The following is a 71844-nucleotide window of genomic DNA, read 5'->3' as shown; positions in this document are numbered from 1 at the left end:
GTGTATGGACAAAAAGACTGAAGATGCTCCCTAGCAGCAACAATTAATATTCAATTCAGGAAATGCAAGATTACCTACCCAGACCACAGTCTATCCCACTGATCCCTTTGGGTGTTCTTTTTTGAGAAGTTACTATGTGAAATATTTCTTTAGATTGCAGAAAAACAGGCATCATCACTGGGCTATATAGTTGGGTTAAGAAAAGGCAGAGTTCACTGTTCTATATTTTAGATCAATGTGGGCATTTCAGTAGGATTTTGCTGCTCAGTAAGAAAGGACAAAGGAACAAGCAGACAATTTTCTTCCAAATAGCTTTTCTGTTCTTTGTGGAGCAGGCAGCACAGCAATTGTCTCAGTCAAATGAAGGAGGAACAAGGAATATTAAATCTTAAATTTACTGGAAAGGGGTTATAATCAAAAGTCTCCTTTAGCCAAATATAAAAAAGGGAAAAGGAGGGAAAAATACTATTGGTGCTCACTGCTTTCTCCGAAATGATCACTTTCTAGGAATATGCTAAAAAGTGACAAATACTAGTCACGTGAGCTCTTTAATTTCTCTTCCTTTTCTTGCCAGCACAACTGTGTAGGGATTATGTAATTTATTACCTGTTGTGTCATTTTTATATAACCTAGCAAGAATACAATATAGGCCAAATACATTGTTCTTGGAAACAAGGTTTAAATTCATGCTCGGACCCTAAAGAAACATAGCCCATCATCCTGGGTTGTCTCTCAGTATATTCTTTCTTAAAAGCAGAGACATAAGTATCCCTGTCACAGCAGATCCACAATGTCAGCAATGGATCTGCTCTCAAGGACTTTGACAGGCAAAATGAGTATAAGCATTAACCAATGTTCCAGTACAGCAGTAGCAATAAACCAGTTTTACAAACCAAATTTGAAAAGACAGCCTCTAAACATACCTATGGTGTTTCATTCCTGCCACTGTACTTCAAAGAGATTGAAGTGAAATCACTTACACTGGAAAAAGAAAGAATGGGCTAAAATCCTATCAGTTGTCTCAGACAAAGCAGCATTAGAGAGCTTTCTAGCTCCTTCTCCCTACCATGAAAAAAGTAATGGTAGGAGGAACAATGGGAAAACACTGTTTTTCAAGCAGAAGAAATACATTACTTGCTTAAACTGTACAGCTCAGTATCTACAATGTGAAAAGAGTCCCTCTTGCTTCTCTTGCTTTTGATACATGTGGAACAGGGGAAGTCATGCAAGAAAGCACATTTGTAAAGATACCTTAAAATTTCAACCAGCAAGAAGCAAACAGAAAGAGAAAACAAGAAAGTGAGGCACAGTCTTTCACAGCATCTTCTATGTCCTCTGATGAGAGCCTAGAGAATGGGACTTCACAATGACAGCCCTGAAAGGGTACTTGACTTTTATGCCTTCACTCCCCAGCCTAGGCAGGAAAATACTTACCCACCCTTAGAAAGTGCTTTGCAATCTATGAGTAACAGGTGACTTTGAAGTGTTGTTACTCAAGAATTGTCTTAATAGGTATAATAACTACAGAATTACTGAAACATGTTGTTTTCTCTCACTTGATCAACATCTATTTTTCCCTGTTTTCTCTCTATGTGATAGTGACCAAAAAACATTTCACACTGTTTTGTCTGTGTGTCTTATTTTCTGTTAGTTAGCAAGAAGAAAGCCTTGTTCTCCTGGCTCTTACTTCTGGTCCCTTCCATAGTGATATGCAGAGTTCAGTGCCTACCTGCTTCAGAGGACACTCAGCAGCATGAAGTCTAAAACAGAAACTTCTCCAAGCCTGAAGAGACTCAGAAAGCACAGTCTATGATGTAAACTTCACTTCAGCAGGTGATAACTGATGCTAATAAAGGCACTTCCAAAACACCAATCACATTAACAGTTTTACTGCTAAGCAAAATAGTCAGGTCAGCTTGAAAACAATCTAGGGTATGGAAAATGAGTTAATTTTTATTTTAGCCACAGGAACCTCTTGGTTCATATATGTTGACTGACTAAATGTTATGTTGCTAGCCAGTATGAGAAACTGAGGAAAGCCTGAAGCATATTTAGCATAGTCTAAAACTAAAAACATGCATAGAGACACTGGATATTTGCTTATCCTTCCCTACAACAGATTCATTTCTGCATCTGTCTGAAGCACTTTTGGAGGGTGAAAAAAAAGAGAAGTGTTTGGACAAGTTAGAAAGACATTCCTACACTCCAGAAAGCATTCAGCTCTGTGAAGGAGAGAAGAGGAGCCAGGAGAAACTAAAGACGGATAGCCTTTAGAAAGATACAGTGGAGCTGGAAGGGATATGATTAGTTCCATTTCTTGAAGAAAGGATTCAGCTTTCTAACATATGGGGAAAAGTGGCTTATGTGGGGGGGAGGGAATGGAGTAAAAAAAAAAAAATCAGAGCTTTTCTCAGTCAATAGGGTGTTTCTTGCTCTAAGGCTACCTTTTATATGCATATTCTGTGGTAATCACCTAAAACTTTAATGTAACATAGACTTTACAAACCTAAAATGTAATTTATGTTTTTTATCTAGGATGATCCATAGGAATAAAATTGATGGCTAACACCATTATTTTTGATACCCATGAAATACTTCAACTGAAAGTACTGAAAAGGGAGATTTTGTACCCACTAATCTGATGGAGCTTTCACTGAGAAATGTGAAATTATGCAAATGTAGACTTTAAGAGCAACAGAGGAACTTTCTTCTATTATGCACACACAAGTAGGAACAAAAGGTCACACAGTGGTTAGCTAAGCTTCACAGCAAACACAGCCTATTTAGGAAACACACAATGGTATATAAAGACTTGACATAAGTTATCAACAGCTACAGCAGTGATGCAAATTTGTGACATCTGGAATGACTGTTAATTCTTAGCTGATTTAAGCAGGAATAAGCTGCTGTTCTTCCTGGACTCAGATGAGGTAGGAAATACCAGCACACCTTGGGCAAATACTATTCACTCTAAAAAGAGGACTATTTGTTTCTCAGGTCAAAGCAAGCATAAACATGGCACACTTTAATTAAGGTATCTTTCTCCATATTTAGTCAGTTATACCCATAGTTTTTAAGAAATTAGTTTCTACATTTATATTTTTTAATCATATGTCTTTCTGATGAGCAACACATGCAGCTTTAGGCCCATGAATATTGAAATATTTTTTGTTAACTGTTTGCTCACAAGATGAGTTAGAGGACAGTGAAGCTCCACTGATTCTAGTTACAGAATCTGAGAAATCAGAACAAGCAAAAAGAAGAAAAAAACTCCAGTTTATATCACTCCAAGATCAGGACCAGTAGTTCAAAGCTCATGAAAGACAGGATTGACATTCTTCTTGTACTTCTAGATTTCTGAAGCATAGCTTTGTATTTTTATTAATAAGATAAGCCACCAAATGGTTCTCTGCTGATGTCAATCATAAAGCAGTTAAAAAAATCTATCAGTAGGTATTAATTTCCAGGGGAATTCCCCACTAGATTTAAATATGCCAATTTCACATCTACCCTATATGCGTTTGAGTTCACTGAGGCTAGTTCCCATTTTGCAATAAAACTTCTTTCACATTGCATTATACCACACTCTTGGTTCAGACTCTTTACTCCAGTCAGGGTAGATGTCTAGAATCACCACATTCATTATTCTTTTTTTTTTAAAAAGGATTCACAGAACTTTATATTCTTATGACTGTGGATTTCGTGTGTATCTAACAATGCAAACAAACATAGTATCTCATTAAGTGTTCTGAGATCACTGGTTCTCATTGCTTTCAAACACAGTCTAATGCTGGTAGCATATCGACCTTTACAGGTGCCTTGAAATCACAGAGTTTCACTGTATTTAACTTACTACTAAGATGCATTTCATTTGTAAGAAATCCCAGACTTCATGCTGAAGAGCAAAAATAACATGATCTCTAATAGAGAGCGCCTGCCCTTAAAACTGCACTATACTTCACATACTGGAGCATATTGTGGGATTTATTCATCCAAGTGATCAAGCATGAGTCTGAACGTTTGAGCCAAATGCACAGAATATAAAAAGCTGATCAAGTCCAATGATTAGATTTTTCAAAAGCTCCAAGCTTTAGATCCATTAGAAAAAGTTAAAGCCGTCTCTGCTAAAAAGACAAGTCTGGTAACCCACATGAAGACAGAAAGAAGTTGCTTCTTACGTTCTCATTTTAACCAATATATTTTATCCTTTATTTGTTTACCGAAACACATATTTTAACTTTTCTGAATCACATGATACAGTGACTTTCTACACTTTCACAAAGTACACTTTTTCCCCCCCACAAAGTCATGATCTTTCTCTTCTTTTTGCCACAGCAATAACAACCAACCATACAGTATTAGCACATGAGGGAGGATGGTAGGACAGAGGGAAAAGTTCATTTGCACCACTGCTCATGATGGCATACATGTCAGTTTTCAACAGAACATGCATACTAGTAGCATTTTTACCCAATGATAGCTAAATCTGATTGAGCTTTGAGAGAATTTAATTTATGCCCTAGTTCACAAAGGGGATTAAGTATTTGAGGTACCTTACATTATCTTTCATTAAAATATACAACACACTATATTATAATAAAATAAATTGGCCAGAGTATTTCTCAGCCCTGAAACTCCTCTCATTTGGCTAATTCCATTGCCAGTCACAAACATTTCCAAAAAGCTTCCCAGCTAGACCAAGTTTAAGCACTAGAATAACAGATTTATTGCTGTTATAAAAGCACCAGCAGGTAGACAGGATGCAGAAATAGGAATTAGATCAGAAGTCTTTAAGCCTTATAGCTACCGTTGTAGCCTGTCAGTGAGTACAGTGGCTTTCTTGCTTGCTTTCCTCTGAATAGTCTCCTGTCTTTTACCAGCATTTTGCAACATCACACATGTCCTATAGGCTTTGCTCACTAACCTAAAGTAATCTGTGGTTAGCTGATAGATTGCATTCCTGCCACTGACTGGATTTTATTAAAATTGTACCTTCTAATAAAAGGTAAAATTTTTCAAGCTAGTTTCCCACTAGGCAGTACATTATCTATAAACATAGAAAGTGACTTAGCACAGTCAATACTAACATGCAGAGGCAGCTCCCCCACACTATCCACAGGCACAACTGTCAGCTTACTGCTGAAATGACACTTCGGTGCATTGAACTGGTTACATTTGTTTTGATTTTGCCCAACTGCAATTACATCTCCTGTCTTCAATTCAGTGAAACTTTATCCACTGTATCCAAATCTGGATTTCCATTGTGATTACACCAACACCTAAGCTTTAATGAAAGCTTTTACTAAACCTAATTTTCATGTTGGCCAATGCACTCAAAAGTTACAAAACCAAATCCTTGTAAATCCACCCTAGCAGCCTGTCTTTTATTCCAGTGGCTGAAGAACTGACTCTTCGGTGATCATACACAGATGGGACTCTGGAAAAGGTTACAAAATTGGTGTCCTTGGCACCTGTATACCAATACCTACATTCCAGCTACATTTTTAGTGTTACGCATATAAAATGTTTTATCACAGAGAATGGATCACAGCTTTTAAATAGTGTCATAAGGGACAGCAAAAGGTCAGCTTCTGTACCTCACTCCCAGCATGGTACCAGCTATGTTTTGATCATTCTTGACAGGTACTTACCTAACTTCTTCTCAGTGTTCTCCAAGAACAGACAATACAGTCTTCCAACAGGAAATTTGTTTCATCTCTTTTAAACAGAATAAGTCACCAAAACTCTACTTCTAATCCGTCTTCCTGCAGTTCAAGTCCATTACTACTTGTTTTACCACAGAGGTAAGACTTTGGCTTTTACAGCAGGCTTGCAGGCTATTGTGTCACCCACTCTGGTACTCCCTCATCAGGTTGAAGAACCCAGTCCATTCAGGCTGTCTTCATCTTCCTAACATTTAACAATTCACAGTGCTTTCCTTTTGTCTCTCTGCAACCAGTCCAAATCTTTCTTGAAACGTAATGCTCAAAACTGAATACATCTTTCCAGCTGAAGTCTTACAGTGACAAGAGGGGAGAAAAAGAGTGGTGTCCTTCCTGTTATAGTCTTGTTCAAATCTTTAGCAACAGAGAAACACAGCTAAATCACATTTCTCTTGTGACTTACTCAGCACTGGATCTTCTTCTGCAGAACCTCTGCTTACCCCATTGCTTCTCATCCATAATTAGGCAGGCAGTTACTATCACCAAATAATCCCTCAACCCCACTGAATTTCATCCTCTACTTTTCAGATACTTCACTTCTAATTTACAAAAGTATTTTGAATTCTAATCCCACTCTCAAACATGACTACAGCTCACCCCATCTTTGGTTCATTACAGCCTTTAATAAAATAGCCTAGTTACCAATGAAATCTTCAAACAGAATCAGGCTCCAAACAGACCCCAGAGAAAGTCTGTTTGGTAGAGCCTTTAATTTTGGCCACAAATCACTGGTAACTTTTTTATGGTACAATTGCCCAACTGATTTTTAGCCTACCTTACAATAGTTTCACCTACCTCACATATCTTGAATTCATTACAAAAGTGTTGTGTAAGACTGTTTTAAAAGCTTTTCTGAAGCCAGGATATAGAGGGATTTATTGCTTTGCCTCTATCCACAGATATGTTGCCCTGCCATAGAAGGGGGTTACATTAGTTAAACATGATTTGTTCTTGAGATATTTTTGGCTGCTCTTCATCTTCTATTTCCTAGATATTTCCAAACTGTACATTAATTTGTTCCAGAATTTTGCCAAAGATTAAAATCAGTCTGACTAGTCTAGAAGGTCTGCTGCTCCTTTCCTTTCACCAACCTCTCTCTATTTTAAAAGATAAGCAAGCGTTATCCTTTTTCTTGTACATCATCCACCCTCCACAAATTTTAAAGAAATGCTTATTAAACAATCAGATAAATCACTATGATCAAGGACAGGTCCAGATGACATGAAAAATCCAAGGCTTACTTTCCTATCCATGTAGAAACATCTCCCCTTTTTCAGGGGTATTAACTGCACTGTCCAGCAGCGTGCAATTGCCCCATTCAGTGACAATGAATACAAAACAGTTAAAAACTTCAGGCTTCTCAACATCCGTCCTCAGAAGCACAGACCAACTTTGTGTATTACATCCCAGAATGTTACTGTCCCGAATCAGAGGCAGAACAGTTCCTCTCCAGCAAGATGGAGGAAGAAATCCTTCAAGTTTTCAGACCAGATTGATCACTCAAGAGACACAACTAACTTGGATAAGTGTCCAAACTCAAGGTTGCTTTCTGAATTGATGCTCTTGAGGTTTGCTCATACCAATCATTAGTCACTACCATTTATTAGCTTGCAGATAAACTGAAATAGATCCTGGGAAAGAGAGAAAAACATTCTCCCAGGACCTTGGTTATTAATTTTATTTATTAACCAAACTTAAGCAAAGGCAAAATTAATAACTTTCTATGTGTGTAGCAGAAACTTGGAGGAGAGAGGGAAGCTTTATAACACTGCATGAAAACAGGCCTCTCCCATTTGTATACCTCTGAAGAGGTCAGCTTCTATCATAGACCTCACAAATTCAGGACCATAAAGATCAGTGAGCATTAAACACCAGGAGACAGGGGCAAAGCACGTACCAGGTTATTTGGGAGGCATACCAAAGGACTCCACCAGCACAGCCCTCAGAAATGACCCCTGCCACATTGATTCTCAGACCCTAAACAAACAGGCATGCACAAAAAGACATTGAATTTCTCATGTCTGACAGATGGAAAATTTGGCGCTGACTAAACACATGCCCAACCCTATATTCTTAGCCCAGATAGCACTTTATTGACCCCTGGCTGATGGAAATGCCAGAAGAGTATCATCTGAATGTGACCCCTTAATGTAGTCCATGTGTGAAAACCTTAAGAAACAGTTCTCTTTCCAGTGGAGGCCAGGAAATGAATGAAAAACGTCCGCTGAAGTCAAGGGATTTACATTGGCATAAATCTGACACACAGAAAAATTAGGGATCCAAACTCTGTCCTCTGAATTGAGGCCAGTTCAGGATCCCAGGCAAAGATCTTCCACAGCAGTTTCCATATCCATAGCCACAGCATTCTGTTCAACAACATAGAATAGCCAATGCCATATAAAACTCTAATGAATACAGAATATGGTCCCGAAATAAGAGATTCATTTGAAGAACTTTTCTTTTAATGTAGGCCTAAAGGCCTTTCCAACTTAATTAAGTTTTCCAAAAGAGCCTAGGGGCATAAGGTACTGAAATTGTATTGAAATTCAATAGGAGACTGGCCACTAAATCTTATTTCAAAAATCCTAGTGTAAACTAATTATTTGTAAAGAGTGGATCTTCAGAAACATTTACTTCACTAAATAGATATTCCCAATATGTATGATCTTTGCCAAAACAAATTTGTATTTGCTTCAGTGCAAACACATCTATACACCAGTATTTATAGATTACACCACCAATTCATTATCAAATAAAGTCCATTTTATGTGCACCCAGTTGAGTTAAAGAATATTAAAATGAATTCTAACTTCCTTGTTGGTTATGGAAGGGCATCCTTTTATTGATGTCTTTATTTAGCAAAGATGCTTTGAGAGATGTATTTGGCAAATAATATGTTTCTGAAACAGCGAGATCTGTAAGAGCAATGACTTCTCTGATGAAACACTAGATCTTGTAACAGAAATATCTTTAAATCTTTTAGATAGCCAGTCCACAGGGAAAGGTTTAAGAAAGGATCAAAGCTTGTCCTTTCAGCTTGAATTATTCCATTACAGCTGAATGTGACATAATTACAAAAGATGTTGGATGTGGAATCTCATCAGGATTATCTGACACTCATCTTTGTTGAAAAAGTCTCCCCAGCTGTTGCTCTGATAGCACAAATGTGACAGGAGTGCAGAGCACAAAAGTAGTTGCAAGTGACCGCTGCTTTGGGGCTGGTTTAGGTTCCCTGTGGCACATTGTGACTTTTCAGCCACCACAAATATTGAGGCTGTTTAGGACTGACTTGCAGGTGAGAGGGAATACCAAGTATGCTATTGAATTTCTGAATAAGAAATTAGTTTAAAACAGTCCATAAACCAATACCTATGTTACTTAGCTGATGCACATAAACAATTAATTTTCTTTCTTATGCAAGGTCAACGTCATTCAGTGAGTATCTTGTTGGGTTGATGTGTTTTTGTTTTGGGTTTGGTTTTTTTTAAAAAAAAAGCCTGCTATATTGTCTTGAATTTGTTTTCATTGAGATAAGAACACAGAGCTACTTACAACATCTAAGATAAAGCACATTCTCTTTACAATCTACATTTCTCTTGGCACTTGATGCATTCTAAACCAGTACATGCAACCTCAAACAAGAAGGAGCACATTTCTTATAGTGCCACTATATTTTGGGGGGTGTATATATGTATATTTCTTTTTTTTTATTCTGTAAAAGGAGCTCAATTGTAAACTATAACATCAAACATGAAATCTTGAATAATTACCCATTCCAGAGGATTTGGTAGCTGTAAAAATACTTTTCTTTCCTTCCTTGTCATGGATTACATTTCCTTCATACATTATTAATGAAGTTAAACTACTAGTAACATGCCAAATGTGCTGCATAGGAGATTTGTGCCTAATCCAGCACAAAACAGGCCCAGTCACATAATGATAGAAAAAAAGAACAAATGTCAACAGTTTCACACTGGGACTAGATTAAGCAGACCATACTTACTGATTCCTTACACAGGGATTATCTCACTTTTAGTGCTATGAGAAGACAAGCCACACTTCTCCTGTGTTATTAACACAGAACTGCACCTCAAAATAAGACACCAGAGCCCCTGAATCTGCTTGCAGAAAGACACAAACAGAAAGACTGCTGTTTAACAAACATCACAAACTCTCCTTTAGCTGACATCTAAATACTAATAGTAATATATATCAATAATTACTTATAATAAGTAATATATATAAAAAATGCCCTCTTACTGCTTTAGATCTCAATCCAACTTTCAGTGGAATTTGTGAATAGTGCTTAAGAAAATATTACTTACAATTAGACTCCAACTGAATCCCAATTAAATTAAAATCACTGGTGTCTATGGGGTTTACCTTCCTACCGTGGAAAACTTTCTTTGGCTTAGGACCCAAATCATGCCAACAGCTAACAAGTGTGAGCCTGATAACTAAAGTGCTCACTGAAGCCAACAAAACCATACTCAGTCTTAAGCATTTACAGGACCAGGCATTTGGCACAAAACTGCCTGTCCACTAAGGGGTAACAACATCCACACAGACTAGGAATTACATTTTTTTTTTTAGTCTCCTATCTTCAGACTATATTCACTAAACCCCCTATGGCACAGGCAGATATTTACTGAGATAGCATAGGTATGGTTTTATGAGATGAAGAATATTGCTTTAAGATGCTTACTGCTGCATCAGGAATACTGAAGCCATGACATAGACTGCAGAGAGACACGGAAAACTTGCTTTGTCATTTCAGATTTGTCAAAAGTATTCAAGGAGTAGCTGTCCCAGCAGACTAGGCAAGATCAGGTGTCATCTGTCTACACCACTCTTAACTTTATGCTGGATCAGGTATCATCTCTGCTACCGCAGCTGGCATTGGGCTGGTAGCAACAGCACAGCATGTGCTGCGCCTGGCTCAACACGGCACAACTGAGTGCACACGCTGATCCAGACCTAATTAGTATTAGCAGAGATCTGGCAGGAAGGATTGTTGAATCACAGACTAAATCTGCAGCTCCAAGTTGCTCTTTTACAGGTAAAGGGGCTTTAAGGAGTTCTCTCTTTCAATTTTAGCCCTGTCCAGTCAGAGCTACCTGGTCTCTGGAAGTTACCATCCCCCTCGTGTCAATTCACCTGGCTTGTGAGGCTGGACTCCAAATCAGACCTTTGAAGGGACCTTGGTTTTAAAAGTCAAAACACTATATGCATACTGTGTACGTGTTTTACAACCTTAGTCACTTCAGAAATCTAGACAGGAACCTACAAATGGCTGAGAGCACAAGGGCAAGTCATTCCCAATAAAGGCATGCCTTAAGCGAGTTTTGATGACACTTACAGATAGACATCCCATAAGCGACCTGCCATCTACCCAGAGGAAAGTCCAGTCTGTTAGGTGTCCCACAACATGCATTAGAATATATAGAGCAAAGAATTAAATCAAATGAAAACTTATTCAGTACACTGTACATTCATTCTGAACACTCTTTTCCACAAGGAGGGGGAAAAGAAGGGAGCAAGAAAAAACTAGAAGGTTATCTTGTACAAGCTCTAAAGCATTAGTAAATCCAAATAATTACATAGTCAGTAGCACATAAAAATTAATTTGCTTACTAAGAGCCTGGGCTTATACTCGCTTGCTGAGAGCATGAATCATTGCAGTCACGAGAACCCATGCCTTTTAGTTTTAGGGCCTTCCACTAAAAGCCATGAAGAAAACAGTACATTGTGTCCACCAGACAACTTTCCTGCATTTCTTCCACACACACACACCCCATGGCAGGAATTGAATGGGGAATGCTGAAGGCAGAAGAAAATAACCTAAATATATACTCAGGAGAGATGACTGGGAGGCATCAATCTCTCTGTAAAGAAATAATTCACAGATTGCTAGAAGGTACAGCAGACACCATCTCTATGGAGCCTCTCCACTCCATACCAGGCTTAACATTTGCTGCTCTCATAGCACACTCCAGACCGTGTAACTCTGTGGAGCTGCTCTGCTGGAGCTTTCTGCAAATACCCCGTGAAATGGAGTTTCTCACTGCAGAAGGGGGCCCATAAGGAAAATGCTAGTCAGCATCAAATTCTTTCCACAGCCTATGGACATTTATTAATCCAGCCCTTTTCCTCCCTAGTCTGGGGCCTCAGATTTCCCTAAACTCCATTTGGACCCCACAGGCAGCAAGAAATGGTGTTTCTGAAGAGGCTGAATATGAAGGTTAGGGAACATCCTAGCATAAAGGTTTCCTGCTTCGCAAATCTCATTGAGCTACACGACTCCATAGCATTGTCTAAAGAGGACATTGAAAAATAAATTTCAAGTTCAAGTTCATGTGACTTTTCTGGCACACTTGCAGTTACTTCAATATTGATTTTTTGATCCCATTAAGTGTGTTAAGTATGAAATGTCTGGCTTCAAAGTAATATAACACCATGAACTGCATGCTCAGCTTCAGTAAATTGTAATTCATAATTGCAGCCTATGTTTCACTCAGTTTCAAAGTAGTTACCAAGTCAGAAAACAGTCATTACATTTCATTCAGTAAAAAGAGCACATCCCAAATGAGGTGTCTTTAAAGAAAAGAAACAGGACAACTTGCACTGACAACATTTATCCTTTGTACTATGCAAAGCTCTCCTGATTCATCACCTATTCATCTGCTGCAGCCACATCACTGGCCAACATCTGTTTGCATCTTAAATCATAGCCTTACTCTGAACTCTCTCCAGTTATGTTCCCCTAGGAAAGCACAAGTCCCATTACAACACAGTCTACTGGGAGAACACCTAGGAACTACTGGGGGATTACAGTATAAAAATTCCACAATTTTTTTTTCCATCTTAATTGCTATTTTGCTAATTATAGTATTTATTTTAATCTGTTAAATTTAATTATTTTGTTGGTTTAGGCACTTCAGGTCAGAAAGGTCCAAGACCAGTACTTTGTTTTAATGCAAGGAAAGACAGTTTCTGGTATTACTCCATTCTGGAAGGAATCAACTGAAGTTCAGGACACTGGCCTTACTCATTATTTTTTTTTTTTACACCCCAGTATACCTAGGGCTGTGCCAGGCATCAGGCAAAAATTTTGTAAGCAAACACCTGTCAGTCATCAGGAGCATGTCAATCACTAGCTGTAGCAAAGGTAGAAAATTATGAGTAAAACAAGTTTTATCTGCCAATATGGAAAACAAAATAGATGGTTAGTTACTGGAAAATATGGGCCAAGGGAGCTAATAGATAACAATATCTTCTAAGCTTTGTACGGTTGTAGAATTTCACCACCATTTAGGATTTGAGCCTTTAATCAGTAATTTTGGTATGTACACATGATGTTTTTGACAACTCACACACTATATATATATGTGTGTGTGTGTCTCTGCGTGTACTTAGTGATGTGCAAAGGTTTCCCCGAGAACAATGTTCCCACACACGCTCCTGAACCAGAGTACTTATCAGCCCATATGGGGTTTCTGAAGATACAGTTTGGACATGTATGTCCCAGAGCTACGATGCCTTGACCCAAAAGAGTTTTCCTGAGGAAATCTCTCACTGTGCCATGTATTTGCACCATTCTCTGCTTAACTCATTCCAGGAGAAAGAGAAAGAACTGCCTTATTTTTTCTGGTTCACTCCTTAGTCCCTAAGACACAAACAGAGACAATCTCCACACTTTCCCCAAATGCAGCAAGCAAGACCATACGTGCTTATTTCTAGACAGACCCTAACAAGGAAAAAGCTCTTTCCTTGAAGGAATGTTAATACAGTTACATGATGGGCAGGAGGAGCCCCATGAGTCTTGCAGGAGAATAGGTTTTATTTCTGCTTCAGGTAGCTTTTCCATATTGAAAAAGCCAGCAGGTTTGCAACATTGGAGGCCTGCAACAAAAGGCCATCTATTTGTTGAGCTCTGGTTTATGTTATACACAGTATAATAAATTAAGCCAATGAATGTTTTACAAGTGTGATGTTAGTATTCTGTAAGGGATATTTCTCCATTAGAAAATCCTGATACTTAAAATGGATTCAGAGGGACTAATAAATTGGTCCAGTAGGTGTTAATCAATAATATAAATGAATAACCAATGAAAAACTGTCACTAGTATGCCAAAGGGGAAATCATCCAAGAATGAAATCAGTGCAATAATACAAGTGTATTTGTTGAAGGATACAATGCATGTAAAGCATACTGGATAGAGACCAATTCCCAATACAAAACCATGTGCTCCTTTAGACTGCCTCAAAATACCTAATTTTATAAGGGATTTTTTAAGGGATAGATTTTTTTTCTAGTTGTAAGCACTGATAAGTAGAATTCAAAAATGCACATATGCTGTGCTTGTGCACTGGATATTTTGTTTAAGTTTTGTAGGGTTTTTTTTTTTCCTTTTTAATTATTCCTGCAGACAGCTTTTTGCCAGAGCTCTGAACCCTAGAGGAAAATCCCTAGAGATTTACATGAAAAAAGCTGGCGTTCCCTCTTATTTGCCTATTGAACACACGTACAGTGACAGATTGTCAGGATGGGCAAAGCCTATCCTGTTTTAACATCTGAAACATCTGTCCAAGATCCTCAGACAGTCTGGATGCATTTACAAAGCTCTGACTTTAGTCAGGTTAATAATGCTCATTTTAGCCCTCCGCAGCTTACAGTGCTGCCCATAGCTTCTGCAAGAATTGAGCTTGATGATTTCTGCCACTCAAAATTCCCTCTCAGGTATAAACTACTGGTCTCCCGAGTTCATTTGGCCATCTGCTTTAGGACTTCTGGTAAAAACCTCACAAAACGCACCTGGCATAAGTTTTTGTTACCTTTGAAATTAAACCAGGCCTCAAATCTATATATGAAATGCTTGAAGTTATTGGAATTACTTCCTCTGATAACAGGGGGAAGCTGGACTCCATCCTTCATTTTAACAAATGAACTGACACCTTCTAGGATTATTTTTGTCCTTTTTATTAATCCTTTCCCCTCCCCCTATCACCAAAAAAACATGGGCTTATTTGACCAACCACATCTCCACATTCTCCCGTCCAACAGTGCTGAAGGAGTGGCTGCTACAAAGTTGGCATGGGGAATTTTGCCTCAAGACTGGCAATACTGATGCTGAATATTTGGATTATCCTCAAAAGACAAGTCAAAAGTGCTTAAGATGTCCAGAAAAATTTTACATCTTGCAGCTCCCATCCCTTCCAAGACATGAAAGTTATCCTCCATGAAACTTCAATGGCTACTTTTTGCCAACACTTGGGCAATAAAATCCACATTCAGTAAACTTGATCTTTTAAAGCTTCACACAGCAGTGTTATAGCCACAGTTGTCAAAACCCACACTTGTCTTGAGAAGCCCTGAGAAGCACCTTGTCAGAAAGGGGACAGCTAGTATACAAAGCACCAAAGGCAACCTCATGTCTAAAGCTGCTAACCTTGTGAAGGACAGATACTCTTCAGGGCAGCAGAGTAGTTTTACAGGTACTGATATACATTGCTAATCTCAGCACCATGAAACCATATTACCATTCAAGTCAGTGAAAGTTCAAATCTCAGATGATGTTTCCAGAGAAGTTGTGCCTGTACTGTTCTTTGTTCAGCAGCTAGTGTTGTATCTCTGCACTGGGGAATCTGATGTCTTCTCTGCCCTATACCAACACATTTCTTTTTAAAGCTTATATTACTTTGGATCACATAGGTGTGATTACTATCCACAATCAGCAAAGAATAAACTACAAAACAGAAAGCAACCAATACCCTATGTGTCTGAATTCAGTATACAAGGTAGTTGATGTAAATGCCCCCCACCTTACCCTGTCACTCTGTTTTATGTTATGCCCACTCATCCCCACCACATCAAGTTATGTGGCAAGATCTCTGCTGTAGACAGCTTGGCCCTAAGTCTAAGCTGCATTTTTATTGTGCCTCCTCACAGGAGAAAGATTGTAGCAGCAGGAGTTTTATATTGTATTCACATTTGCTCGCCTTTATCCCAGGGCTGCTCCCAGGCACAATAGTTCACACCTAGCTTCATATGGACTCAGAGCGCTGTTCTGGCAGCCAGGAGTTCCTAGCTCGTTGAAATGTTACAGCCTACTCACTTTTACTCAGGAAAGGGTGCTTACACTGAACAGGAAAGCAGAAGCCTTTTCAGGCAGTAGAAGTGCCATCCCGGTGACCTTCTGTCAACAGAGGAGTCTTCCAGTCATGGGTTAAGCCAACATTACAGCTACTTCATACTAGCAGGCAGCTAAGCTGGAGACCTGTCTGCTCATCTTTTCTGCAGTCTTGCAAAACGCTCCATCTAGGAAAAAAAAAAAATAAATAGGCAGCCTTTGACAGGCAGCACAAACAGAGTATGTTTTGTCAGTAACGCCATGTAAATCTAGCAAGAGATATGATATGTTGACACAGATATAATAATGTGCAGCAGGAACACAAGTGTGCCTAGCCCTCCCACAGGTATCCAGCGAGCTTTTCATACTCAGATCTGCAGCAACTGGACACATATGGCAGGTGCAGGAGGTTTTAAGATTGCTCCTGCATCCCTGCTGCTGCACAGAGATTTGCTGGCTTTATTTCAGGCATTTACCAGACTCTGCAAGCCCTTCTAGGCTTGGAATTGATAGCTGCTAGGTTGTACACAAGAAGGTGCTCATTAGAGTTGATGTTAAGGGAACTATCGGCGCTCCATGTTTTTAAAATTCTGTTCTTTCCTATCTCTGGCTTAAAGAATAAAATTTAAGGCATGTATTTTTGCAAACATTGGTTATTATGTCTTCAAAACAAAACATACTATGGCAATAACCACACACTCACAGGACACTTGAAATGGTGGATAAAATTCTTCAAACCAATAAGAAACATTCAAATATTACGCAGGCTGGAAAGGTGTTATATTTAATATTCCCCTCCAATGCAACTCAATTTGTAGGGTTTTTTTTATTAGCACTCTACAGAGAGCTGCCCCCAGTCCCAAAGGTGATTGTGAGTCAAAATTGTAATTAAAATAGCTGTTGATATAGGAACTATAACAAACTATACTGATAACCAATGAGACTTAGTGCATTAAAGAAAAAAAAGAGCTAGAATATCTTTACGTTTCCACCAAACTAATACCTATCAATCTGTTACTAAACTGGCAAATATTATCCACATATGCACCCTGTCTTGACTGCAGCTTTGTTAGTTTTTTTAAAAATTCCTCTACATTCAGTAAATTGAAAATATAAATTTCCACCTATTCTTAAACAAAGATGCAGAATAAATATGTCGATTATTTTCTTCAGGTATTAGATTCAGATTTTAGTTCATGTTAACATTGGAGGTACAAATTAATATTTGAGTTGGACTGACATTCTAAGCCACTCATCCGTTATTATAAAAGAAAACCCGGTAGTAGCTTTTTTAACATCTATTATACAAATGTTCACCACAAAATCCCTGTTCCTACCAGGAAAAGCATACATAGCCTTACTTCAACTCCTTTTTTGCAACTCTTTCCCTCTAACTCCTCTTCAATTCAAATTATTTTGCTCAACCATATGCAGTATCTTGAAATATCTGCAGTAGTAAATTTGATTAGTGTCAATTCTGGCATTCCTCAAAACCTCGAGGACTTCAGAGACTTGTGCCTATTCAGAAATGTTTTCAGCTGTTGATAGAAAATGTATTATAACATTATGGCTTGCAGAATGATTTCCTGCACTTATTTAGACATGCCCAAATAAGTGACAAGAAATCATCAGTTTCTATCATTCAGGAAATGAAACAATTCGCAGTTAGAATAAAGCAGTCTCCTGAGCACCTCCAGGACAGCTGGTCTCTAGTATCCCTATTACTCATTATTTGAGCCTACAGTAGATAAATAACAGACCATGAACTGCAACATCTGCACAATTCAACCCCAATCTTTTTTTTTTTGGAACCCCTTATAAATATAATTCACATTGTGGGTTTTAAGGAAACTAAGATATAACATTACCACCACCTCCCTGCTTCCATTTTTACTAATTAACATGACTTCATAGAGTTGGTAACCAAAGCACATAACCTCCACTATTTGAGATGTGCTCCATGCTTCCTATACTTGAATCTATATGCCTCTCTGAGTAGATATTTGTCTGAAGTGACTATCCACATGTACATTCTTCAAAAGGCACTCACGTATCTAACTGCACTCTTGATCTTGCTTCTGTCACCTTTACAAGCCTCTGCCACCATTTTTATTTAACACTTGTTATTCAGCTTTCAACTTCACCTGATCTGCAGTTTTCCCCAGATAATGCCACCCTCAAAAAAAAAAATGCAGGGGAAAGCTGGCATGAAACAATTCACCAGCCAGTCAACACAAAGTATCTGCATTTGAAGCCTATTAGACTGGTAAAGTCATCATGGATAAGGAACTCAGGATTTGGGTGCCTGGATCTCCTAGCTTTGCCATAGAAACTTCCAGCCCAGCCTTGAGCAAAATAGACTGTCATCACCATTGTGTGCAAAAATGCAATAATAAAGCTACTCCTACCTCCCAGCCTATAAGAAACTTGGTAGGTCCCAAGGCATTCAGGACCTGCCTACACAAGGCAGTGCAACACCATGCTCAGTGGACATTTGAGCCAGTCCTGAGAGAGCAGCAAAGCTCTGCAGGCAGCGTGACACTGGGGTCCCCAGCACAGTGCTGGGCCCACACCTCATTGACATGAAGAAGCTGCTCCCAGACTCAGCACAGTCAGTTTTTGCTCAAGTAGACTACACTACTTGGCACAGCACAGGTACGCACTGAAGCTGCAGACATCCAAACACATAACTGCGGTGAAACCACAAGCTCGTCATGCACAACAAACACACTCACCCCTGTCTCAAATTAGCCTGCAAATATGTCGATATGCAAAAACATGAGAAGGTGACCCATATTATTTGTTTAAATCACTGTGGGAATGGGTTGAAATTGTGACTTTGCTGGGAGAACTTTGACATCATCTTCAGAAGAACCAAGATTTTATCTGAAACCTTCACAAATGGGATTTTCCTGATCAAGATGGAGATCTCAGTGATATTTGACAAAAAGGGGTATAAGGAGAAAAGAACTTTAAGTGGATAACACTGCCTCCCTGGCCCAAGCAAATGATTTTAGAGCAAGATGGTCATGATTTATTGGATAGCTGGAAAGTTTACTTATTTACAAGAATGGAGCAGGCACAAACTTTTAAAGTGTGCATGGGAAAAAAAATACGTAACATCTAGCATTTAAATAAGGGGATTTTCTGAATCAACAACTTGATACAGTAAGTCTTGTAATATCTGTAATATTTTTATTACTAAAAAGAGAAAAGAAACTAGTGAGCGATTTGTTAGATGCTCTGTTTATACTCAGTGTAAAGAAGCAATTACACAACCTATTAAGAGCCACCAATTTCCTTCCTTCCTTCTACTCATATGCTTACCTCCCACAGACAGGTAGGTAACTCCTTCAACCACCGTGTATTTACTTTGCTGGTAGAAGTGGAGATATAACCAACTCTCCTTACAATTGCTCCTTAATTTGGTAAGTGATTAATCACCAACAAGAATGATGGCAATGCCCATCTCTTCAGTGGATTATATTATCACTGCAATACTTCACACTGCTAAATTCATGTGTGGTTCAGCTCACACTTCACTTAAATATTCAGCTAATGAGAGTTTTCCCTTGGATATTCCTTGCTGTAACAGCAGCCTTTCCAGATCACAGGAAATCTCTGCAACCAATATTTAACTCTGCAGTAGTCCTACCAATGAATTATTAATTTGTGTTTTTTAAAGCTACCTATATTATCCCAACTATTAGCAATTACTTCCAAAGCAACAACTAAAAAAATGAAAATAAGGTGAAATATGGACATGCATTGAGACCGTTGCAGGATCACCCATATCATCTCTTCCCCCACCACACAAGTTAAACTAAACTTTGCACAGAAAACTAAGGTACATGCAATGGCACTTGTTAATTAAGTCTGTAGTAAGAACATCTGTCTGAAAATAAATTCCAAACATCCCAGCACAGCCAGCAACATTTAGGCCTGCACTTAGTGTACAATCTTTGTCACACTCCTTGAGCATGCAGGCCAATTAAATATTGTTCAACTGATTCACTCACATTATTGAACTCATGCTCAGAGGCTTGTGGCAGATGACATGTTCTCCACTCTCCATCATTTACAGCAAGCAAAGGAGAGCATTTCAACATCTTTTATGCAGAAGACATTGTCCACATTACTGAGGAACCAGATTATCACTCAGGAATAGCACATCTAGCACTGCCTGAAGTCAAACTTGGGGAAAAAAAAAATTTTTTACCTCTCTACATGAGAGAATTTTGGTCACTACAAGACATCCAAGCAACCTAAAACTGACCCCTAAAAGCCAGCATGACATTCTGACAGTGATGCATTGCTGTTCCTTATGTCAAGGGAGTGCACATCAACAGCTGGCTGATGCAGGAATTGGACACACATCCTTTCACTGGAATACAACCTCCTTACGGACCTTGCCTTCATTCCAGCTTGTCAGGAGAATTTCTTCCACTGCACCCAAACATACTGCAAGTGTTTTTCCTGTTTGGTGAAAGGGCAACTCTTCGTTCCCTGCCAGCGTGCAAGATGCAGCCCCAGGGAACCTTCCTCACACATGAAGCATTCATGATAAAATACCTAATTTAAGGCAATTGATTAAATAATAAGCAAAGGAAGCTACAAGACTCTGTTAATAAAAGTGGTTTTTAAAAAAATGATGTAACTCAATGGCTAGTTCAAATATGTAGAATCAAGATTCTACATAGAATTTTTTCACAAATTCAGTTTGATAGGGTTTAAAATACGTAGTTTATGACAACTCTATTATGAGAGTGAAAAAAGCACTTACTAAAAGTGTTGTTGAATATTGGAATGTAAATCTGAGCTCCTTATGAAATAAGTCTTTTTGTGTGCATAGAACAGGTCAATGTTAAGTATTTTCTAGAAAACAGGGACAAATCCCAGTGTAATCTTTAGTTATTTCAGATGCCTAATGCCTGTAAAATCATAGCTGTGCCTAGTCCTAAACTTGAGGGTCTTTCAACATGTCTAATATAAAAGCAGTTTTTCAGGGCTTATAACTCAACCATAAAAATTTGATTCATGATGAATCTTGGCATAAGAATGCTCAGCCTGGAACATACCTACAAGTTGAGCCCAAAGATACGGGAGTATGCATTTTCATCTGGGCATAAAGTCCAGGCTCTCTAAAATATGCTATTTGCATTTACAAAATTCTTATTTGTACCATTCACATACATGAAATCAGTTTCAAGAGAAAAGCAAGCAAGCTGCATTTCTAGCTACCTGCCCTGTAAGTTTGCACTGGGCAACTGAAGAACAAAAGCCCTTGCTTTGTACAGTAAAGTGGTGGTCATGCATGTTTAAAAGAACAAAAATAAAAATGGGCACTTTCAGAAAGAAACAAAAATAAAGACGGTTCCCAAAAGATTTTCCTAATCTACAGTATTATTTTAAGGTTAAAATAAGAACCACTTAGATACTGTACTAAATTCCCCAAATTACTATTTTTTTAAACATGATATGGAAAAGAATAAGAGGGCAGGCCACCCTGATGAGGCCTTCCTGCTGGTCTTGGGCAAAGGAATAAGGTAAATTGAGAAGCCGGATCCGATCCTATAAACTCTCTTCAACATGAGAGTCTGGCAAGAGCAAAGGGACAGGCTGGCTGGTTATTTTAGCCAAGTGCACATGTGCTACTGCCTGCAGCTCACAGCTGCTGAATTAGGCAGTGGGAGCAAACAGACACACAGGCAGGCATCTTTAAACAGAAAAGGATACAAGCAGCAACGTTTGGATTCGTATTTCAAACGCACCAACATCCAGTGGCACTCCAATCCAGCATTATGGCATCAGGTACAGCTCTGCTTTCACTGTGCTCAGCCACAAATTAAAACAAACAGCAGAGGAAGTGTTTGCCTGCTCCACAGTATGGCACCCTAGGAGTCTGCCAGCTAGATTAGGATTAGGGCTGCCACTGGCTCTGAACATCTAGGGGAAAGAGGCAGCTGCAGTTGAGGAGGACACCGGTGCTTGAAACTGGCCATCCTCATTCTTGCTCTCTTGTAGATTTTAAGCACAGTGACAAGCTACCTTCCAGAGATTAGCCCCATGGCATAGTGAAGAGACAGCCAATCCTTGCCTGCCTCTCTAGAGTTTACAACCTAACCAGAGAAACAAATGCACACATGACCAAAAAAATCCACAAAGAAATAGCAGGGATAGCAATTATAAACACCCACATGTAATCTGACTATAGGAACAACTCAAGTAACAACCAAATCATATTAAAATCAGCAGGAGACCACAAGGAGGAGGGAGGGCTCAGCTCAACTATTTGGTGCCGTTTAACTTTTGCCAGTTTCAAGTGCCCTTTACAAACATCCATCTTTCCTTTCCCAGCAACAGCCCATTTCCATTATGTCTGTGGGTTCTGCTACAGAGAAGAGGAGCAGGGGTCTGCCAAGAAGATTCCTGATCATTGCTATGTGCCAAACATGTCATAAGCCAAATTATCTTTTTCCATTGTTTCTGGGGTTGTGCTCTAGACAGCAGCAGTCCCCCCCAACCAATGCACACATATTTCAATCCTCCCCTCACCAACAATCACATATGACGTGAGTCTACCTTCTCCCATCTCTGCCGGAAAGTTTCCATTAACCGGTGGCTCCTCTCCTACACTTTTATTGTAGCGGGTAAAGGTATTTTAATAAAATGCACAGGCTCTTTACTATTCACATTTGGCACTTAGATCTCTACCTTGTTGAGCTATGTATCAATAGCCAGGCACCTACCTGCCAAGGAGTTCCTAGCCTTTTCCAGAAATTGGAATGCTGTCACAGAAGGTGTGGGGGAACCCTATTTTAAATGGCAATTCTCAAATTTGCTGTTTCGGATAAGATGCAAATCCAAGTCAAAACAGCTGCTGAACTGCCTAAAGTCAAGCCAAAAGAAAACCCACACCCCCAAGTTTTGGTGTGGGATTTGTTTGAGGTTTTTTCAGTTTTTAGTAATATAATTAAAATGCCTCCTCTACACTTGAGAACTTGAAACCTAGTGGGCAGTCAAGATTACATTCATTTCAGTAGATAGCTAAATTCTGCTTTCCTTCTTCCTCTCCCAGGTCCCTTTCATCATCACACTATTATGCTGTATCAGTTAACATAAATAATGCCACAGCACCTAGGTCTCCAGTAATTTATCACATATCTCACTAATGAGAAAATTAAGAGAAGTTGACATATATTTTATTAACAAAAAGTTTAAGATACCATTTCATTTTATACACTTAAATTCATATTTTACATGAAAAAGCCTATACCACTGCTGGTATACGGACGGACCTGTCTGCCTAAAGGATCTGTTGTAATTGTGTACTGTATATTATGATCAAACATGAAGAAAGGCTTATGTGCCTGAAAGCTTGCTTATTTTATACTCCCAACCCCAACTCAGCTGCCTGACAGGCAGGAAAGGTACATTTAATTGGGAGAGACAACATACCATTGCTGTATTTCAGAAACAAGAGCAAGTCTGCATCCATGATAGGTCAATTCAAAGCTGATAATGAAAAGATTCCACGTCTTCTGGGCTACTAAGAAAGAAGTACAGCACTATAGAATACAAGCAAACCTATATAGGACACATTTATGATATAGGGAGCATGCATAGAAATACTCCAGTAGTGTGCAGAGACCCCAGCTGAAATGCAGGTCCTAACATATGAAGAATGAACATATAGTTAAGAGCCATGATCTCAGCAGTGCAATCTATATAGGTACATCATTATACATTATAAAAAATTTTGCAAAGAAAATGACAAGTATTTCTCATATTTACACTGAAAAAATATATAGTTAGCCTACTAGAGTCATCTGGATAATATACTTTGAAAGCGCACATTATTTCCTAGCTTTCTGTGCATGCTGTGTCTGTATACTGGTGCAGCTAACCACACCAGCCCAAGGTGTGGACTCCTAAGGATGAATTCCTCCTTCCCACCCAGCCCTTGTTTGGAGCACAAATCCCCACAGGATGTATGTCCCACATGGGTGACAGTATAAAGTGCTTAACAGCAGCCTGCTAGGAGGATTACAGAGAAAAATTTTGACCCCAATGTTTAAGTTCTGTACAAAATTATTTTTCAGAGTACTATTTTAAAAGAAGTGGGGACAAAGGAGTCCAGAAACAGAAGCTGGGAATGGGATAATTTTTCAAGTACAGCTGCATGTAAAGCTTTCCCCCACATCAACTGTGACAAGAAGTCCCACTGGCACACACACAAAACAAGAGCTTCTTGGTAAAAGCCTTCCTGAATCAGACCTGACAACTTCTGACCAGAAAGTCAAGAACACAAGCAAACATTAGCAATTAACTCCATGGCATAATTGCCTGGAGAGCTGATTGCTTTTATACAGATTTTCTCCACATGACTCCTATGGGAGTTTCACCCACAGAACAAGGGTTTATGTCTTGGATGTGCTGCTGTACTGAACTTCAGTGAGGGGAAGGATATAATCAAATAACTAGCAGCTCCTTGCTTCTTTATATTTCTCTTCAACAGCTGATTTTTTTTTTTTTAAGGTGAAAGATTAAGAAAAAGAGTATTAGTAAGACAAGCATGTATACTATACTTCCCAGGCTCTGTAGAGTAGCAGCTAAATAAAACACAGGAGCATACTGAATCTATATGTCTTAAATTCTGTGAAGCTTCAGTAATACAGGTAGACTTGTGACAGGCCATGGTTAAAGACCACAGAACCTGACCATGGATGTTATCCTTTCTGGGATCAAATACAGCTGTATTTATAAAAGTAGCACCCAGAAAATACAAGGGAATGAGATCAAAGAGAACATGGAGGAAGAACAGAAAAAGAAAACAATTAGTAAGACACAAAGAAAAGAGCATGGGGTCCAAAGAAAATAAACACCAGCAACAAACTGGGGAAACCTGGTGCCCTTGGACCTCTCAGAGGAATCACTGCATCATCTTCATGTTGAAGACTGAACTTGAACACACACACCCCAAGGTCAGCCTATGAAAGGCCTGCTAAAGACAGAGTCTGGCAGGAAATGGGGCAGGGGGGAGCAGGGAGACCATGTGTTCAGGGTTCACCCCACTTTGAGCTGCAAAATGACTGTTGCTCTGAAACTTTGTGCTTTATTAAAGATTACATTTTTCTGTGGCTATGAACCACTTGCCTTCAGGTGTCAAATTAGGAAAGTCTGAAGGAAAAAATAGCCTTAAAAATCAGCATGGACAAAGATACTTCAGGACAGAGCAGATGAGGTCCTTCTTGATCAGCAAGGCCATCACAAGATGTTCGGTGACATGAAGCGCCAAAGTACAAATCTCAAGATTATCCAAAATGTACAATTCCATGTTTTGCAAACTACAAAGCAGAAAGCATAGGGTCTTTGTTGTAAACACTCATGCATTCTTTTAGTATTTTTCTACTTAAGATGGTGCTACATTCCCAACCAATTCCACCATTATGGTTTGGGTGGGTTTTCTTTGGGGCTTTTTTTTGTGAAAGGAAGCCAGTCATTTCCTGGTTAAATCTGCTCTATCCAAATCATTCAAAACACTAACAAATCACTTGCCTTTGATTGTACACACAGTGTGTGTGTATATATTTCTATACATTTTATTTTGTACCTGCTACCTGGTAAGAATACTCACTTGGAAACAAGTATTTACATCACAGTGACTACTCAAACTAAAACTGGGTAACTGGATTTTATGTAACATTTAGATAGCATATAATAAAACCAAGTGCTCTGTTTCCCATAAAAGTCCACAAGAAAATTTTAAGAACTCAAATTTGTTTTACGGTATCTGTTTATGCTCTAAAGAAATCTTAAAGGGTTAAGTAAACATCATTACCTTCAGCAAAATTGTAGTATTCCTGGAAGCCTTCACCTTTATCCAAAAGCACCAGTTTAATAGAAGAGATTTTTAATACAGTCAGTACAGTACCTAACATGTTAATGTGTATATATGTAGCTCTATAGAACACCACCAAAAATAAAACCATTTAGGAGTGAACGCACAGGTAACAAGAGGTTAAACTGCACGGTTTGGCCAATTTCCATTTTAACTTGCAACAGATTCTGACTATGAGAACAAATCAAAATTCAAAACCAAAAACATTTTTCAAGTAAAGCCACAGTAAACTTTTTTTTTTAAATACTCCAAGTATTCTTGGCTGCAAAATCTGTTCTGGCCAAAAGAAAGACTGAAAGCAAACCAGAAAAGCAAATTATAAATACGCCTGCAAGGATACCAGATTAAAGGAACTGCACTCTCTTTTGGTGTGAATTACCTAGAGTAGTGTGCATCCTCATTTTACTTTCGACCTGAATGCCCCCACTAGCCTACATTGCAAACTTTTTTTCATTCAGCAATCTTAACACATTTTAAGCAGATGTATCATCAAATGTATTACATGCCAATCTGTTTATCATTAAAATGAAAAATCAATATGTCCGATTCAAGCGTAAACAGGAGTTGAATGTTCAAGCTGTCATTGAAGATGACATATAATTATAGAATATGATTTGTACTTGGCAAATCATTATTTCCTGAAAAGGGCAACAGACAGTAGCAAGAAACTTTTCACAGCAAGTCAGTATAGTGCCACTTATAGCCAGGGAATTAGTTTTATGAATGCAGAAAGATACCTATGCAGCCAAAAGGAGCAATAAGCAAACAATCACTGTTAAATTTAATCATTATGTATGTTTAGCTGATGAGAGAACATGTAGCTTTATGTTACTGGGCTGAATCCAGATTTTTATTTAAAACAGGAGTACTGAAAATAAGAACTTCAAAAAATACTACGAGGTTTCTGTTCTGGACCATTAATTTTTCAGTCAAATCAAACTATCATTTAATTGAATCCTGATGCTAGAACTTGGATTCTACAAGAAAAACTTGAAACTAAAGCACACAGAATAATTTGTTATGTTGAGCTATTCAGCCCAATATGTCTAGGGGAAAAAATAAAAGACAAACTCAAAACAAAGTTAGTCTCCTTTCTGTGATGACACAAAACTAATAACAAAAGGAAACAAACCTTTGCCCTGGCCAAGAAACTAAGCCATTAACTACCATTTCTTTCTAGCAGATGCTTAATTTAAAAACACACTTGCAAAATGACAGAAAATACTCAGCAGTAACGCAACATCTATCAGTACTACTGCAAAAAAAAAAAAAAAAAAGAAAGACTTTCAAAGGCAAGTAGCAATTTTAGGCATCTTTTTTGAGCCAGTACAAAAAAGCTTGGCTTTCAGGAGGAGCAGAGAACAATCCCCAGACAAAGAAAATTACCCCTAAAACTATCAAATATTTAAATGCTATGGGGATGGAGCAGGGGGCCACTTCACTGCCATACTCTTAACTTGATACCTAAATGAGAATTCCACATCAGAAAAGGAAAGAGGAGTCATCCTTCTCTTATTTTGAATTGCAACTTACAGAAGCCTCCAAACCTGGCATTTTGGGGGGTTCCAGTTAATATTTTGTTCCTCCTTACATCTCATCATTCTTATTCTCCCCCATTGCTAAGTCACTAGTTAGCACCATCTGCATAACGGAAGTCCCTCCACGTCATTCAACTAACCAGCTGTGAACTTTGAGACAGAGAAGAACATGCTGAAAGTATATGGCAGCCTTCAGCTGGGGAGCTGGAAGTATCCTGGTTCTGCTGAACAGTTGACAGCTTCTATTTGCACGTAAACCAAAGCATCTCAGTCTTAAAATAACCTTGGTACACCAGAAACCATCTAAGATTCCAAACAACAGAGAAGCCAGCATGCTGCTAAGTCATAAATATTAACAGAAACCTTAAAATCCCCATTGAATCTTCCTTAATATCAGTTATATAGGTTAGGACAAAAGGTAAGTGGGTGCAGGGGTGGGAAAAAAAAAAAAAAAAAAACACACACCCACACAGTCTTGCATTTTTCCTCCAAATCCCTTACATTCTTCTCCAGAGTTCACAGCTGCAGTCTATCAAAAAAATTGGTATTTCTACTTCACAGATAGAAGACAACATTAGCCTCTTACTTCAACACTTTCACACATAAAGATCATCTAGGATGACAAAGGAAAGCAGCACTGTTATCCTAATCATCTGATTAGGATGAGTAAATTTTGTCATTGTGCCACTCCATGGTATCTTTATTCCATTGACACTAATAAGAGCGCTAAGCACTTAGTGCATAGAGATTGTATCAGCAACATCACTACCACAAGTTAAACACCTGAGCACTAATTTAAATACTTCTAAACATATTCCTGTTATTACATTTCCCTCCTTCCCCTCAAGTCAGACTGTTTACAGAACCAAAAGGTATGTTTTAATACTGCATTACAGGTGCATTTAATAAACCCCAAAGATGCAGCAGCCTCCAGATACCCAATTGATATTCTAGCCTACACAGCAAACAAAACGATTTTCAGTCTCTTGAATTAGCACAATCAGTATCTTTTATTCAGCCAGAACATACAGGCATGCTTTAATCTCAAAAAAAAATATATAAAATACGTAGAACTGAAGCTATTGTATAATACCCCTAATAAATATAACAGCTCAATGATTCAGAACTCCAAGCTTTACTAAAGATCTTTTTAAATGCTAGCCTGCTCATGTAAGCTTAAAATTCCCTAATACACTGAAATTCAGATTTACTTTGCCCAAAAACACTATCTCCTGTGTTACTGCTAAAGCTAAGACTGTCTAACCTTTAGGAGAAGAACAGTGAAGAGTCTGACATATTTAAGATAGGGATACAATAAAGAAAGGATAAAGCAAATTAATTTTTTTCAGTTACTTGCTCTAAAAATAGAGCACAATTCTCTTTTGTATTCATTTACATAGATTCAAAGTATTAACACTATTAAGTCAGAAATGTAGCGATCTGGATTCACTCAGTACAGTATCAAAGAAGCTAACAATAAAGCCAGAAAGGAAAAAAAGAAGACCTAGTTCACCTTCCCTTCTTGCACCCCAAAAAAAAGAAAAATCAGGAAGAACAAAGGGCTGTTTTACTGAAGAGCAGAAACAAAGACACCCTGAAAACCCCAGGTGCCACCTTCCCTTGAAAACTTTATGCCAACTAGAGAGCTAATAAAACAATAGCACAAAACAGGAAGCCCAGTGTCTCAGATACACGCAGAAACTACTAAAGTTAAGACTAAGGGAGGTTGTGAGACCATAGAAAAGCAGAAGTTTTATGCATAGTAGAAATATTGTTAGCTAAGAACAGTCCACAGGCTTTTACCTACCACATCACCCACAGGTAAAATCTTCTTGACCATAGGTCAGCCTAGTGCACTCCTTAAGCAAATGGGTTCTTCCCAACTTGCATTTTGTCGTATTAGCCAGTCAGAAAACATAATTGGTATCCCACCAGCAAGGATAGCCTGGTCTCCTCCAGCTTGTACAACGCAGCTACCAGAAGACATGAACTACCTTGACCACCCACATAATGAAGCCACCTGAGAGACAGACAAAAACATCAACTTTAAGATAGCCACAGCATACCTTCTTGAACTGAGTTACTTATTCTTTTGTAGATAGGATCTCAAAGCCTAATTCTGCTTATTATTAGGAATTATTAAGAAGCATGAGTAACTAAACATTACCTTGGTGGAAGATAAAAAGTTTCCAGCAAACATCAAATCCATCAAAAAAAGCCAGGAGTATCAGATTTTTCTGGTAAATATATATACACACACCCATACGTGTGCACACTCTCACTACCATTAGATATAGGAAAGAGGGGGGAAAAAAAAAAAATGCTAAAACCAAACTCTTCCTCTGCAATATATTTTGGGGATAGAACAAAGCCTATTTAAACCCTCAGCTTACTAAAACGAACAGACCCTCAACCCCAACAAAAATAGTCCTCTCAGAGTTGGTATTTAAAGTGCCAACACCTGACTGGAGTTAACAGGTGTTAGGAGTTATGGAAATGGTGCTGTTGGTTACTACTGGGTGTGTTTTACTCTCATACTCACAGTTCCCTCACCCTGCCTGTCATGAGACCAGTATTTTTGGTTGCTTGTAGCAATGTTAAATTTTAACTGGGAAGGCAGCATTTTTCTGTGTTGAAGAAGTGTTTTAGGGAAAAAAAAGTTAACCTTTGATAAGCCAGTAACTTGTCAGAAGAAAAGAAAGGCAACATTTTTTTTCTCTCTTAAAAAATTACATGTTAAAAAAAAAAAAAAAGTCTCTACACTTGAGAAGTTTCAGTGTACCTATGTTTTTTTCAGTAATACCTAGCGTTTGGGGTAAGGTGAGGTTCTGCACCTGGGTGAGCTTTCCGTGTCTCTAGGAAAATGCATAAGGCTAAATTCTAACCCTCAAATAAACTGTGGGTAAATATCTCCAGAATGAAAACCTGGAGTAAATGTGTGAGACCAAAATTCTGGAGAGCTGGTGTGGGAGAGAGAGATCAGAGAAACAAGGAAAGGATCTCCGAAAGTGAGCACTCCAGCAGGGTGCTGGGATAGGAAGATCATAATCAACTCTGTAGTTCATCTTCCAAGTCAAGCACAAAAAAACTTAAGGAATGCCTAAATTACCTGAAGATGCCTTCCTTTTGTATTATCGTATCATCTGCAAATACAGGATTAATTACTGTTTGTACCATAGCTCAGCAGGCGTGACAAACTGCCCAAAAGTGGAACGTGTTGTGTTTCATTGTGCTTCAGCAGATTAGGAAAACCCACAAAGAAACAGCCTGTCATTTGATACAGACTGGGCAGCCACAACTGCTGCACGTGAGCTGACGTTGCCTGGCCCTTTTGGGTACCGGGCAGGGATGGAGTTTGGCAGGCAGTGATGCTGCTGCCCATCATGCCTGTTTCTATGCCCACTGCTGCTATTTCAGCCTGCCCAGGCACTACAGAACTCCCTACCTGCCTTGTTCCCAGGAAAACTTCTGCCATAGCAGCAGCTGCGGCTTCTGCTTTAGTATCTGGAAATCTTTTTCTCTCACCCCCCTGTCTGTGAAGTGCCAAGAAGCAGCCCAGCTGTTCAGTATTTCATTGCTGATTTCTTTGGAGAAGCCACAAGTGGGCTGCCTTTCTTTTCTGTGGGAGAAGAGGATCCTTTTTAACTGGAAAAAAGAAAAAAGAAAAGCAACTCGAGACTTTTCCTTGCTCCCTTGCCCTGTGTGAACTGAAGAATCTTAAAATCTTCATGCTCACGGTATTTTGAGCCTCTCTCTGCCATCTCGCAGGTCTCAGAGCAGCAGTGGGAGTGTCTGCCTATTACTCATCGCAGGACTATACATGAGGCAAAGCCCATATTTCAGGCTTCTCATCTCTTTGCAGAGACAGTGCAGTCTGCTACTGAGCACACTCAGAAGAGATCTTATCGTACCTTTTAAAAAGACTTTTATCTGAAACCAAGCACAGTGGGAGTGGCCAATGTCATCTATATTCATGCCATGTTTTATAGCTCAAACATCAGATCACTCCTGCTCTAACCCAGGTTGTGAAGTGTGTTTGGAAGGAATGAAAACAAAGCAAAAAAGTTGGGGGTTTTTTTGCTGCTTGCAGATCAAAAGGCTTACATGCTGTACTTTCACCACAAAGCAAATGTTTGTGCTATGTAAACTCCCAACAATTGAGATTATAATGAAAGCACTAACAGCCATTTTTGTTGACCTACAGCTCACTTATAATCACAGGTATGTTCAGTAGCTTTTAAAACCCGAGAAGACAGAAATAACTTCCTGGCTGTTTTTATTACGCAGTGTTTTCTGAGCCTCCCTGCTTTAATTTGGGCTTTCATTTCATGGCAAGGTGATTGCCACGAAGTGTTCATGGCCCCTTGTGTTCCCAGTGCTCTGAGGCAAAAAAGAAAATAAATTAAAGACAAATGGGCTGTGTGAAAATGTTTGGTCTCAGAAATCAGGAGGGAAAACAATAACCAAAATCAGCTATAGCTGCTCAGTAGCAGGCAGAGACAGAGAAATCAGCTGCAGAAAGATCTCCTTCTGTCTCCAGCAACTTTTGTCTGCCAAATTTAAAAGGCCTCTTTCTTTTCTCCCCAAAGGGTACATGGGGAATATATTAATTTAAATAGTGTGATGCTAAACAGAGGAAGGCAGCATGGCTCTTATCCCTAGAAATGGTGGCATGAATAAACTCTGCCCAGGACGATAAAAGCCCACAAAATAAGGCCAATAGACAGCAGATGAAAAGTGAGATACGCTGGTGTGGAAAGAGTTCAGTCGTGAGATCGATGGCTGTAGTTACCATGAGCAACTTCATAAACATGTGTTCCATGATAGTTGAGAATAGCTAGTTAGGGTCAACGGTGCAGGGATGGCCCAGCTAAATGGAGAACTGGTTTATGTGGTATGCTGTCCTCATGAGATTGTATCAACACTATCAGCAAAAGCAGTTGGAAAGGAGCCTGCTCCTTGCTGCACCAAGCCATGACTGCACTCAGCAGGGTGGTCCAGCACCGGCAGAACCGTCGGGCACACTGCTCTCCTGGGAAGCAAGATTCCCAAGAGGAGAGAAACATGGAAGAGAAACCTGCTGGTGGGCTCTCCTCTTCTCCTTTCTTGTCTACTGGAGTGGCTTGAACACCCTGAATAGCTTTTTTTTCTCATGATTCCCAAAATGAAGCATTAAATACATCTTAGCTTTCTTCTTTGAGTTCGACCTCAAAGTCAGTGTCTCTTCTGCCTGGGGGAAATGAAGACACTCCTATAGCATACCTATAAACTTGTCTTTTAGTTTAGGGTTTAGGCTGTGTGGGTTTTTTTAACCTGGCGATCTTTCCAACTCTATTCTGCATTTTATTATACCCGCATTCTGTTTCCAAACACCTTTTGGTAAGCTGTCCAAACATGCCTGAAAGTATGGCTTTATGTGATTGCCACGATGTCATCAAGAGCCATTTTATCTAACCTACCATATTAAGCTAACCATAAATTTGAATAGCAGATCACATCAAAAATTCCATCAGAACAAATATTTTTCTAAAATTTTTCAATATTTTCTCTGATGGAGGATGTCACAGCAGCTTCATATAAAAGTAGTGAAAGGGAGAAAAAAAAGAAAAAGGTAGGGAAGCAGCCCTCAACTGGTGAAGAAAATTTACCATTACGTTTCCAAGTGAAATACTTTTTAAAAGCAGTGTCTAATAAGGAGCCAGCTCTTTGACACGGTGTATTACAGTGAGTAAGAGAGCTTGGCCACACTCCCAGACAAAGAACAACCTGCTGAGTGCTGCCGCCTTTGCCCTTCCTCGAGTGATTTCCCCAAATGCTGCTTAATACTTTAACCTTTCTAAAGCACGGAGGCTTTCCAAAGGCTGGGATATGGCCTGACCAGCCATCCCAACTGCCCAGCAGCCTCTTCAGGATGGAGGGAGTGCTGCCGAGGGGCTGGCACAGGGGCAGCAAGGCCTTCCCAGTGAGGCAGGGTGCCGGAGCTGGAGCTCCCCCTCACAGCATTACTCGGCTTTCCCAATTAAGCAGCCAGGATGCTTTTAAGCTCTGTTTCCCTTGCTTTCAGCCAGCTCCTTGAGCACTGAAACCTGTCTCGATGCTGGCCACGTCCTGTCTCCTCCCACCATAGAGGAAGGCAGTGACAGGTGTCCCTTCAGTCCGGGAGCTGGGCCGCCCTAGGCTAAGCGGGATTTTCTCCTCCTTCTCCCCACCCCACTGCCAGTGGAGATGGGGGTTTGTGATACCCCACACTCCTGGATGGGTTTTGTACATGTCCTAGCCATGGGTAAGGAGGCCACGGGCGAGGAGGCACAGTGGTGGCAGTGGGGCTGCTGGGCGGCCGCCCCTGAGGTAGCCATGAGCCACCCAGGCTCATCACAGCTGGTTCCAGCCAGCTTCGAAGGCCAGGTAGTGGGACAGCCCTGCCATGTGCCAAAACCCGACTGTTGCACCCCAAAATCTCACCCCAAAACTTAAAAGCACATACAGCACCCCTTCCCAAACCTTACCAAAAAAACCCAGCAGCCACAGGGTGGGAGATATGCTCTGGGAGCCTCCATGGCAAAGGAGGGCAAGCGCCCTGAGGGACTGTGGCCGTGGGCAACCCGCACCAGGGCAGGGACAGCCCAGAGAAAGCAGAAAGAAAAGAAGATAAAATGGTTTGCTGTAAGGTATGATGTGAGATCAGACACAGGTGGATACTTACTGTGTGCATCTACCTTTTCAGCAATGTGTAGCCACATGTAGTTCAGCAAAGATACCAAAACGCAGGAACAGGTCAATCGCAGATCATCACACTGGGTGACCACGAAACCATGTGTGAGAGGAGAGCAAAGCCTAAGCATTTACCTTATCTTCGTCAATAAGCTACTTCACAATTACGTCATCCCCAACAAACAAAATAAAAGTAAGAAGAGGTCCTCTCTTGTAACAAAAATGCAATATACGGATAATTCAGGGTCATTCTGGCATCATTTCTTCCCCTTCTCCTTCAGAAACTTTCAAAGGCCACAGCCAGAGACCACGTGTGAACACTTTAAGCGGAGCATTTCGTAGCTTGAGGGATGTACTGACAGCAACAAAGGCAAGTGAGACACAGGAGAAGCAGTCACTTGACGAGCATGACAGAGGCTCCCTGAAGAGGGTGAACACAAACACTGCCAGTACTCGCAGCGTGAGGGATGGGTCCCTCTGCGCCATGACGGACAGGAGGTGTGACACCTGCCTGCTTTCCAGGCGAGAGCAGTGGGGAGGCTGTGACGCCCCAACACTAGCAGCACTGTTGTGCTGTACCTGTTTTTTGAAAAATGTGACATCCCCTTCAGCCTACACCTGCAGCACTTACCAGAAGGTCTAATTTTACCAAGTATGGATGAAAATGAATTAAGCAACTACACAGAGATCCTGGGTTTCTGTAAGCTTTGGAAAAGGTCTTCAAAGCAACACAGAAAGCCATGTCAAAAAAAATCCAAACGGCACCCCTTCTAGAGTTTCTCTGCTAAGCTCCCAAATCCCCCAAATTTGAATCCAGCTCCTGTAAGATAACAAGGGGTGGTTTCATTCATTCCCTTTGCCACAATGTGACACTGCTGAGAAGGAAGTCCAGTAACAGTATTGCAAAGCATCAGGCACCTAGGGAGAAGACAGATGTATTAAGTATACTGTGCTAGACAGGGGATATGAGCAAGCTATGGGCTGAAAGTCCTGTCACAAATGGCTGAAGCCATACAATGAGGCTTGAAAATGAGTACTAGGCCATCTAATCCTTATTGATAAGTGTTGCCACCCTACAAACCAGACTTTGAAGGGCTGAGGCTCAACACAGAGTGTAAGACTCAGGTATAACCAGACAGTCCTGGGTGCCGTAGCTGAGCAGCCAACCCACTGGAAATGGGGGAGGGGTGGCAAACAGGCAACAGGGACATCGTCAGCCCTGTTCGATGGAGAGACATGAACTGGTGGGACTGGCATTTGTCCAGAAATGACAATACCCCTTCAAAGCTAACAAGAGTACAAAATGCTAAGCAAAAGTCTGCTGAGCATTCGCAGGCTGGGTCCAGCCACTGCTGCAAGGTGGACAGAATCAGAGATGCTGAAATAGGTGCCAATCCTGTCCCTCAGCTTTCTGACACCAAAATAAAGAGCAACCACACATAAGGGGTGGGGTGTGTGTGTGTGTGTGTGTGTGTGTGTAAAAAAAATAGAAAAAAGAGAGAGAAGGGGGGGAGGGAAGATGATGCCCATAAAAGACAGTTTGCTTTGTCCTGCAGAAACAGCAGCCAGAGCAGGAAGAGGAAGGAATGTGCATGTGTGTGCGCACCATGTGGGACAAAGGCAGCGTATTTCTCTTCAGCCAAGAGCACTGCTGTCATCTGTCAGTGTTGTACGCCTGTGTACAAGCAACACCAGACACTATTTGCCTTCCAGTGCTTTCGACAATAGGTTTTTCGTGTTGATTTCCTCGTCTGAGTTTTCCTTTTGGCTCCCCTTGCTCAGAGTGTATACATCCAGGTTTGATGACACTCAAACAGCTGGCTGCGGACAAGTCACAGGCTTGCGCGTCTGGTGGGGTGTACCACACGCACACACACACGCACACACACCCCTCCCTCGTCCTGACCTCTCTCCCCTTCTCCCCTGCAGTCTGCTGCATCTCAAATGTTTTCTTTTGCAGCTCCCTTCCCAGGCTCGCCTCCTCGGCCCCCGAGGACTGCTCCCCAGACCCGCCCTCGGTCAGCGTGAAGGGAAGGGGGGAGCCGGGGGGTGCGCGCAGCTTTGGCCGCCGGCCCCCTCCGCAGCGCCCCGGGGCTGCTCCGCGCCCGCGGGCCCGCCGGGTCGCTGCGCCGGTGGACCGAGAGCTCGGGGCTGCAGGGAGCGGAGCGGGGCGGGGGGGGTGTCTGGGTGCAGGGCTGCGGTTACAGCGGTGGGAGTAGGAGACAAGAAGAGTTTCTGAGTGGTTAAAAAAGTTCGGGTAAGCAAACTCTGTTGCTGTCAAAGATTCCCCCCCTCCTTTTTTTTTTTTTTTTCTATCCACCCCCCTTTTTTTTATTTTTAAGGCAGTTGATGTGGTAATTAAGAATTTGGTGAGAGCCCGGTCAGGTCACCTCCATTCTCAGATCAGAGCCCCATCAGAAATTCTTTCAAGTGTCCTTCTGCGTCGCCAAAGATGACAAAAGCAAATCAATAAGCGCTTGAAATGAAAGGGGTTGCTGGCTAGCCCCCGAGGCTACAGATTTTCGCACCGCCGGTCTTTTTTTTTTTTTTTTTTTTTTGTCTTTTCTTTTTTTTTCCCCCTGAACTTCTCGCATTCCTCTGCACTGCCTCTCCTAGGAAGAGCTACCTTTTTATCCCTAGTCTCATGACGAAGGTAAGTGCCCTGTTAGCATCTCAGCCGCAGGACGGGCCCCGCCGGCTCCCAGCAGCCGGTCGGTGCCGGGAAGGTGCGAGCCGAGAGCAGCCTCGGCCGAGGGCGTCCCGCCCGCCCGGGGAGCGGCGGCGGCCGGCTCGGAGCAAACCGGCAGGTACTTGCGCTTGCTCTTCTTCTTCTTCTTCCTTCAAAAAAAACCCCAAACAAACAAACAAACAAACAAAAAAAAACCCACCCCAAAGCAAAAAAGAAAGAAAAAAATAATAGAAGAGAGGTAAGGGATCAAAGCAAAGGAAAATAAATACGGGAATCACTGCGTGAAGCTTAGATGACTCTGTATTAAGAGTTTGCTTCCGCTCCGGTTCGCACCGTCATCCTTACCCCCAGTATGCCCGATTTAACAATCCTCCTAACGACCTCGGGACGTTTTAATTAGATAATTCATTAGTGAGTCAATACAGACATTTATATATTCTTTTAGATCAAGTGGTTAAGCGCTAATTTCGAAATGATTGTAAAACACTGGAATACGCGAGGCGTCGTAGTTTTAATTAATATGCAAATCAACGGGTCCGTTTGAAATGCTTCATTTTTTTAACAATTATTGTATCGTAGCGTCGGGACGAATCGTCTGAACGAGCAATTTTGAAACCAGATCTGGACAGGAAGAAAATAGTCGAGCAGCCCAACAAATCAATAATGTTTGAGCGTGTTAAACACAGCCAGCTATAGGTATTTACATACTCGTTCGCTGTCAGATAAGGAGCCCAGAGGGGTGGGAGGAGAGGCTGGGGGGGAGACGGGAGGGATCGCCTGCGAGGGCTGAGATCATAATCCGGGAGTGAAGAAAGTAAATGGCCGTGAACTGCCCCACCGCACACTTTGGAGGGTGATGCCCGGTTCCGCGGGTCGCCCCGCGCTGCCGGCCGGTGCGGGACACCGAGGGGTGCCTGAAACACGGCTCTGCGTTTACCCACCGCTAGATACGCTTTGCCTTTTGTTGTTTGTGGTGGTTATTGGCTTTTTTTTTTTTTTCCTCCCCCCGTCCCTGGGCAAAACCCTCCCGGGCGGCAGCGGGGAAGCAGCTCGGGTCCCCCTGCGACTCGCCCACGCCGAGACCCGGCATCACCCGGGGAGAAGCCCCGCGGCTCCCGCCGCCGTCGGGAGCACCGCAGATGCCTGCAAACGGATAGTCGCGACTGGCGTTTATGAAAACACCTTTTCCGCCTGTCGGGGCGAGGGGTAACCCCGGCCCGCTTTCCCAGCCGCTGAGAGAGCCGGTGTGCCCGCCGGAGGGGCCGGGCCGGAGGGCTCCCCGTCCGGCTCTTCACGTCGCAGCCGGGCCAGCCGCCGCTCCCTGCTTCTCCAGCCCGCCGAGGGAAGGCTCCGACGCCTCATCGGGGTTTTTAAAGCTGTTGTCATTGCGCTGGCGGGAGGGGGGAGCCAGACTATAAATACAGCCGCCGCGGCCTTTGCTCGCCCTGAAATCTATTATTACATTTATTGCTTTGACAGAAGGGGGGGGGGGGTGAAAAATTGAAATCCGCGTATTAAGTCGGCTCCATAGTTTCCAGACACCCTGGAACCCCTCTTCCCCGGCAGCATGTCTAATGTATTCCCTGGTGATTCTGGGCATTAATTAGTTGTTTAATAGGAGTATGACTAAAAATGTAAAAGAAGGATTAGGAGCGTGAAACGTATGTCCAGCTCCTTCCCCACACTCGAGGAGGGAATGAAAATCACCCTGTATCTTATGTTTCTGCAGGAGCCATTTGCATTTCCCACCAGCTGCTCACTTCAGCCGCTCCGGCTCCGGGCCGGCCGGAGCCCGCTGCCGCCCGGCGCGGAGGCGGGCGCGGAACCGCGGGCGGCCCCGCTCCGCGGCCGCGCTGCCGACAAGGGCGCCACAGCCTGCCTTGCCTTCCCCGTCCAAAACCCAGCGGGACCGGGGGCGGGGGGTGTGGGGACGATGCGCACCGGCGCAAGCCGTTTGCTTTTCCCAGGGAAGCGCAAGTGCGAGGTGGGAGCCGGGGATCCCGCTCTCTCCCGCTCCTTCTGCCGATGCGCGGGGAGGCTGGATGTAACCTGGCAGAGCGGTGCCAAGGACAGAAACGCAGGTAGCCAAGGACACGCTTACCGCATTTATTTCTCCCTAGAAAAACTCCCGCACGATTTCGTTTCTTGCGAGAGGAAGCCACCCCCTCCGCTCGGCGCGGCAGCTGCTGAAACGTTGCATTCAAAGGGCTTTTCTGTGCCCACCGGGGAGCGGCGGGGCTGCGGGAGGCGCTGGGCTTCCCCGGGAGCCGCCGGCGGAACGACCCGCTGGAAACTTGGCCGCTTCCAAGGGTTCGCTTTCCCCCTCCGGCAGTAGTCGCCTAGCCCCCTGCCCACGCCTCTAAATAACTAAAATTCACTCCAGGCTGAAATAATTTTACAAGAGCCACAAATAGATCAGGTGCAGCCTCCGCGTTAAGAAGGCGCCTCTTTTTATTTTCGCGTGGTCCCTCTATAAACAAAGCCGCGGAAACGCTGCGAGAAAAAGCGATCGCTTTAGTTTGGTCTAAAGAGAAATATCCGACTTCGTTATTTTCTTAAACACGGAAAACGTCACAAAATCGAAAAGAAATTCCCCCCTGGCGCCAGCTCAGTGTCGTTTGGGGGAAAAGGGAGAGAGTCTGCCGTAGTGTTTTCTCGCTATCGTTTGTAAAAGAGGCAGGGAGAGTCACAGAGATGAGCGATGGGATTTCGGCTACCCCGGCCCTGCGCTAGCGATACGGGCACGAACAAGAACCTTCGGCATTTAAACAAAATAAATAAATAGAAAAAGTTTTTTTTAAAAAAAAAAAAAAAAAAAGGCGGGTTAAAAAGGAAACCGGGACCTCTCACAACGGGTCGGCGATCTCTCTTCACACCTGGTGCGAGGACAGTCGCCGGCCCCATTGGTGAAACTTTGGCCACAGTTACTTGTGCCCCCTCCCCAGACGGGCGGGGCGGAGCGGGGCGCGCCCTGCGCGGGCGCGGAGGGGCCGCGGCCATCCTCGCTCACCTCGGTTCTCCTCTGGCTACCTAGCCCGCCGCCGCGCCGCCTTCGCTGCCTTTTGTCCTTCCTCCTGCCCCCTGCCCCCTCCGCGCCCGGGGGCTGCCGCCGCCGCCGCTGCGCCCTTGCCCGCGGAGCTCCGCGCAGCGCCGCGGAGCCTCCCGGCCCGGCCCCGCGGCGGCGGCGGGGCGCGTTCGGCGGAGCTTCTGTGACGTCAGGGCCCGGGGAGGCGGGCGGGGCGGGGCGGGGGCGCGGGAGGCCGGGGAAGGAGGGAGCCAGCGGCGGCGGCGGCTCCGCGGCCCCGCAGCCAGCGCAGGAGCCCGGCGCGGCCCCGCCGCCCCCGGCAGCACCGGCACCAGCAGCGCGAGCAGCGGGGCGGACAGCGCAGCCGGCCCCGGTGAGTGGGGGGGGTGGGTCTCGGGGGGCTGTCGGCGGGACGGGCTGCGGGGCCGCCGGACCCGGTCGGTCCCGGCTCTGCGCACCCCAGGACGTGCGGCGGGGCGGCCGGGCAGGGCGCTGCGGGCTGGAGCTGCCGTCCCCCGCCCGCCCGGGCGGCCGCGGCCCGTCCCGCGAGGCTGGCGGTGAGGGGAGCGAGAGCTGCCCCCTCGCCGCTCCCCCGCCGGGGCGGCCGTCGGCCAGGGAACCGGCCCCGCTCAGCGGCCGCGCAAGGCAGCGCGGTCCCGCCACGGAGCCGCGCAGCTGGGCGGGGGACGGCAGCGGCGCCGGCCCGGGCTGGGGGCGCCGGCAAATCCTTCAGCAGCGGCTGCCGGCTCGTCAGCCGGGACCCCCCGGCTCCACCCGCGGGGAGCGGCGGGGCCTGTGGGCTCCGCGGAGCGGTAGGCCCCGCACGGAGTCCCCTTTTCGTTCGAGAGCCACCGGCAGCGGCCGCCGGCCTCTGACAAAAATCCTCCCACCGAAATCACGGACCTCAGTATCTCGGGCGTTGCTGAGATATTCGCCAGGGGATTTTGGTTTGGGGGGGGGGGGTGGGGGGGTGGGTTTTTTTGGTTGGGTTTTTTTTTGTTGGTTTGGTTTGTTTTCCTCCCTGAAAGAATAGCGATAGATACCAATAAGGACCCCAAAAACTCCTGCGTGACCCGGCTTTTTCGTCCGCGCCCTGCAGTGGTTGTAGCCGGAGTGCTCCGAGCAGGTTGCTGCTGAGCGGGCCCAGCGAGCCGCGGAGGAGGGAGAGCTCGGAGCGCGGTGCCCTTGCGGGGGCTGGCAGTGCGCGGAGGTGCCGAGGGACTTAACTGAGAGCGCTCGGAGAAATGGGAATGGAAGAGCAAGTTGCTTTCGTTTGAGTCGCCGGGCCGCAGACAATAGGAAAACGTTTCTCACTCCCCTTGGCCCCGCGCTGCGATGTGGCTTGCAACAAAAATTAAAAGAGGATACGGAAAGGAGAAAGGGAAGGAGCAGTCCGGGCAGCTGAGAGCGAGGAAGGAATAATCCGTCCGGGAAAGGCACTTTCCTCCGAGGACACCGGCGTTTCAGGAGAGAGGAAAAACTTCCCCTCGGTGGCGGTGCGTGTGCGTGGGGGGAGCTGTGTGTCTCCACTCGTGAGATAAATCAGCCATCGAGGCAGGCGGCGGGGGAGGGCGGCTGAATTTGTCATGCAGGACTAATCTTGACGGAGACCTATCCCGATTTAAGGGCCGTCGGCGAAGATTTGAAGTTCTCTTAATCGCTCTCCCGATTAATTTAGGCACAGCTCCTCTGCTAGGCCCGGCTGCTGGAGGAGCAGTTTCTCTCCGGCGTGTCTTCGGCTTTGAATAGAAACTGCCGTCTCACAACGAGACCCGGAGGAGCCCCGAGAACCGCGCCTTCCCCCATTTCCCCTCTCCTTTTTCCCTTTTTTTTTTCCTTCTTTTTAAATTCCATTCCTTTCCCCCCCCGCCCCCCGGGAGGGCGGCGGGGCCCCCGCGGCGGGCGCTGCGGCTGGCGCGACTCGGCCCAAACGTGCCTCGGCTCCAGGCGGCCGCATTTCTAAGCACCAGCTAATAATGCACCCGGTTCAGACATTAAAAAAGAGGCGCAGAAGAAGAAGAAAGATTACCGAAATGATGGTGACATGCAAATTTCCCCCGAAATTATCATAAGTAAACATTTGAAGCCTGGACTAATAAAATCCCATCTGTGTTACTTCATATCGAGTTAGTAGAGAGCTGTGATAATGAATTTTGTAATATCTCACGAACAGACATCTCAATCAGGCACTAATCCTGTGATTTTACTGCCCGACCTCTCAGGCCGGGGGAGGCGCCGGCGGCGGCCGGGGAGCGCGGAGGCGCAGCCGGGGAGCGGGGCCTCGACGGGCTCAGCCGCGGCCGCGCACCTCCCGCCGCTCAGGGGGCCCGGCTGCCGGTACCCGCTGCCCCACCGCACCCCCGGGACCGGGGTGTCCCGGAGCAGAGCGCGGCCGCGAGGTTAGGGGACTCTCCTCCACGTCCCCAAATTGCGAGGGGTGGAGGGAGGCCGACGGGCTGGGAACCCGCCCGGGAATTTGCGCCTGTCCCGTGGGGTGACTCGGGTGGGACCCGAAGTTGAGGCGGGGATAGGGGGAACCGTGCGGAGGTCGCTGGGGAAAGGTGGGGGTCCCGCCGACATCGCTACGACGTGGCTGCCCGGCGGCTGGGTTTCTTTTTTTTTTTTTTTCCCCCATTAATTTTTCTCTCCCCGAATAATTGTTTTAAAACTCCGATGCCTTCATCTTTTGCAGATAACGGGTAATGGAGTCCAACTGCCGCAAACTTGTCTCCGCCTGTGTTCAGCTAGGTAAGAGAAACCATCTCCCGCCGGGCCGGAGGCTCAGCGACAGCGCTGCCGGGCGGTGCGGTGCGGTGCGCGGGTGCGGAGCCAGGCGGGGCAGCCCCCGGGAAGAGGCGCCGCCTCCGCCGAGGGGTGCGCGGCGGCGGGCGCTGACAGCCTCTCCCCTGTCCGTGTGTGTGTGTGTCCCCACCCGTCCCCAGGGGTACAGCCCGCCGCCGTCGAGTGTCTTTTCTCCAAGGAGGCGGACATCAAAAAGGGGGAGCTCAGCGAGGCGCCGGAGGGCCGCAGGGAGCCCGCCGGCAGCAAGCTCTTCGGCCGGCCGCCCCCCAGCGCCAATGGTAAGCGGCGGCCCCTCCGCGCCCCTCCGCGGGCCGCGCAGCCGGGGGGGGCGGGCGGCAGCTCCGCGCCGGGCCGGGCCCGCCTGAGCGGCGCCAGGTCGCCCCCTGCTGGCCGGCGGAGCGCTCGGGCGACACTTGCGCCGCAAGATGCGCGGCCGCGGGAAACGGGAAAAGGTGGGTGCGCGGGCACCCCCGCGGCTGCAGGCGCGCACTAACACCCGCCGCCACCGCGTCCTCACCCCCCCCCCCCAAAAAAAAAATCATCGCTGTCAACGCGTCTCTCAGATAGCCGCAGCGTCGCTCTCATATTTATTTTTATTTTCTGTTTTTTGACACCCCTGCTGCCTGTAAACAAGCCGCCAGCCCTCTCCTGCCCCCAGAGGCAGGCACCCCCGCAGCGCCCCGTCTGCAGGCAGAGCGAGCTCCTGCCTCCTCTCCCCCTGCCCCTTTCAGGGGGTTTGGTAGCCGAGCCCGAGGGGTGGTAAAGCAAAACAGCAATGCAAACATATTACAAAGAAGAAAACAAGCGCTCTGTATTTCGAGAGACTGTTTAATCCAAGATAAACGTAATTTTGTTTAAATAAAATATATTAACGTGAATTAATAATACAGGAAACTAGAGTGAATTAATAATGCACGTATTCCTGGTCTCGTGGTTAAACACTTCCTTGTAAGAATACTGTATTAACCCTGTTTGGCCAAACAGCTCGCGATTTCTCAAATAACACCCAGTGATTTCAGGAGGAGCCACGTCCCCTTCCCGAGTCCACCCTCCCCCGGAGACTTTAAGCGGGATTTGCTAGCTGGACATCAAAACCCCTAGAAGAAGAAACGCTTAGGCTAAAGGAAGGTTAGCGAGAGAAATCCGGGGTAATTCCAAACGCGAAGGTATTACGAGCCGATAATTTTTAATCCCGGAAACATACATGATATTAAATTGTGCACAAATAGGCTTTGCCGGGGTCTGGCACTTTTTCCCTCGGCCAGTAATAAGTGTTAAATAATGTGGAAAGGAAGGGTGACATTGCTTTATATATGGTTTGCAAATAAGAAAGGCCTTTCTACCCTCCCCTGCCTTTTCCTCCCGACGAACAGGTGGTCTTAATCAAAGCCCTTAGCACGATCTAATGGGAAAGTGGGGACCTTTCTGATATAATAAATTTATGAGCCCTTCCAAGTCAGCTTTATTCGACTAAGTATTTATAAAAGTAATATCCACATATGCTCCCTGACACGGTAACTTTTACTTCCTCTGCCGAGAAACAAATGGTTATTTTCTTAACCATCAATTATGAACCCGGATTATTGTAATACACGCAAAATTTCCTGCCTCGTTACCGTATCAGCCAGTCTGCTTTTTATTCGTCGGGCTGCAGGGGAAATTGCTATCTAAACACCTCTAATGCCATTAATTAAAATATAAGTCTGAGCCGAAGAAGCAACGCGGGGTTGCCTGACCGTTAAAACCTTCCCGTTTACGGGGCAGGGAATCGCGGGTGACCGCGGATGCGGAGATAGATATCCCTGCAGATGTGGGGAGATATTCCTGCAGATGTGGGGATGGTCCCTGTGTGCAGCCCCAGCCCGTGTCTCCGTGCGACGGTTAATGGCAAGTCCTGAGACGCCCGGAGCTGCTCGGGCGACTCGCTGCGAATCGTAGAAATCACGGGCGTTTTGCCGCGACTCGAGTGGGCTTTGTTGGGTCTTGGCTTTGATTTGCTTTTAATCGCGAGGGGCTCGTTGATTTTTGCCTTGCCTGACCGCCAGGACGTCGTGTTTTATGGGATTTACCTCGCAAAAAGCCTGGTCCTTGGGGCGGGCTGGGTGGGAGGTGACGAAGCGGAGATGGGGTTTGTTTGCCCCCCCCCCCCCCCGTGAGAGTTCAGTTTCGGAAATTACGAGGGCAGTCAGGTAACTTCGCGAATTAGGCACCATCGGTGGGCACAAGGAGGGGTAATCGCTATCTAGCAACTTTGGTAAGAATAGTAAAAAATGCGGATGTTTGGTCAAATCGATGCTCCTGTGAAAGGAGGAAACGAAATTCAGTAGGAGACCCTCCAAAACGACATGGGCGCGAAGGGGGCGCGGGGAGGGAGAGTCCCCCCGGAAGAAATGGGGAAAGGAAAATGGCAAAGTATGAAAACATTATTGCAGTCTGGAGTGTCAAACGCAGCCCGGCGGGTGTCATGTTTACCCAGAGAGACGGGGAAATTGCTGCTGCGTGATCAACCTCACAAAATTAGGAAAACTTTAGCACACGCTTCGACGGCCCCACAGCACGAGTAAATGGTTGCTGGTGGGTTTATTCGAATAACTTTTATGCAGTGCGGGAAGATGCTTAAACTATTGGCGTGCGTGTATACATATCTGTATATATATATGCGCACAAAATTTGTTAGCTCTCAATTCTACTTAAGGAAACCTTTCCTGTAATCGGTAATTGGGTATTGCTGAAACAGCAGCCTCCAACAGAAAACGTTGAAATTACATTCCACCTTATATCATCATTCAGCATCACGAATTGATTATCTCAACTCTTAAAAAAAAAAAAATAATAATTCGGTCTGAATATTCTGTAATTTAACATCTCTTTTTCAAAAGCAATCCCCAAAAAACCCAACGCTGATTCAGCTCTCAGTCCAGATCAGCTGAAGACATGGCAGCGTGCAAAGCAAAAAAAAACGTCCCCGGTGCCTTTTTTGAGCCCCGGGACGAGGCGGGCGCGCAGCCTCCGCCCCCGCGGGAGGGAGCGGGCGCGGGCGCGGGGGGGGCGAGGCGGAGCCGGAGGGGCAGAGCTGAGCGGCACCCTCCCCGACACATAACCTGGCCAAATTTGTCCCCGGAGTTGTGACCCGAGCGGCGGAGCCGGTGTCTCCGTTGGCCGGGGCGGAGGCACTCCGCCAGTGCGCTGCCCCTGCGCGGCGCCGGGGAAGCTGCGCGCCCCTTTCCGCAGCCCCCGCCGAGCGCAAATTAAAAGTTATTTATTGCGCTTCGGATATATAATTTCTAACACACACACACACACACCCCGTCGCCGTCGTCGTCGTCTGCGAATAATATATGCAGCAGTTGTTAGCCTCACTCCAGGGAAAACTAAATGTATAACGAAAGCTTATTCGTGAGTAGGAATATACTAACGGAACAATCTGATGTCTTCTTAATCCTATGTAAAAAGCTCTGTAGTCTTCCTAATATTGACTGAATGGGTAATTAATGGCTCTTCATCGAGGAGAATACCCGGTAATCCGAGATAGGCGAAAGACAACAAGCCAGAGGTAAAAGACGACAGGACTAGCTGGAGACTCTGCATAAGAACCGATTTACCCATTTAGGAGAGTATTACGCCTAGAAACAACGATCCCGTAAGGAGATAAAGGAAAAGTGGGAAAATAAATACCCGCAGTAGGTCTGGGCACCCCCCCGCCCCAGCACCCCCAGCCGAGCCGCTCAGCTCCCGGCCCCGCTCCCGGCCCGCCCGTCTCCCGCACCGCGGCCGGCACCGGGGACCCCGGGCCGCCAGCTCCGCCGGCGGGAGAGGGAGGTCGAGAAACACCCTCGAAAAAAACCCAAACCGAACAAAACCCCAAAACCAAATGAAACACCAAACCAAAACAACAACAACCACAAAGCAAACCACAAAATTAATTAAAGAGGAGATGCAGAAGGTGGAGCTGGATGGGAAGCAGTCCCAATTCCCCATTTTTCGCTGCCGGTGGGTGCCCTCCAGCCCACCGGAGCGCGTCCTCGGCGAGCCCTGCAGCCCTGGGCGACCGGGGAAGTGGGGAATTCCCCCAGATAGAGGGGTTTTTTTAGGGGGTGGCAGCCCCGCGCAGCAGGCGCGGACAGTCGCTACGCGGGTGAGCCGGCCGGGGCGGCTTCGTGGCCGGGACCCGAAACCGAAAAGGGATGGGATCTTGCAAGCAGGGAAAAAAAGGAAGAAAAAAAAATTTAAAAAACACTTTTGACATTTTAATTGAAACCTTTACCGCTAATATATTACTTGGGTGACTACAATTAGGTTGTTTTTCGGTTGGCTGACAGCTTTTAAAATATTATTTCACTCGGGAAATAAAAGCTTCATCTCAGATTATAGGTAGGTATTTTTGGATTTACGTGATTTATGGTCACCATGACAACTAATGCTGCGTGGTGGCTCCCCTCCTGCCCGCAGTGGGGGAGTTTTAATCAAAGGCGTGTAAGGAAACGCCGTCGCCCTCTCCCTCCGGGCTGCCGGGGCCCGGGCCGGTGTTGTGCCCCGCTTTGGGGACCCGGGGACGGCCCGAAGGTCTGTCCCGGCTGGGGTGGGGGACGCAGGGCTGGCGCTGGGGAAGGTGTGGGAGGGCGGTGAGGTGGCTGGGCCCTGTTCCTCCTCCTCCGTTCCCCGGGGGGAGCGGGCAGGCACCAGGGACAGAGCGGGCCGCGGCGGGGCGGGCACCGGCGCTGCGCCCTGTAAGCGCACAAAGCGAGGAAAAAGCGCTCTGCGCCGCGCAGCCGGGAGGGACTTTTAGTTTCGACTCCCGGCGGAAGAAGCCAGCATTGCCCCAGACTAACTAAAAATAAACGAATGCAAAAACAGAAAAGGAAAGGGAGGGGGAAAGGGCTCATCTGCGAGAGGGCTGCATTGGCCCGTTGAAAAAAAAGTAAAAAACCTGAGGGGGGATACCACCGTATCCCTTCTCCCTCCGGCTCCCCCTCCCCAGGGCTTTGCAGGGGGCTTACAACCCCGACGTGGGGGCTGGAGAAGGGCAGGGCGGCCCCCTCCCAGCGCCCCTCGCAGTGAGGCCGAGGCCGCGCCCGCTCCCCGGGGCCGGGGAAGCTCCGCGCCCGCGGCCTTGGCGGGGTCCCGGCGTGGGGAAAGGGGGGGAGGGGGGGGGGGTGTCGGGATTTCTGGGTGCAGGACCACGGAGGTAGCGAGAGGTTAAGAAGAAACGGGGATATGATTGGTAAACAAATTGTGCAGAATGGAGCTGGATTCATATTGACTTAGTTATAGGTCATCTGCTGCCGGTGCAAAGGGAGGAAATATTTACTTTACACATATACTTTATGATCTTGGGGGAATTAGAGGAAATTCAATAAGAAAACGGCTAGAATCATTTTAAACCCCCTATTTAAAAGACTTAAGCAAATTAGAGTCTTATCAGATTAAAATCCACTACAAATGTAAGAGCATTGTCTCCGTCGAAACGCTGTGGGGTCTGAGGAAAGAGATTCTTCGCCAAATCTCAGGGATAAAAACACGTCATTTAAACACCAGATAATGAGCAGAATGTAAATTAATTTAACCTTCTTTACTAACAGGCTGCGAAAGTAATATGTATAATTTAGCGATAAGTAAGATTGCGAGGGATGATACGTACCTCGAACGAACATCAGCGGCTAGGAAACATCCTTGCGGGGGGGGGGGGGGGGGAAGCAACGGGATACAGAAAAGTTTGGGCGCTGCGATGTGGGTGTGGAGGGCCACATCAAGGGGAAGTTTTCGGTAACTTTTCGATGCCCGTGACCGTGCGGAAGAGTCGAAGATAGAGGCGCAAATGGCTTTTTCCGCGCCTGGGCTCCCTCGGGCTCCCCATCCCCAACAGGACCGCAGCTCCCCGGGGGCAGAGCTCGGGGAAAGGCTCCTCTGCCCCGGGGGGATCTTGGCCAACACGGGAGGCCAACCTGCCCCCGCGTTAGACCCGCTGGGAGCGGCCCCGCTCCTCCTTCCTCCAGCGAGACCCGGGTCCACAGCAGCCTCGCCCCGCGCTATAAGCGGGCCCGTGAGCGGGGACCGCGGGACAGCGCAGCCCTTCCCTCTGCTGCCGCTGCCCGCGGGCGAGGGGTCAATTCCTGCCCCCCCAAACCCCGCAGGGGGCTTGGTCGGGAGGCCGTGGACGAGAGATTTGCGTGCCGGAGCCCGGCCCGGCCCGGGGCTTGGCCAAACTCTGCAAACGGCTTTCGTGGGCGTGGGTTCGGGGCTGCTGTGGGCGCCGCGCCGGGAAGCGGGATGGTCCCCGCGGGTCCCCGCCGAGACGGGGAACGGTCCCTGCTCATCGCGGCGCGAATAAGGTGTAAAACCGGGGTGGAAAAGCCCCCTGGGGAACTCGCTATTGGGAACCCGACTGCAAGGAGGCGACGGGAACGGCAATGCCGGCGGGAGGATTTTCTCCCCGTTTTCTCCGCCTTCTGTGCAGGCAGGAGGAGACAAGGCAGCCGGCGGGCGCGGGGATTACAAGTGCTTGGGAGCTGCTGCGTACACGTTCTTCCTTACTCCTCTGAGTGTGATGTGAAGCTTCCCGTAGCCGCGCCGCAGAGGGGTGGTTGTTGTTGTCACTCGTGTTTAGTTGTCGTTGTCGTAGCGGTTACTGCTACGATCGCTATTACCCGTCAACGACCCGTCGTCTGACCGGCCGCACCCCGCCTCCCGACTGTTTTCCACCCCCTCCATAACGAGGGAATCGGGGCTGGGGCTTCCTCGCTTACTTCCTCCGTGCTGCCGCGCCTCTGCCCGTGCCGAGCTCCCCTCTCCTCACCCCCGCGGGTCCGCGGGTGCGCAAGGCAGGGCGGAGAGGGACGGGCGTGCCTGGAGCCGCCCCGACGGGACGCCCGGCGGAGGCCGGGCTCGGGTCCCACCCGTGGGGCAAAGCGGGCGGAAAACGCGAGCTTGCTTTTTTTTTTTTTTTTTCTTTTGGGGGGGGGGTACTCCCGCTGCCGGGGAGCGCGGGGGGCGGGCGGGGCGGGGCGGGGGGCGGGGCGCGGGCGGGGGCGGGGCGGGGCGGGGCGGGGCGGTGACGTGCCGGCGCGGGGAAGGCCGCCGCCGGTTTAAGATGTCAGGCCAAGAGGGAAGCGGCTGAGCTGGTGCGGTGCGGGGCCGGCCGCGGCGCGGCGCGGGTCCATGCGCGGGCAGCGGAGAGGAGCGCCCCGCGGAGCGCCGCCGCGCCTCGCCGCCCCCGCCCCGCGGAGCCCCGCGGCGGGCCGGGGGCCGCCGGCCGGGGAGCAGCCGTGTCGCCGTGACGGCTCTTGCAGGACCGGACTCGCCCGCTCGCCTGTCGCCGTCGCCGCTGCCGCGGCCCCCCGGGCGGCGGGGGCTTCTGGGCTCGCCGTGCCGCCCGGGCGCTAGCCGAGAGCCGCCCGCCCCGCCGCGGCTCCCCGCCCAGCAGCCCTGACCCACCCCCCCCGGAGCCGTGGGGCTGCTCCGCGCCCGCGGAGGGGGCGCCGCGCCGACCCTCCTACACGTACCGACACCTACAGACACACGCACACCTCCTCCCATCGACCCCCCAGGCGCGCACGTAGACTTTGGCGTCCTTTTGCCGATGAACTGCATGAAGGACCCGTTAAGCCTGGAGCGCCTGGGAGCCGGGAATAAGCTGTGCTCCTCCTCACCTTCCTCCTCCTCCTCTTCATCATCTTGCCACCACCACCAGCCCCCGCTGGCCATGGCGACGGCGCTGGCGCCGGGGCAGGCGCGCTCCTCCCTGGAGTCCGCCAAGCACCGGCTGGAGGTGCACACCATCTCCGACACCTCCAGCCCCGAGGCCGCAGGTAAGAGGGGGCGAGCGGCAGGGACCGCACCTCCGCCCGCCGGGCGCCCCCCTGCCCTGCCCCGGCCCGGCCCGGCCCCGAGCCGAGACCGCTCTCGTGTTTTTTTTCGCATGCGGTGTCTGTGTGCGGGCGTACAGGAAGATAATAATGACATGTGTAAGGATGGGCGAACCGCATGTACACCGGTGGGCGAATAATGGGGATACAGATGGGCGAATGGTGTGGCTACACATCGACGAATGATGTAGATACAGACGGACGAGCAGTATGGTTAGAGACGGACAAATAAGGCGGGTGTAGACGGACAAATAATGCGGGTATAGACGGATAAATAATACGGGTATAGGTAGGCGCGTGATGTAGATACAGATGGGCGATTGATGTGGATACAGGTGGGCGAATGATACGGATGCAGGCAGAGGAATAGCCCGATAAAGGCAGGCGAATAATATGGGTATAGATAGGGAAATAATACGGATTACATGTGTGCAGATGGGAGAATAATATGGATGTAGCCAGGCGGAAAACTTGCATCTATCGATAGGCGAAAAACTGGCGTGTGGAGAGGCGGCTCCATCCCGCTGCCCCGGCAGTGGCTGTGGCCCCGGGAGGAGCCGCCCGCGGGTGCCCGCGGGGCGCGGAGGGGCCGCGGCGGCGGGAGGCCGGCGTGGGTTAATAATTACCCCGCCGAGCCGCGCCGGGGACAGGCTGCGGGACGCGGCAGCGCTGGGGACCAGCCCTTCGGCAGCCGCTGGGGAGGAGGCTTCGGAGGCTGAGGCGCCCTCGTTTTCCGCCTTGTTGTTTTTGTGTCCGTCCCCCCCCCCCCCCCTCCCCTTACAGAGAAAGATAAGAGCCAGCAGAGCAAGAACGAGGATGCGGGGCCCGAGGACCCCTCCAAGAAGAAGAGGCAGCGGCGGCAGCGGACTCACTTCACCAGCCAACAGCTGCAGGAGCTGGAGGCTACCTTCCAGCGGAATCGCTACCCGGACATGTCCACTCGGGAGGAGATCGCCGTCTGGACCAACCTCACCGAGGCCAGGGTTAGGGTAAGTCCCCCCACGACACCCCGGCTCCGAGCAGCGGGGGTCGGGGAAGGGGCGAGGGGGGGGGGGGGGGGAAGGGGAGGAGGGCTGAAATGTTCGCAGCTGCTTTCGATTTCGGTTTGTATGCAAACTTCAGAGCCTTTGCACAAAAGCAGGGCAGAGCAGGACATTTCTGTCAAAGCGAGAGAGATTGGGATCTCTCTCTCTCTCTCCGGAATATGGTTCGCTGCACGTTTCGCCCTCGCCGCGCAATGCGTCCTGCTCCTTTTGATCGAAACGCTAATGAAAACATTAGCCAAGAAAGCAACTTGGAACAGGCTGCAACCTGCGCTGCCTCTAATGAGAAAAAGATGTAAAATACACAAGGGCTTTTACTTCAGTCCGAGGCGCTCCCGACGTGCCCTTCCTTGCATTTTCTCTTTCTCTTGGTTTCACAATTCGACGAGCGTCTCTCTCCGCCCTTTCCCCGCTCTGAGATTTATGGGACCATCACGGCGCTGCAGAGATACCGAGGCCGGATCCTGCTCGCGTGCAAACGTCGCGCGGGGGGGTGGGGGGTGGGGGGTGTGTGTGTGTGTGTAAAAACCACCCCAAAAAGCCCCCAAACTGGTCGAACCCCCAGATTTTCGGAAACGCCTATAAATCCTCTCCCCGCGGTCGCTTGAGGAAAGCGAGACAGCGAGAACCGGGCGCGGCGGGGAGCGGGGCCCGGCCGGGGCCTCGCCGCAGCGCAGAGTGGTGTCGGGGAGCGGGGGGGTTGGTTTCGGGGGGAGCGGTGCCCGGGCTCGTCCCCGTGGTGCCCGGGCGGCCCCTGCCCGGCTCGGCTGGGGGGGTCTCTTGCAAACACCCCGCGGCGACTCCAATCCACACGGTGAGGCTGCTGCCGGCGGCTGCCCGGCGGGTCAGACACCCAGATGTGGATTGGGAAAGGGCACGTTTCCCCATTGTCTGCTGGGAGGGTCCTTAGATCTCATTTAGCACGTTGTTAAATGGTGATTTTTTTTTTTCTTCTCCCCCCCCCCCCCTTTTTTTTTTTTTTTCGGCAAAGAGCAGTCGAACAAGTTTGTTTAGAAAGTAGTTTTCGGCTCTGGAAGCTTTCGCGCAGGAGGAACTTGTAGCTTTAACAAACTGAAGCAAGGATTTATTAGTTGCTGGCTTCCCCCTCCTTCCTCGTAATAGGAAACATCGCCTTAAAATTCCGCGGGTTTCCAGGCGTTTCGCCCTCGCTTTTACACTTTTGTATTTCCCTGGATGGCTCCAGTACGGAACAAGCCAAGGAAGGAGGGGGGAAAAAACAAAGAGAAACGCGGGGGTGGGGGGGAAAAGACAAGGAAACGTTGGGCTCTGTGGCACGAATTAGAGCATCGCAAATTGGAGGGGGGTGTGGGGGTGTGGGGGGGTGGAAATGGCGCGGCCGCCGATCTGCCTTGCTGAACCCCGGCGGCACCGGGGCCCGGGGGATGCTCGGCGGCCCCGGCAGCACATCGCTGCCTCGGCCCAGCGCGAGGCTCTGTAGAGAAGGAGACGAATTTATACATGTGTATATATATGTACGCACACATCTTTTTAATATATGTGTGTGTGTGTCTGTACGGACATGCTCGGCTGTTGCCCCGAGAGCTCGCAAGGGGCTGCGGTGGTGGTGGTTCCTGACTAACTGGCGTCTCGCATCTCCCCCCCTCTCCCCCCCATTTCCAAAGGTTTGGTTCAAGAACCGCAGAGCCAAATGGAGAAAGAGAGAAAGGAACCAGCAAGCCGAGCTTTGCAAAAACGGCTTTGGTCCACAGTTTAACGGCCTCATGCAGCCCTACGATGACATGTACCCCGGCTACTCGTACAACAACTGGGCAGCCAAGGGCCTGACATCCGCTTCCCTCTCCACCAAAAGCTTTCCGTTCTTCAACTCCATGAATGTCAACCCTCTGTCTTCTCAGAGCATGTTCTCCCCTCCAAACTCCATCTCTTCCATGAGTATGTCTTCAAGCATGGTACCCTCTGCAGTCACCGGGGTCCCCGGCTCCAGCCTCAACAGCCTGAATAACTTGAACAACTTGAGCAATCCCTCCCTGAATTCTGCAGTGCCAACGCCAGCCTGTCCTTATGCTCCTCCAACACCTCCGTATGTTTATAGGGACACATGTAACTCGAGCTTGGCGAGTCTGAGACTTAAAGCCAAGCAGCACTCCAGTTTTGGCTATGCCAGTGTGCAGAACCCCGCTTCCAACCTGAGCGCTTGCCAGTACGCGGTGGACAGACCCGTGTGAGACACCCAAGTAGGAAACACTGCATGGGAATCCCTCCCCATTTCCCGCAGAGACTGAATTATGCTAGAAAGTAATGGGCACTAGAGAGAAAGAGAAAGGAGGAAAAATCAGAGAGAAAGAAAAAGAGAGAGAGAGAGAAAAAAGAGGAAACCACTGAAATAAGATAGTTCCTTTGTTTTCAAAGGACCTCCTACAGATTCTGAGATCTTTCTTTCACTAAGAGTATTTCAACAGTTACAAGGACATATATATATATATGGACAAATGTTTGACTGGATATGATATGACATTTTAATGTTACTATAAGCTTGTTATTTTTTAAGTTTAGCATTGTTAACATAAAAATGACTGAAAGGATGTATATATATCGAAATGTCAAATTAATTTTATAAAAGCAGTTGTTAGTAATATCACAACAGTGTTTTTAAAAGGTTAGGCTTTAAAATAAAGCATGTTACACAGAAGCGATTAGGATTTTTTCGCTTGCGAGCAAGGGAATGTATATACTAAATGCAACACTGTATGTTTCTAACATATAATTATTAAAAAAACCCCAACCATTGTGTGAATATCAGTTTTAGAATAGTACCTCTGGTGGATGCAATGATGTTTCTGATATTGCAATGTAAAACATGCCCTGTGTATAACATTTCGTACAATATTATTGTTTTACTTTTCAGCAAACATGAAAAAAAAAATGTGTTTTATTTCATGGGAGTAAAATATACAGCATACAGTTTTGTCTGGATTTTTATTTACTGAGCCAAGCTGCGCAGCGGTAACTAGTCTGCACTGATTGACTGATCGTTGACACTGGATCTCGTTCTCTGGAAACACAGGGCAGTACTTTTTATTGCAATACAAATAAATGCTGGCATTTTTTTCATGTTAAAAAAAATCCCTCGCGCTAACGTTGCATGCTAGAGAAACGCGGGGTTTGGACATGCTGCCTTCCGTGCAGCAGGATCCCTTTATTCCCCTTCGCAGCCCCGAGAAAATGGATTATTTGACATCGCTGGCCTCGAGAATTACCAGCCACAAAGTTGCTGTATCTCGAGCATAAATTTCTCCCGCTGTGAAGGAAGCCTTTATTACATTAAAGAAGAGGGGGTGGGAAAGAAAAAGGAAAAAAAAAAAAAAAAGGCGGGGGGGGCGGGGGAGAAAAGGCACTTTGCAAACAAACTGCTCCTGTTCAAAATAATCTGTCCCCTTTGCCGCCCCTTGCGCTCACCTTCGGCGGGGAGATCCTTCATGTAATATTACATTTCTATTTCCAAATCCCCCTTTCAGACATGAAGAGAAACAAAGAGCAGCCCAAATAACCGCAGTCCCGCGGAGCGCGGGGGTTGAGAGGTTAGCCCCGAGTTTCCTGCGACTTCGTGCTGCAACACGTCGTTGAAGAGAAAGGTCGTGCTCTCGTGTGTTTTGTTTTAAATAATACCGACCCATTCATTCTCAACCTGCTTGTTCGTGAAATTATACAGGATTATAACTTTGCCATCGCCGGACAATTGAAACAAATCAAGATGAATTGCTGCTCGGCCCTCCCATCTGCTCACACCCCGGGCGGGCAAGGAGGGGCTGGCGGGGGGAAGAGGCGGCAGGACCCGACGGGAATGGCGATATAGCAAGAAATTCCGCAGATGCGTAAACTGGCGAGGTGTGCAGGGGCCGCCAGGGAGGAAACAACTTGCCCCTTGCGCGGCCTTTGCGCTCTTCTTGCGCGCTTTTGTGAGGCCGGGAGGAGCCGGGGGACACCTGGGGTGGGCGAGGGCTCCGCGAGCGCGCAGATTGAGCTTTTGTGAGTCCTCGCCCACCCCCGGGCTTCCCCCCCCCACCAGCGGTGAGACGGGGAGAGGCGCGGAGAAGAGAGGGAGAGGGGAGAGGTCAGCGCCCTGCTCTTTCCCACGGGGAAAACGCTTCCCCCACCCAAAAGCGGGGTTCCCCCTTGTGATCCTGTTTGCAGCGTGGGCAGGCCTCAGCCCCTACTTTTCCCCGGACTTCACTTTTATTTTCTTTTTTTGTTCCTCATCTAATTTTTATTTTTTTCTCCCTTGCCTTTTTTTTTTTTTTTTTAAACCCGTTTTTCTGTTTTCTTTTCCTCCGTGTGTTGTTGCCAGGGGGTCGGTGGAGCGAGAAAGCCTCCGTGCTTGGGGCGGGGGGGAGGCGGGCGGCCCCCCCCCACCACCCCCCGGCGTGCCCAGCCTCGCCGCCGCCCCGACCCAACGCCGCTCCCCTCGTTTTTTCCGCATCGTGTCAACACCTCACCCGGTGAGTGCCAGGGGCTTCCAAAAATGTCCCCTTCCTCCTCCTTCTCCTCCTCCTCCTCCTTGTTGGGCTTCGGGCGGAAGGTCTTGGGGCGATCCGGCGAGGGGCTGGCAGCCCGGGAACCCCCCTCGGGGATCGGGGAAGCCGGAGAAACGCGGGTGCTTTTCTGCCCAAACCCTCTCGGCGGGACGGGCTTGGAAATCAGCGAGGCGAGCGGATCGCTGCGGGTATCGGCACGGTATTTTACACGCTCTTTTCGGCTCTCGTTTCTTCTCGGTGGCACTGGTTATTTATAGTCCTCTCATGTATATATCTATAAAATGTCCGTGTATATATTTAGAATACGTGTATGCGTGGAGAAAGGATATATATAAAATATATACTATAGGCATATACGTTTAGAAGAATAATATATACCGTTTCCGGACCAAAAAAACCCCACAACTGGATCAGAGTTTTCCACTCTACTGTGTAATGGCTCAAACGATGAAAAATCAACGTGACCGCTCAGAGAGGACATAAATCACTCCGAGTGTAATCTGAATTTCTCTTTCTCCCCCTAGCTGAAGCCTTGAGGGTCATCATTTTTCTGCGCCACTTGACCAAAGATACAATGTTTTGATTAGGTCGTAAATCAAAATCTTGGGTCGTGTTTTTTCTTTTTCTGTGGTTTTTTTTTCTCTCTCTCTCTTTTTTTTTTTTTTTTTTTTTTTTTTTTTTCCGGGGGCTTTCCTTCCCCTTATCGGCGGTGGCAGTGTGAACCTGGAACAATGGAGGCCGTGGGGAGGGGAGGAAAAAGCCACAACGAAATGGGGAATTTGCAAAATATCTATTTGGACAGGCGGGGGGGAGAGGGGTTAAACAACGGGCTCGCACCCCCCCGGCCCCCCTGGCCCCGGGGAAGGCCGCTCCGGGCCGCCTGCTGCGCGGCCCCCCGCGCCGGGCGTGCGAGCGGCCAGCGCCGTCTGCTTCCCAATCCACATCCCAATCCACATCCCAATCCACAGCCCCGCCGCCCCCCGGGGCTGCGGCGGCGGGAGCGGCTCCCCCTTCCAGCCGGGGAGCGCGGGGTCCCTCGGCGGCCCGGGGGACCCTCTCCCTGCCGGCGGGACCCCCGGGGCCGTGGCCCAGCTCGGCTCGGCTCGGGTCTTTTGTTGTCGGACGGTGCCTTCCCGCACTTTGAACCCCGGCGGCGGGCGCAGGGCCCCGGCAGTCGGACCGGCGCGCCTCGCAAGGGGCGAAATTAACCGTAGATATCGATAGATCGCCTTGGGGTCATTTTCTGAGCACTCCCGCCGCCCTCTCTTTGCATTGTTTCTACGTACGTGTGCGCTCATACGCGTGTGCCTTCCCCAAATAGCTCGATACCGATCTTTAAATACCTGTACATTTGTTTATACCTATAAAATAAAAGATTTTTTTCCCCCCCTTACGCGATTCATTAGCATTTTTGGAGGGAAAGAACTTCCTTGGGAAAAGAGTTGACATCTGAGCCCGGGGAAGTTGTTGGGGTTTTTTTCCAGAAAGCCGTTTCGCCGCACTGTGGGGCGGGCGCGGGCAGGTTCGCAGCCCGCTGGCCCCCGCCGGCTGGGCGGGCAGCGCTGCGCGGGCGCGGAAGGGGTTGCGGGGGGTGCGCGAGTGTGGCGGGGGGTCGCACACCCCGCTTCAAGCCAAGGAGAGGGGGCAGGGGACCGGCTCGGGGCGCCCTGGCGCTCGTACCTACGCGCTCTCGGGGCATGCGATTTACCTTGCTAAATGCCTGCTTTGGTACGCGTGTTACAGATGCGTAGCTCTGAATATTATGCACCCGGTACACCGTCACAGTCAATAATCCAGGAACTTGGAAGGATTTACACCTTCGGAGCTCCGTACAATGCCGGCCTAATTGATTGCTAAACCTGAAGTTTTCTAAACGCGAACCCCTTTTGGAATTAATTTCTCCGATCGCCTGCATCTTTCAGAGGAGAAAAGAGAGGAAATAAAAGAAACCCTGACTTCTAAATTTTTAGCGGCAAGGTGTTGTTTTTTTTTTTCTTTTTAGGAAAAAAAGGCGTTTGAGGCCGCTTTTCGCGAGCTCGGGCCCTGCTTGTGCCGGGCGGCGCCGCGGGGCTGGAGCGACCAGGGCCGAGCCGACGCTCCGAGCCCCTCCGCAGGCGCGCAGGGAGCTCCGCGCTGCCCGCCCGGCGAGCCCGGGCTCTGCCGGTGCGGGCCGATTTTTCCCCTTGCTCGATCCGGGGTTTCGGGGACAAGGGGGGCTTGTTGGCTCGCTTTCTCCCTTGCAGCTGCGACACCCCACCCTCACCGCCCCGCCTGCCCCGAAGGGCTGCGACGGGGGCGCGGGGGGCAGCGCAGGTCGCTCCCGCCGCCGCGGAGCCAGGCCGGGCAGAGCAAACGCTGCCGCCGTCAAAGCGGGAACGGCGCCGGTCCTGCCTTCTCGGAGGGCGGGCTTGTGCCTGCCCTGCCCGGGGGGGGGCCACCGGCCCGACCCCGGCCCCCCCGCGGCCGCCACCAGCCCCCGTCCGGCACCTCCTGCGGCGCAGCCCCGGCGGGGGCAGCGTGCGAGCGGGGCCTCACGGACTCCAGACCCACGGGCGGAAAGTGGCGGGACCGGGTGGGGACGGGCCGCCCCCCGCGGCACCGCCTCGGGAAGAGCCCGGGCCTGACCCCACGCGGGGAGCGGGCGGCCGGGCCGCAGGGCAGGTAAAGCCCTGCGCGGCTGCGGCTCCGCAAAGCCGAGTCCCCGGGGGGAGCTCGGGGCTGAGCCGGGCCCAGCCCCGCGGCCAGCGGCGCGATTTGCGCGGCTGGAGCCCGCCGTCGGGAGCGGAGGATGGACGCGACCGACCTCAGCCCAAAACCGGGAGAAGAAAAAAGAAAAAAAGAAAGAAAGGAAAGCCACAAAGCCCCCAGCAGCCCACCCGGGAGCCGGAGCCTGCGGGTGCCTCGCTCCGGCGGTGAGGAAGAGCCGGGAGCTCTTCGGCCTCAGCCGCCTTGTCCGGGCGGCGGGGCGCGGCGCTGGGGACGGAGCCGAGTGAGCCCCGTGTCCGTGTGCCTGTGTGTCGGTGTGTCGGGGTGTGTGTGTGTGTCTGTGCGTGTGCGAGTGCGGGAGAGACCCGTCCCCGGCCCAGCGGGGCTCCCCACCGAGCCGGGGTGCAGCGGGGAAGCGTCTCAGATTTATGCCCTCATCTATATACGCACACATACACATATATATAAATACACGTACCCACACATATACGTTGCCAGTGCATACATATTACACAGAGGGCTGTGCGGGCTGAGCTCTGCAGCCGCTGCCCGCCGATGAGAGGGATGCTCCGGCGGCGGTAGCCCTGCACGGCCACGCAGGAGCTGGCCACGCACCCACCGCATCGCTGAAACCCACGCCTGATCGGGGGAGGGGGTGTGTGTGTGATCGCCTTCCACCCTCTCCTTCCGTTTGACCTTTTTTTAAGGTTTTCCCCCCACCTTCTCCGCTGCCAAGCCTCAGCCCGCGGCCTCCCCGGGGGCTGGGGCGGGGACTGGGCGCTGCGGGGACGGTAGCGGAGCGGGGCCCACGGCCGCAGCCCCTTCCCTGGCCGTGGGCTTGTGCCCACGGCCGAGCCCGGCCCGCGTTGAACATTAACCGGCTGGAGCGGCCCCGCGGTGTAACATGCTACGTATAAAAATGAATCATCTCCCAGGTTGTAGTAAAACGTCCTGTAAAGTCCACCTATAAATTCTGGTATGCACTTAGCGCTCTCGGCTTCACGTCTTACCGTTGCCACGGAGTATTTGCCATCCCCTCCTCTCCCCTCCTTTTCCCTCCCCCTGAAATCCCGCCGGTCGTCTGCGGTCCTAACCCCGGTCCCGCATGCCCCGGCGAGGGGTGCGGGCAGCCCCGGGGGCAGGATCCGGCCTCTCCCCCCCCGGGAGGAGAGCGGGGTCCCGCGGGGGCACCCCCGAGGTGCCGGCGGCCGCAGCCGTCGGGGACGCTGGGGCCGCCCCTCTCCCTCCGAAGTGCGGGGCGGGAGAAAAACAAGCGGGACAGACAACGGCCCTGTGACCCCTCCAGGGCGGCTGCAGCCCCCCCTCTCCCCCCCCCGGGGCCAGCTAAGGTGGGGCGGCTCGCAGATGTCCCTGCTGCTCCCGCCCCTCGAGGGGGACTGTGCCTCTATGTGTGTGATAAGAAGAGATACTCGTATAGGGCAGCGAGGTCCTATAAAACTCAGCAAGGCTCCCCCTGCAAATTCGTTATGTATTTTTCTCCGGTTTAACGGGAAAAAAAAAAAAAAAGAATATTTAATCCGAAGGGAGCGCAGGGCTGCGCAGCCTCGGTGGACAGGCACGGGCGAGGATCGATGAGTGTGCAGGAATCAATGCAGCCCACAGTTTAAATCTGTGACCGAGATTTACGCAATTGGAAAGGAACCCGAGGAACAAGCCCCCGGCCTGCTGGGTGTGTATGTGGAGAAATGGCAGCACTCGGGAAAACACGAGGGTGGAGCCGGGCTCATCACTTGATATATATATTTAGTGTGGTGGTGGTTCCACTGGCTCACAGGGGACTACTTCCATGCTTAAAGTTATTCACATGCTTGAGTGATTTGCTGGATTGCGGCCATATGTAAAGCAATAAATATAAGTGGCTACTTCTGTGCAAATAAGAGATCCAGAGGTCTCACAAGTAATTTTCCAGCAGATCCAGACCTCGTACTGTTAAGACAAAAGTGAAGGGAACTCTCTTCTCTCATTCAATTAAAAAAACCCCACCAACAATTAAGGTCACTGGGACAATACAAGCATAAAGGAGCATAAAGCCTTTCCTTTATGAAAATCCTTGCCAGGCACTTTCAAGGCTGCATTATCTGGAGAGGAGCAGGAATCTACAAGCCCCGTACTGATGCAGTTGTTTTCAACCTTCCAAGTCACAAATTCTTGCACCCGCTTTGGTGGATGCAGAGCTAAGGAATGAAGCAATTTCTTGCCAGGCTGGAGGACGGCGTGTCGGTGTGCGAGTGGGTCCCAGCCCGTTTGGTGCTTCTTTGAAGTCAGCAGAGCCTGAGCTGGCAGTGCTGAGTGTGAGGGGAGTTCCCAAGCAAGCAAGAACTCTCCCTATGAGCAGTTGAATTCCCATGATTTCTCCAGGGAAGGTCATGCGTGCTTCCCACTCCTCAGCCAGGATGGGAAGAGCAGTAGAGACGGAGGTTGCTCTTCTGCCCTTTCTCCTCTATCTGCGGAGCCAAAGTCTCTGGCAATTCTCATATATTTTATTTTATTTTTTTTTTGTGCAAAGTAAAACAGAGTTTGATTAAAATAATAATATCCAGCTTTTGGCAATGCTTCCTATAAATTCATGGCTTTAGCCTGGACTGTCTCATGGCCAGACTGTAAATTTTCGCATTCTAACTCCCTGTGACAAATCTCTAGCCCCAGTCATTGTTATTTCCTTCAGCTTTCACATCCTGCTGGCAAAAACCTCCAACTCTGGTATTTTTCCCCCAAAACAGAAATTCCTACCACAAGGGCCATTACCCTGAGAACATTTTTTAATAAACATATTTGGAAAATGAAAACAAGACACGTAAAATATATGAATATGAGTAACATCAAATGAAGATTTGGAAGCGGTTTCAAGTAGTATTACAAATAGGAAATAGCTTTCCAGAGATAAAAATGCTCCATGTGTTTTGTTAACACCAACATGCAGTCCGGCTTTATTCTCATGGTTTATTTGGATGTTAAGGGACACCTTTGTCCTACTTTATGTACTTGTAACTGCTGGCTGAGCCAGGAGGTCAGAGTCTTTAGCTTGTAATCAGTGGGTGACCAGCAACATCCCTGACAAATAATGCCGGTGTGACACAATCAGGGCGACAGCCATTCTCGCATGTCAACAGCTATGGCTCAGCGAGTCTGAGCAAAAGATGTGGGGAGGGACATTTCATAGAACAGGTCATTTTTTTGAGTCCTGGTCCATGAAGCTGAGATGCTGTTCAAAACTTCAGCCCCCAATACAGAGCAGAGAAAAAGGCTCCCATTGACAGGGGTGGTTTGGGGTTTTTTTTGCAACAACCCCAAGAAGCAGCCTCATTGCTGACCTAGTGACAGTTGTAGGCTCTCAGCATCTTATAGGGTGTTTCCTTTTAATTGTCTAGGGTGCAGGGAATGTTGCATTTTTCTGTCTTCTTAACAAAAAGTCTTCTGCAACTGGAGCGCAGCTCTAACAATTCTCTGCGTGACAATGGAGTATTTAATTCTTGCGATGGCCAGACACTGCCATTTGAGACCACTCAGATCCCCTCCGGTAGAGCTGGCAATTCTGGGGACATAAATAACACAGCCTGGGGACCCATGCAAGCATTGTTTACATGAAAATATTATGGGCCTACACTGGTCAGTGTAGTGTTTTCCTCCTCATGCTGGAAGGAGCAGAAGCTGTGACGCACTCGTTGATCCAATGGGGCATGTATGCTATATGCTTAAATCCCATTGGCTTCAAAGGTAAAATTAGCACATGCTCATTTTGTGCTGGAAGACAGCAGGCACGGCATGTGTGTTCACAGCCCATGCTGAATCAGGACCAGGCTCCATGGCTGGAGAGAAAGGACTGGGGACAGCTTCCCTTCTTGTGGGCTTAGACAGGCTCATTTCATCTTGCATGGCTGGGCAAGGAGAATAACCGGGCAGGTTCTACTGTGCCTGGAAAAAAAGAATTCCCAATCAAAAAATACTTAATCTCCTGCCACAGAAATCAGTCAGCTGTTTGGGACTAGGGTATGTCTGATGTTTAGGGAAATGGATGAATTAAAATTGGAGGAAACCCTCCAAAGGAACTCTGTGAAGGATTTTCATGGGGTAAGGAAGTGAATTTGCAGCCCAGGCTACAAAGACCATGCTGACCCTGTCTGGAGGCTGTGGGCATGAGCGGACACCAACGCAGCTTCGTCTTAAAGCATGTTGTATTAAAAATCACAGAGTGGTTCCCTTACTTTCCACTTCTGTCTGAAGAAATGAAGGCAAAGGAGGAGTAAGATGAAAAGATGAAGCAGCTTGAGAAGAAGAAGAGATCTTATTTCTGGTTTGTGTGAGATGTCTTGTGCAGAGACTGTCACAAGAAGAAACCTTTGTTGAATACAATGCCACTGAAGCCAATGTGCACTCATATTAAGAAAAGCCTGTGTGCTCTCTAGATCAACTCAGGGGTGGTATGTTACAGGAGTGCTAATTCTGAATCTCATTCTTTGGTGATGATACCCAAGTGTACCATGGCACATTTTCACTTTCTTAAAAGAAATCTAGTTGAAATAAGCTTGCAGAGGACCAGCTAAATTGGTAATCTTAACATAGTTTCTATAAAGGTAATGACGATTCTCATCATTTACTCTTTGTATTCTTCATGGCATCTGATTAATTTCACTACAAAATTTAGTTTACACATATCTGCAAGCAGAGCATGTGGAGCGGTGTGGGCAGAATGCCCACCCTGACTATCCCAGAGGATTATGAATGCCAGGCTGTTACAAAGAGAATATCAGAGCCTAGCACAGGCCTTAAGAAGAAATCCAACATACTATCCTGCCACTGTTTCCATTGAAGGGAACAGTGGGGTGCTTCCCTTTGAGAAGGTACCTGCTTGAGTTCTCCTTAGTGCAGTGAGGTCTCCCAGTGGGGCAAAGAAAAGCCTCCCTCTGTCCATTAGGAAATGCCTGATTTGAGGCTGCAAACATAGACTTTAGCCAAATGAGTGAAAAGTATAAAATCGCAAAAAGCAGTTATTGATATCCTGGCAAGAAATTCAAGACTGCATCTGACACTCATCTGTGCATAATGCTATAGTCCAACACTACTTAGCTCTTAAGGGCATGACATTAGATATGTAATCCTGGCTCTGTGGCCTCTGTGATTAAAACGCTGTCATGCAATCTAGCTTAGTAACTAGTGCTGGACGTGCTTACAGTACCCCAAGGGGCTCTTGATGTTTTAGACTGTAGCCAAAAAAATTCCTGAGAGAGTTGCTGTGGACTGGAGACACTGTACTAACCCATCTTTCAACTGCTTCTGGCTCTTCCATTTGCCCTTTGAAGTACTTATGGATGGGACCACTTTCCTCTGAAAGTGAACTCTTCTCTCCCAACTCCCTCTGCAAGCAAATGGTAAAACCCCAAGGGAGCTGGAGGCTGAGCCAGGTTTGGGTCCCCAGCACCAAGAAGATGACATGGTTGCTAGTCTTGTGAGTGCAGAATGACCCTATGCCTTTAGCAGAGGGTCAGACAGACACACCATGTCTTCTGCACCCTTCTACACATAGGGCCCTTGGCCGTAGTGTTACTGGCCCATCCTGGAAAATGGCAGCTCCTAAAGCTGAGCCTAGCTCACTAGGCGTCAAACTGACTGTGCATCTGCTGAACTCAGCGAAATGCAGGACACCAGCGCTAGTTCACATTTCAGGTACATGGACGAGGTCAAGCCAGTAAGACTGTGTTTATACTGATGGATCTGGGATGCTTCCACATCTTTGGATCTAGGTGTATATCCTGGCCATCTAGTTTAGTATAATGCTTTAAGCAGTCAAACCCATGTTGAATAGTCATATATATTCAACCATGGGAAGGAAACCAGGCATGCAAGCAAGCTAAGAGGAAACAACCACAACGTGTTCTTGGAAAGTCCTTGGTGTCTACCAGAGGAGACAGGCACCTGAAAATCCCTGTGTAGTTCATACGCCATGCAGGCTTGGTTCAGACGTACTTTGTCAGGTACCACTTTCAGCTGCTCGTACTTGAACTAGAGCAACAATTGTTTCCCATGTGATGTGAAGATAAAAGAGTGTTGGTGGTTGTGAAATGCTCAGCTAACTTGCTGAGGAAGATCATTTCAGTATACGGACAGCAAACTAAATCCCTAATTTCTACCTAGCAATGGGAGCTTATTGGGCATAATGCACGCATTCATTTTTGCTTGGGTTTTTTTTGCATACATAAGATTAGGAGTCCCAACTCCAGGCCTCTTATTCAGGTGAAGAGCATAATCTTCATAAAAGTCTCTAGAGACAAAGTGGCTTGTTGGCCTATAAACTGGAAATAGCCTAAGTGCCACAAAAGGTTTCAATCAAAAAGGCAGGCGTAGCTACAGGAGAAACTGACTCAGAATGAAGCAGTCATCTCACTGCAACATCATTAAGGAAAGACTTTAATAGCCTGGGACAGATTTATAATAATTAATACAACTTGCTCATTATCTGAGACAAGGCATGTACAGCATATAGCATGTCTCTGTGTGAAATTGTAGACTTATTTGCACAAGTGTGGGCTGATTACATTACATGTAAGTAGCAGGGTGAAGCAGGACATTTGGTCCAAATACATGTAAATAGAGTACCTAATAGTTTAGAGAGTCATGTCATGGGTGATTTATACCTCCCTACTTTGTCAAATCATGTTGACCAGCTTAGACCTTTTCATTTCTTCTCCCCAGGGAAGAAAGCACAGCATTTTAGGGACTCGTCTCCAGAAAAAAGTGCCACGGTGGTAGAGATGCCAACTTTTCATTTTCCCAGTGGGTGGTCTGCTGCGAAATCCCCAAAAGGCGAAGGATCTAGAGCTAGCCAGGGCCTCCCTTAAGCTGAAGCGTTTAAGAGATTTTTATGTGTAATTTAAGATGTTTGCTGAGAAATAGAGACTCTGATTTAACTATTTGCAGCTTATGATTTTTCCATTAGAAAATCTTAAGGAACCATTGGCACATTCCATATTTGACTGACCACAAAATCACAATTTTTTCCCTCAAATCTATTGCCCCACAGCAGTGTCCTTTGTTCTTCTCTCTCATTTGGTTTGAGCTTATTTGGAAATTGTCAGAGAAGACACTCAACTGCCGTGATTCACACTAAGCAATACAAGCCCCTAAAAAGATTGCCACTAGCTTCTTTTGGGGCAATTTGCAAAGCAAGGGTTCCATCTGGAAGGCTGGGTGGACTGACATCCCTGCTTAATGTTTAATACAATTCCCCCAAACACCCAGAGGTTTCACTCAGCCCTTTCTGTGCAAACCCCCCTTTTTAACACTCTGGGAGCTCAAACTGAAGAGAAAGTGAGTGACATGTAGCATTCTTGCATGTAAATCTCCCAGTTATCCCAAAAATGTTGAAGCTGCATTGCAATAGGCAAATGCAACTACATCTAATTGTCTTCCTTATTTAAGTGTTATATTTTTTGCAGGAAATACATAACTTTTGTTTGACAGTGCAACAGGGTGGTCCTCTTTAAGTAGCCAAAAGAACCTGGAGCCAGTTTCCCCTCCCGCTCCCCCCCAGTAAGCACTTTTTAAGGAAGTAGATGTGTGAAGGAGCAGCAGACAAGATAGAGACCGGAGCCAGATGTTCCTCCAAGAGCTGCCTCCTGACTGGGATAGAATCCCAGCTGTTCGCTGACTCAGGGGGATTCCAGGCAGAAAGCTCTGGGATTTGCCGTGTGTGCATGAGAGAAAGGCACAGACTGCACTCCCCTACACTGACTCTCCCCAGCTTGCAGATGGAGTGGGGAGGTGTGTGCTTGGCTGGGAAAAGGATGCTGCGAGGATGATGAGTGTGTGCTGAACAATCCTTTCGGGAGAAAGCCTCAGCTACCAAAGTTGTGCTGATGAGGTAGGTAGGCACATTTCTCCTGGGACCTGTATTAAGAAATCCTGCTCTGTGAAGTGAACTGCTGCCTTAAATAGCCTGGGCATTTGCCTAATTTATAGGAAGAATGTTGAGGAAAGGGCTCTGCTATGGATGTGCTGCAGGCTGACAGCTTGCGCCTGGTTTGTAAAACATATTAGATATTTCTGGGCATATTTACAAACATCTCCTAGTTAGGCTAATAAGCTGCTTAGCCAAAGTCAACATAAGCTGCAGCACACATTATATCCCTGACCAAAACATACCTTCTATCCAAAAATCATGATTCAGCCTCAGAAAACCTCCCCACTCCAACCTGTGTTTAATGGCTTTGATTCTGGGGGAAGAGAGTTTCCCTGCACCAGTGGCCTGTAGGTCACAGTCCTTAACCAGGGGTCTGGTGGAATACGGCTCCACAGGCTGTACAGATTGCTTGCTCAGAGATGTCTACAGATAACATGCCATGAAGAAGGAAGAAAAGCCCGACCTTAGGGCAGTTTTTATTTTATACTTTTCCCAATGTTCAGGAACAGGTGCCACAGATACAAATGCCCTGCTAATGGATGTGTGAGGCTCTTGCATATAAATTCTGGAGAGGTGCACTGTTACCCAGAACTCTAAAGGCATGCATGGCAAGGTACTCCGTACCTGTTCTTATTCATGGTATGTTTCATTATGAGACATGGCCAGTGACAATTATCCACACTGGCAAAACCAGGGCAGGCTGTGGCTCTTTGCTGCCAAGCAGGCGTGTCATTCAGCTGCGTCTAAATTACCTCCTCAGGCACAGGGGTCTTGGCGGGCTGCAAATCACCTGGAATATGTGTTTTCTGCCACTTCAGGCTGGGTGTGCAGGTTAAAGGGAGAGAGCTTTGCACACAGTAATGCTTGTGGTTTTGCTCTGGGTGACTCTGCAGGGCTGTGTTGCCTGTGAGCCTCACCATCCGCAGAGCTGGCCACTGCTGGCAGTCCCCAGCCGCTGGGATGATGCATATGGCCAACACGGGGCCCCGAGTATGGATGGCTGAGGTCCAGCACCACAGGCAGAGGAAAACCTTGGCAGCCACGAAAGCTCACTTTCACTCATGGCCAAGATTAGGAGCACCTCTCGTCCTCCTTGATAAAGCCCAGCATGGGAGCGGGTTTGACCGGCTCTTAAGCCAAGTGTGGCTCAGCAGCCACAGCCTGACCAGCTCTGCTTCATGCTGCTGCACTCCACATCATGATTTTGAGGCCTGCTTACAAAAATCTGACCATAAAATGGCAGTGTCGGTGATGCCACATCACAGCTTCAGCTCCTGGATAGGAAGAGCAGCAGAAGTGAAGTACTGGAGCTCCTCTGACTGCGCTAAGATGCCCTCTGGAAAAATATCTTATTAGCATTTTATAGTAGTGCTTTTAGTTGGTAGTGTTACTTGCTGGCTTTGCAATACAATAATCCCAAGGAAGACGGCTTCACATTCAGCTAAGCACTGCTAGCTAGCACAAGGTGAGAAATTCCCTGCTCAGAAAGGCTGCCATTTAAATAGATAAGGCAAATTGTAGGAGGAGAAACAGAGCTAGAGAAAAGTGAAAAGAATTGCTCAAGGTCACATGGCAGATCAGTGGCAGATCAACAAAACAGTCTGGCTGTCTGAACTGCCAGTCTACTGTCCTGTAAAATCTTTGGGAAAAAAGTCTCTAATAGCTGTATCTTATCCTTGTGTCCATAGTGAGCCTGTGCAAATAATATATTGGAGATCAAATTCTGGCATCCCAGAAATGAGAATTCCATATTTTATGGACTCGATGTATGATCCTCTAAGGTGGCTAATGTGAAAGTGGAACAGTTTGTTGGATCAGTCATTTATATTTAAAATTTAACTTCTGGAAAGCATAGTTATCCTGAAGTCTATTTTTTCCATGGTGAGAGGAACATGCTGGTGACCATAATCTTGGCTAAAATATAGGATAAGAAACTCTTCGTCCTTCCCCCGCCATGTGCTATTTTGAGTTGGCATGTGTTTACAGAGATAACATTTGATGTCATAGTTGCCACATTTGACAGAGAAAAGCCTGAGAGAACCATTAACTATAGGACGAGTCAGCAATCTAAGGCATCTTTGTCCTTTGCTAAATGATTAGCTCAAAGCAATGCATCTTCTGAAGTTTCCACCCCAAGAAAATCCTACAAACAAACACTCTAATAGCTATTATAAAATAAAGAATCCTTTATACATAATAGAATTTTACAAGTGTGCAAAATCAACTTATCTTTATTGCCCACAAGAACAAATATTTATTTGTCATTAATTTCTAAATGCATTATAGCAATGTTAGCTACAAATTTGAAAGCATCAGCGAATAAAAGAATAGAAACTAGAGACAAATAGGAGTCTGGGTGCCAGATTTCTTTTTCTGCTCTACCACTGGGTTGCATTGCAACCTTGGGTATGTCACTTAACCTCCTTACCTCAGTGCGTCCATATGCAAAATGCAGCGATGATTTTTAATTCACAGAAAGATACTTCTCTTTCTGCCGTAGACCCAGGTCCTTGACCCTCCTAGGATCTGCTTGTTAAAAATTTGAAAGAAGTTTTTTTCTCAATGAATCCAGGTAATCCCCAATGAGCTGTGAATCCTAAAGGGTCATATTATTCAGTACATTAGACGTTACTGTCAAAAATAAAAGTTGCATGGGAACTACGTTCCTAGGATGCTGCTGGTCACAGCTGCTTTGAAGACCCTTGAGGGGAAGATGATGCTGGTCCATGATGAAACTCCAGATCACATCTTAGACATCTCCAAGCAAGCAGAGGAGTTACTGATATTTTTGCCTGTAGCTCAGTTGGTTTCTGGACTGTAATACTTCCTCGCCATAGCTGCAAGAGGGGAAGATGGGAATGGGATAGGGACAGCTTAAATTGTCTCTGTAGAGGAGGGGAAGACAGCACACAGGAGGTCCTTTGGATAACGGGATCTGAGCAGCTGGGGGAAGATCCCATGCTGAAGCATATTTAACTTCACTGCTAATAGGTTAAGAAGAGAGAGATTATTTTTAACACACTACTTGTGAAACATTTTTCCTTCTCCTTGAAGAAGTACTTTGTCAAGAGGTGTGGCACAGATGCCTGTAATAGTAAATGCTGTTACTGGGAAACATGGCACTACATTGCATCCATAAGAATGTAAAGATGCCTTTTGTAAAAGACTATTTTAGGGACTTAAAATTTTTCCATACTTTCCTTCATACTAAAAACATCCATGAAGGATATCTGTCTTTGATTGATGATTTATTTATCTTTTGGTTAAAGATTCAGCAGAAACGTCTCAGCCAGTATTTCCAGGGATAATGAAATTAATCTGTTGTTTGGCTCATTTTCTAAAGGGAGAAAACCACCTTCATCCCACTGCAAAGCACTGTCTTGTATATGCTTAGGAGCAGGGATGTGAATTTGCTGACAGGGTTACTCTGATGTCAGGAACATGCCCTTTGCTTTTCTAAATAATATCAGCCAAATTTGTGAAATTCTAGTTTGAACATACTCTGGAGAGACTTGTTAGAGCTGGGCAGCTAAATTCTCTGCAGATTACACATGCTGTAGCTCTCATCAGACTACGGCTGCTGTAGGAAACACACCAAAACGCCGCTGTACGTCCCAGCCAGTTCCCCGCAATGATGGCGAGGTGGGGGCTGCTGCTTGCTTCACTTTCTGGAACCACCCAGCCATCTGTCAAACAGACCCGCAGGCTGCACTTTTGAACTCCAGCTATCCAGCCCAGGCTCCACCGGGCTGGGCAGGCTTGTCCTTGGCCAGCTTGGAAGATCCTAAGGAGAGTTTGTGGCCAAGTAGTGGCTGGAATTGCCACTTTTTGTAAAGCAGAACTTGCCAAAAGAATTAAGTCACCCAGGCCAGACTGAAATTTAGGGAGGGCTGAGCGCTTTCTCTGTAGAGATGATGGAGAGCTAAAAATTGCTTGAGACAGAAGGACATGTGTAGCTGGAGATCACAACAGACAGCACAGACAAGGGCATTAGGAAGAGCTGCAATGGGTTATATCCCCTCTGGAGTTTGTAAGCATGAGCAGAGGACAGTGGGCATGGATAAGGAAGGTGACAACAGTGGTTGTGGTTAGAGGAGTTCTTCATCGGCACAGTGAACAGCACATGGGGGAAAGCAGCTCAGCCTGCTGCCTGCATCACCTCTGCCGTGGCTGTGCAAAGCCACGTAGCTGCTGCTTCCACCCAGGAAGGACTCAGGGCTGCGATGGCAGCAGCTGTGGCTGACAAGGAAGGAGGGCTGTCACCATCAGCCAGACTGGGAGTGACATGCCTCCATCCCCAGGATTTTGCACTCAGGAACCCAGTTCTGGCCCGCCCCATTTTCCCTTACCTCCATCTGGCAAAGTGGGTTGCCTCTGCCTTTGTCTTCTTATTCTGAGAGAGGAAAATGGTGGTTTGCTACACAGCTGAGAAGCCTCAAGCTGAATCTTTACTCAAGGGTGGGGACAGCAGTACTGGTCACAGCCTTCAGCTCTCAAGACACTGCCTACATGTTCAGGACTGGCAGCACTTTAGACTTCCCACAGCACACATATGTGTCCCGGTGATGTTCCCAGCCCACGCTGGGTCAGGACTTTGCTGTGCAAAATTCCCCACACCTGGCATGGTGCTGCAATAGGCCCTGGGATGGAGACCTGAGGGCATGTATTGGCTCTGCCATGAGTCAACATAGGCAGTTAGTAGCTTATATCTATATATGAGCACTTTTATACCTATGCATGGAGATTATTACTTGTTATGATGGCTAGAGAAGGGAGATGTGGGGAGCTGGAGTCTGAGGAGGTTTGTAATCAGTGCCACCCAGATCCTCATGCGACAGAGCAGGAGCCTATCAGAAGTGTTGGCTCTAAGGGAACACCGAACAACACAGTTTTCTGCAAAATCCTTTCTTCAAACCCTATTTTGTCCAATGGAAATAATTGCTAGACATTTTACAGGTAAACAATGTCAGTGGGATTTGTACCATGTAATGGCGAGTACACGAAGAATAGAATGTCGCCTCTGAGGTATCCCAGTTTTGTGGAAACTTCTTGTCTTTAGCTTCTCTGTGCTCATTTCACTGTGTTAAAAACAGAGACAATACATTTCCTTTTTGTCTTCCCCAGGAAAATTTTATTTGCCCTCTACCCTCAGGAAAATTGAGACAGGAACAAAAGGAAAAAAGGAAAAACAAAATGAGCAAACAGAATTAGATTTTTTTTTCCTTAAAAACTTTGAACATTTTTCACAAAAAAAGCTCACATCTGTTATTTATAAAATTCCATTT

The 71844-nt window shown here is 47.0% G+C and overlaps 1 protein-coding gene across 3 annotated transcripts; it reads left to right on the top strand.

Annotated features, from left to right (window-relative positions):
• The first annotated feature begins 42419 nt into the window (after positions 1 to 42419).
• PITX2 (paired like homeodomain 2) lies at positions 42420 to 53955 on the top strand. Of its 3 annotated transcripts, XM_074865109.1 has the most exons (4): positions 42420 to 42465; positions 42660 to 42797; positions 51165 to 51370; positions 53068 to 53955. In XM_074865109.1, exons 1-4 carry the CDS (start codon positions 42420 to 42422, stop codon positions 53629 to 53631), a joined length of 954 nt encoding a protein of 317 aa, XP_074721210.1. In that variant the 3' UTR covers positions 53632 to 53955. The 3 variants fall into 3 exon arrangements, with proteins under 3 accessions (XP_074721210.1, XP_074721211.1, XP_074721209.1); XM_074865110.1 differs by lacking the exon at positions 42660 to 42797; XM_074865108.1 differs by lacking the exons at positions 42420 to 42465; positions 42660 to 42797 and adding an exon at positions 50096 to 50324.
• The last annotated feature ends 17889 nt before the right edge of the window (positions 53956 to 71844 follow it).

Source organism: Strix uralensis, chromosome 4 (assembly GCF_047716275.1).
Source record: "Strix uralensis isolate ZFMK-TIS-50842 chromosome 4, bStrUra1, whole genome shotgun sequence".
In the NCBI taxonomy this organism is placed as follows: Eukaryota; Metazoa; Chordata; class Aves; order Strigiformes; family Strigidae; genus Strix; species Strix uralensis.
The sequence above is the reverse complement of the archived record's forward strand: the minus strand, read 5'-3'. Positions and strand labels throughout refer to the sequence as shown.

Coding starts and splice junctions, on each gene's coding strand:
- PITX2 (XM_074865108.1), top strand. CDS start 50,096: ATGAACTGCATGAAGGACCCGTTAAGCCTGGAGCGCCTGGGAGCCGGG. Junction 50,325..51,164: donor CTCCAGCCCCGAGGCCGCAG/GTAAGAGGGGGC, acceptor CTCCCCTTACAG/AGAAAGATAAGAGCCAGCAG. Junction 51,371..53,067: donor TCACCGAGGCCAGGGTTAGG/GTAAGTCCCCCC, acceptor CCATTTCCAAAG/GTTTGGTTCAAGAACCGCAG.